We start from the raw sequence: 72,089 nt of genomic DNA, 5'->3' as shown, positions 1-72,089 counted from the left end.
GAAGTAAACCATATGTTTCATTTTTTAAACATAATATTCAAGTGTATCAACAATATATCAAATATAAGATATGAATGTATAAGTAGTAAATACTTTTAGATAAGACATGGATGCATCAACAGTATATCTAACATCAATCAACATTCCAAAGTGTATATCTAACAATAATAAATATTCAATTATTAAATTTGACTATCACTTATTTTAATTTTTTGTCACAAATGGATACATACTACACTATTTTATCCTTTTTTTGTATTTTTTCCCTTTTAAGTAGTGTATTGCTTAATATAGTATCGATATACTACTATTTTAATAATTATATACCTAAAACGAAATACATCAGGGCACTACTCATAGACATCATTTTAAGTATATCAGTTAATTGATATACCAAATGTATTAATAAAGTATATTAAAATCAACTTCGAAAAGCATGCATAGGTTTTTCTTTATGTTGTGTGGATAATTGAAGGACATTTTTAACGTTTTCCATTTTTAGTTGGATTAGGTTGGGCTTATTTTGCCCTTTTTGCAGAACAAAAAAAAGGAGATGACACGGGCCTAATTTTACAAAAATATTTTACTAATTGTTCAATTGCCCACATATTTTTAAGAGAAATTTTCAAAAATAGAAAAACAAATGATATTATTTACACAAAATAACAAAATTTAATCATTTTAGATTTCTATCAGTTTCTATCATTAAAGACACTGATAGTATCGGTCTCTATCAATGATAGACTTCTATCAATTTCGATCAAGCATCTATTAGTGTCTATTAATATATATATATAGTTATTTCTATAAATAGTCTAACATTTTTTTTATATGTAAAAATGTTCTTATTTTTAGTTGGTTTATAACCATGATATCATATAACATCATTCACAAGATGTATATTTATTGGAAAAAAAAAAAAAACAAATTAAAATAGAAAGGGTTTAAAATTATATTACGAGAAACAAAATTGTGAAGATAGAATTCTCTAGTATGAAATCTTTCAATTAAACTCGAAAACAAAGTCATGCACATAGGTTTAGATTCAAAGTAAACATAACAATATCATCATATAATGAATAAGGTAAGAGAAAGAGAGAGTTTTAGTGTGTGTAAAAGGGTTTGAATTGAAAACTCAAACTTCAAAGAACCCTAATTGCACAACACATAGAGAATTGACTTATTTTACTAATAACTACACACACCGATTCCATGTATAATGCCTTTGCATTTCTAATGTTTCCTTTGTCAAATTCTTTTCACAAACTTCCACAACAACTTTGAATTTAATTTTGTGGAAAACCAAACCCCCCAACAAATATTCACACCTTTCTCCATTTATTCCCATCACCAATCAAATGTAATTATGTAACAAAACTACAAAATATACTAAATATATTATTATGTCTACTATTCAAATTTGTGATTGATTAATGTTTTTATACCCAAAAAAATATCCATTTTGAGCTTAGTTTTCATTTTATTCCTATCTTTTAAAATAAAAGTGAGTTTTGAGATTAATTCTCATTTTCCCCTCTAAATTTTAAAATATTATATTTTTAACCTTGCATTTGGTTCCTAAATTTCAATATTTTACATTTTTATCTTCAAATTTTTATTAATGTTCACCTTAATCTTAGGTGTAAACTTTCAATAAATTAACTTAGAATAATTATGATGTGAAATCCTTTTATCAGGGGACATTTGCAAATATAGACATTAGACTCAAAATATTAACAAATATAACATAATGTTTAAAAAAATTACAAATATAGCCAAATTTAAATAATCTATCAGTGATAGACCATATTATTGGTAGGAGTCTATCAGTGATATCACTGGTAAGAGTCTATCAACGATAGAAGTCTATCGCTGATAGACTTGGGAGTCTATCAACAATAAAAGTCCATCGCTGATAAACTTGACTATATTTGCAATTTTTTTTTTAAATAATGTTATACAGTTGGTTATTATTCCTAAAAATGCTACCTATTGTAATTACCCTTTTATTAATTTTATTACTAAAAAATGAGTATTTAAAAAAGGTTAAAAAGTGTAAATTTTTTAAATTTATGGACCAAATGGAAATAAAACTTAAAACTGATCAAGGTTAAAATGATAACATTATAAAACCTAAAGATCAAATAGAATTTAAACTCAAGCCTTTGGGATAAAAATGTAACATTTTGAAACATATAATTCAAATGAAAATTAGATCCAATTCCTCGAAATTAAAAAAAAAAAATTCCCTTTATATATATAAACTCAAATACATACATATATACATACACAGACGTCCAACACATACATTTAAGTATATGGGGTTTTTTTCTTTTTTAATTTAACAATTATAAACTGTGCAAGAATGAACATAAAATACTATTTCGTGTTTTATTCACTGAATTATGTACGACAAATGTCGAGTGTATGGATTATTATTAATATTGTTGGTAGAAAGTTGACTACGGTCCTCGAAATTCCCAAAGTATTTTTATTAAGTCATCTTTATCAATCAAATGGCCACTTGTACCCTCTGCATGTTCATTTACTGTATTTATACATTTCTTTTGTTTTTTCTACGCAACCAAATACCATTCTTTTTACATTAAAATTTTCAATATAAATACGTAAAATGGTTTCCTTTCTTGTTCACGTCAACCATGTTCTCATTTTTTTTTTTTATTTTTAAAAATTTCAGGTGAGATTCGAACTTCTGACTTCTTGACGAGATTATGCAATTTATATCTGTAAACTATGTTTATATTTGCATATTCGACAAATATCCACCTTATATTTTTCAGTTCAATCTTATTTTCAATCATACTTTAACATCTTTTCAGTATTAAATATATATGGTTCAAAAGCTTATTTTTCAATGGTACTTTAAAAATATCATCAAAATATTCAAACACAAAATTAGAAACAACTATTTTGACTATTATTGTTGTTATTTTTGTCACCAATATACATTTGATCTTGATTACCACCACCTGTGTTCATGCATTATTTTATATTTATGATTTAATAAAAAAAAATTATTTACGGTCCATACATTTTATAAATTGATAAAGTTATTTTGCATTGAATTATCATTTTATTTGTTGTACTTTAGAGATGGTTCAAATTTTAGTCCATGTAATTTTAATAAATATTAAATTTAGTGTCTCAAGTTAATAGTTATCATAAATGATTAAATAATAATAATAATTTTCATGCAAATAAATATAATAGATCACAAGTAGTAATAGAGACTGAATTTGAGATTTTTTTAAAGCACAAGTACTAAAATTGGACATTTGAAAATATAGACTAAAAATTAAACAAACTTCAAAATACAAAGAGCAAGATGATATTTTGACTAAAAAAATCGTCAATATGAACTCAACAATAGTTGCATGAATTTTTTCATGAGATTAAAGGTTCAATTTCTTGTACTTTTTACATTTGTTATATACCAAATTAGAAAAAAAAAAAATCATAGAACTTTTAATATTCTGAAATTTTCATATTGTATAATTAAAATATAATTTGATAAAAGTATTGATTTTATATTTAGAATTAATATATGCAATGGTAAACGTTTTTAAAATTTTAGCTTTCACATCTTATACGTTCAATCTTTAGTGTATATAAATTGAATTAATTATCTCATGCCACAAATTTATGGGTTAATTTAAATTAATTGTCCTTTTCCACATTTAAATATCAATTAATTATATAGATATTTTTTTCATTGGGAAAAAACTTTAGTTACTTTATTTTTTAAAAAAATATTTTTTTTACCCAATTTTTGGAACCATTTTTTTAATTATTGGTTATTGAAAATTCTAAAGATTTCTAAGTTAATTTTTGTATAATGAACTTTTTCGGACTCTATCCAAATTAGTGAGCTAATTGATTTCATTTATAACAATGTTATCTCAAATTTTGGATTGGAAAAATATATTTAATTTTCACGTGACAATAATGGTAAATTTATAGTTCAAAGAATAATCGATAAAATGAACGAAAAACAAAAATACAGAAACTAAAGTATATTTTGTAAATAATTAAAGAATTGATAAAAGTGTCCAAAATCAAATGACCTTCTAGATATAGTTCTCCCTACCAACTTTATACTTCAATGTTATGTTTGCTTATTTAATATACACATACGTACCAAGCTACAATTTTAATTATCTATCTAGTAAATAATTTATAAAATTGTGAGAACTTAAATGTTTTCAAAAAGATAAAGTTGTAATAGATATTTTAAAAGTTTGTTGAAAAAAGTTCAAAATATGAAATATATGTGTGGTAGATGAGATAGAACAAAAATTTAGACCATCGCGTTATTTTAGGTCATCTAAGTCCCCTATTTATATATTTAAAATTTTAAAGAGTTCCAAGAGTAGTTTTGAAATATTTATGAAAGTTGAAGGATAATATTACAACTTTTGAAAGCATAATACTACTTGTGGTTTCAACTATTGCTCGTCACTTATATATTCATGATCTTTCTCTTATCTTGCTAATATATGACTTTGATTATAGCACACTCAACAATTCTCTCTTTAAATAAAGTATAACACCGAACATCCTCTCTCAAATAATGATGATCTATATCCGTCTAGCTAATATCGAGACCACCAACTCCTCCTCTTTGGAGCACATCGTCAATCCAATAAATCTCAATCGTTGATCTCATTTATGACTATATTTTTCTAAAGCTCACAACAACTTATTGTTTAGACATGAGGATTCTACTAACATAATTAAGTCAAAGGTATGACTTAATTTCAATTAATAAGGACAACTAACTCTCCATATACAACTCCACATTCATATGATATATATTGTCTACTTTGAGTACAAATCTTCTATTAGAAATGTTGCCTCAACTTATAATAGTTACTCATGATGAATTATTTTTTCTTTGTTTAGCCAAGATAGAACATTGATCCCTATTCCCAACAATATCATATTATATTAAGAAAAATTGTTTTAAATGTCAAACTGTTAAAAATATTTTCAAATATAGCAAAATGTCATAATCTACCAGTGATAAATGATAGTAGTCTATCAATATCTATAATTGATAGATATTGATAGACAGTGACGTTTTGCTATATTTGTAAATATTTTGTTCATTTTTCTATATTTGAAAATAGCCCCTATACTAATTTAATGTGATTTTTAACTCTTAATTATTATATTGACAATTATCTAACAAATTACTAATGGTCAATTCGAATTTAGTGAATCAAGTATAGATTTATTATTATTTTTTTTTAACTTTTTGTAAAGATTTGACTGGAACTCACATTGTTTAGTCAAAAAGTTTATACAATTTATTTTTAAAAAATGTAATGTTCAATGGAATAAGATTAAATAAGTCTGAAAAAGACTAATCAAATGACAAATAAATAAAAATAAATTAAGTTGTATTATTTTTCGTTGTAATTTTCCACTTGGATGTGAGTTTATTCTTGTACTTCTACTATTTTCAATTTCAACTCTTCTACCATGACCATGAAATGCTACCTTTTATTTTTTTTTATAACTAATTTAACCTTTTATTTAGTAAAATATATAATTTTGTTCTTAATATTAATTTTTTTCACTTCCCTTCTACTCAAATCTTATTTGATAATCATTTAAACGTCATCAATAATGTTTATAATTTTTGTTTTCTATACTTTCTCCTAAATATTTTTGTTTTTGTTTTATTACTTTGTAATGATTTTTTAAAATTCAACCCAAATTTTAAAAATTGAAAAAAATATATAGATTTTTTATTTAAAAAATTGAAATTTGGCTATGAATAATTCATATGTTTTTTTTGGAAGATATGAAAACCATGGTACATAAATCAAAAGAAAGAAGCACAATTTTCCTGAACTAAAAGTTGAAAACCAATGGAACATTCTTAAATTTAAAAATTTAGCAATGATTTTTAAAAAGTTGTAAATATAGCAAAGAAGCATCAAAACAGATTTTTGTTTATTATTATTATCGTTATTGGTGTATCAACATGTATATCAGTAATATATCTTATATATTCTATGGTATATCACTCATCTGATATACTTTATATTTGATGTATCTATTGACCAATATATCATACCTAAAGTATATAAATTAAACATTTAATATATAAAAATTACCATTCATATATTGTATTTATCAGTAAACAAATATATGTATTTTAAAGAAGTATTGATATATTAATGATATACCAATATTTTATACTTGAAATTTTTTGAGTTAATGTTGATATAACACTAATATGTCAATGTTATATTTAAAACTTATTGAAGAAATGTTGATATATGACTGGTACATTAATGATATACTTGAATTTAGTTGTTTATGAGCGTTGATACAATATTGATAAACTAATTAATTTATACTTTTAAATGAATTTTAAATAAGTGTCTAACTATAACTACTGATACACTAATAAGTAATAATATATATACTTGAAACTGAATTTTGAATGAGTATTGATATAGTACTAATATATCAATACAACCCGTAAAATGGATTTAGATCATGAGTGATATACTATTGATACACTAAAAATTTATATAAAATGAATATTTAATAACTACTAATATACTATTGATACATATATGTTACGGTTTGAACAAAATTTGAGTGAATGTTGATGAACTACTAATGCACTAAATACTCAGCATTGCATTTGAACTCATTATGATATATTATTAATACACTAATGATCTACTTGCAATTCATTTTGAATTAGTACTAAATACAATTGAAATGTCAATATTATACTTTAAATATCATTCTAGTAAAATGAAACATGTCATTTTTGGTATATCAACAATATCATTGATTTTTTTTCTCTAAATCAGGTATATCAATCAATTAATATGAAATATGAAATATTTTGTTATACAATTGATATATTAAATTAAATATAACTTATATACCATTAAAATCATACCAAAAGTGAAGATAAAAGAGATTAGCTAATATAATTCATATTTAGTACATCATTTGACAAAATTAATGCATTTAACATATATCATCTACATCAAATTTGAACTAATCAAATGAAAATAACTTATATCAAAATGAAACAAGCAACAAAAATAATATTTACCATAATCTAACAAACAACACAGACCATAACACCATTAAAGTCATTGTATAAATGATATTCTTTAAATAAAGTATATTTATTTATTGCTATGTCAAATATAAAGTATATCAGTGGACTGATATACTAAAGTATAAAGTATATCTGATATAATTATTGATATACAAATGAGGATAAAATCGTAACAATAAAAAAAATCGAGAATCAGATTTAAACTTTTTGGCATATTTGCAATTTTAGAAAATCATTGCTATATTTGTAAATACCCTTATGTCTTTTGCTACCTATTGCAATTTTTCGTTTTTTAATCAATTTCTTATTGTCCCATGGTATTAAATTTCTATCCAAATCTCGACATTTTCATCGATATTTATATATTTTCATTGATTCTATATCGACATGAAGAGGATGAATATTCAACCTTTCCATTATTAGTAAAAAAAATTCATGAAACTTCATAAAGTGTCATTAAACTTGTTAAGTCTTGAACTATATTTCTTAAAAAAATAAAAATAAAAAACCTTGAATTCTAAATTTCCAATTTCTTCACATTTGACTCTGAACTTAAATTAGTGTTATAATCTTATCCTCAATTCAATTTTTTATTCATTCACTAATTTTTTTTTTCAAAAACCAATAAAAAAAAAACTTTGTAAACTCGTTAATTGTAATTAAATAAAATTTTGCAAAAAAATAACCAAAAAATTACCATTTAACCTTGATCTATTACTGCTCCTACAATTTTATGAGTTTCATATCGTGAAAATGTTTTATAATTCATTGAAATGCATATAAAAACTTTCCTAACAATGTTTGGAGTGATAGTTATAAGAATATATTAAAATTGAAACCTATTTAAAGCTTAATGTTAAATTTTTAACATTTATCTAAGTTTGAGGACAATCCGATAAATTTGAAAGTTTATGATGAAAATTGATACAATCTAAGAAGTTTGTTAGAGTAAAAGTTGATTTTTTTTCTTTTTTCTTTCTTATATGTGGTACACTATTGTTATTTTATTTTCATCAATATATTGATATTTCTTTACTTTAATAAATTTAGCATTAACATGAAAGATATATCGACATTTACTTTTTATTATATATAAAAATCATGACACATAAAAAATAAACAAAGAAATGTAATTATTATAAATATAATAGGAATTATAAATATTTTAATTTGTTTAAAAAATGTAGAATATTTATTTATTAATTTAAACATGATATATTTTTATATTTTCTGAAGTATTTGACAAGGATGATACGTCAACATTCTTAGTAAAAGAAGAAGTCCAGCGTGGAGCCACCGTGGCCTCTTTTTCTCCCCAAACGGTTTCTGGTATAACCAACAAATGCCCAATCATCTGCACACCAGCAAAGGACAGAATTTGTTATTTGTGATTCCCTTTTCTTTGTCGTTTTCTATATACTAAATTGTTGTACGTAATTACCTCATTCATTCTGTAAAAATGTGGAAGAAGAATAGAAGAAAATATTCATTCTGATATATATACAAAAAGAAGAAAAAGGAAGAAGTGTTTTACCTTCCTTGTGAAAGCCTCTGTGCCTACTACTTCGGTTAGTCTATCATCAAACCTTTTCCTCTTCTTTAATCAGCAAATTCTGACTTGGTATCAGAGCTATCATCCTACTTTAATCAACTCTCTTGATATGTGAATCGATCCAAGATGGTAAATCCACCAGCTATCCCTCAACCTACTTTTCCAGGAATCATTAACAATGGAAACATCACACATCCACCACTGAACCAGCTACTAAACCAGGTGACATCCTTTAAGATGGATAGGTCCAACTTTCTCCTCTGGCAAAACCTAGCATGGCCAATACTTAGAAGCTACCGTCTGGAAGGCTTCCTAACCGGAGAAAACCCCTACCCAAGTCAATTTATTGTCAGACAAGCAAATGAAAATTCAGGTGAAAGTTCCAGTGCTGATTCGAGCCCTACAACTTCAGCAGGAGTTGAGCTACAACCCAATCCAGCCTATGAAGCATGGATTGGATAGCAGTCGACCAACTACTCTTAGGTTAGCTCTACAACTCTATGAACCAAGAAATTACTACTCAAGTAATGGGACAACAGCAAGGGAGCTATGGGAAGACGTCAAAAAGTTGGTTGGAGTTCAATCGAGGGCTGAAACGGATTACCTGAAAAGAATGTTCCAACAAACTCGTACAGTTGCCCTAAAGATGAGTGAGTACTTAACTCTGATGAAGAAATATGCCGATAGTCTTGCTCTTGCAGGTTCACCAGTGACTCCTTCTGATCTTATATCTCAAGTGTTGGCTGGCTTGGATGAGGAGTACAATCCAGTTGTTGTAGTAGTGCAAACCAAGGGCACAACCAAGTGGTCTAACCTTCAATCTGATCTGCTATCTTATGAGACGAGATTTGAGTATCAGCTTGCCATCAAGTCCGGTGTTACTGGTATGACAAATATGTCTATCTTTCTAAACTCTCCATCAGTAAATGTAGTACAGAATAGCCCCAACACTCCATCAAACTCCCATCGAAACTCCTATGGATACAATCAATCATCAAATTACAGAGGTGGAGGAGGAAGAAATAGAGGGCGTGGTCGATGGAACAATGCTTCTACAACCAGGCCTACCTGTCAAACTTGTGGGAAACTAGGCCATACTGCTGATATATGTTACTTCAGGTACAATAAAGAGTTCAATAATCCTAAACAGACCCATACTCGAGGTGAGTCTACTCAGCTTCCATCTAATAGGAACCAAGAACAGCCTTCCTCAGCCTTAATTGCTCACTCAACAGCTGCCTCCCCTGAAACAGTAGCTGACCCCAACTGGTATGTTGACAGTGGAGCCTCAACACATGTAACCAGCAGCCTAAACTTCCTTCAATCCTCCTCCAGCTACACAGGTAATGACAGAGTCATTGTTGGTACTGGTACTCTTCTTAGTATATCTCAGTTAGGACACTCAAATCTACATACTAAGAATGACATTTTGTCCCTATTAAACATACTTTATGTACCTGTAATCACAAAAAATTTAGTTAGTGTATCCAAGTTAGCAAATGATAATAATGTTGTGGTTGAATTTCATGTTGATTTTTGTGTGGTTAAGGACAAGGACTCGAGGGTGGCACTTCTGACCAGACGACTTAAAGATGGACTCTACCTTTTGAATAATGTCAACCAGCTGATAAATAAAGCACCCTCCACATCAGGACTCTCAGGTGCTCGCTTGACAAATTGGTCTAACCAGTTCTCCTTACACGTTGCTCTTGCAACCAGTACCACCATCTCCAAACTACTCCTCCATAGGCAATTAGACCATCCATCCTCTAAAATTTTGTCTAAACTTATTAGTGGATGTAATCTGGAAAGTGTTGTTAATGAAAAGTTTTTTTGTGAAGCCTGCCAATTTGGAAAGTCATACAATCTACCATTTAATGATTCTTTGTCTCGTGCTAAACAACCCTTTAAGTTAGTTCATATTGATCTCTGGGGGCCTGCCCTAATACTATCAGCAAATAGCTATAGATACTATATTATATTTGTGGATGACTTCAGTAGGTTCACTTGGCTTTACCTCATAAAACAAAAGAGTGATACATTAGTTGCCTTTCAGAACTTTCAAGCTCTTGCTCGCACACAGTTTAATAGAACTATTAGAACCTTGCAAATGGATGGAGGAGGAGAATACCAACCTGTTGCTCAAATATACACATAGCTGGGAATTCATATCAGATTGTCTTGTCCTTACACATCAGCTCAAAATGGTCGTGCTGAGCGCAAACATCGGTATATTGTTGAGATTGGTTTAGCACTCCTTGCTCAAGCTAGGATGCCTCTGCGTCTATGGTGGTATGCCTTTCAAACCGCTATGCTTCTTATTAATGGTTTTCCTTCTTCTGTTCTTCAGGACATCAGCCCAATGGAAGCACTATTAGGGAAGAAACTGGATCTGCTATCTTTCAAAGTGTTTGGATGTGCCTGTTACCCACATTTGTGGCCCTATCAGTCTCACAAATTTGATTTCCATAGCAGAAAGTGTGTATATCTTGGTCCCTCACCTATGCACAAAAGGTATCGTTGCCTAACTGATGATGGCAAACTAATTATCTCACGCCATGTGGTATTTAATGAAGAGGATTTCCCCTTTCAGATAGGCTTTGCCAATAACCAACCCTTTAGCCCTCCTACTTCAACCCTTCCAATCACTACTTGGTTTCCACAGCCGTCAGTAAACTTACCCTCACCATGTCAATCACCAAATGTCTATCCTCCTCATCCATCTCATAACCACCATCACTGTCCTGATCTCTTGCTGACTCCAACCACCACACACTCAAATCCTGGTCTACCCTCTTCAAACTCACCTCTCCTGTTTCCATCTCAAGACCTACACAACCCACCAACTTCACCTACAGAATCACCTCCACAAAATTCTTCTCCACAGTCCTCCCTCCAACTTCAACCAATCTCTGCCCAGCCTTTACTAGGCACTCACCCTATGATTACTAGGGGAAAAGCAGGTATTTTCAAGCCCAAAGTCTAATCTGCAAAGCTTGCTACTGATCTCACTCAATCCGAACCAACCACTATTTCTCAAGCTCTATCTGTTCCACAATGGAAACAAGAAATAGATGAAGAGCTTACAGCCCTGCAGTGCACAAACACTTGGACACTAGTCCCTCCCACCTCTGCTATTACTATAGTTGGCTGCAAATAGGTGTATAGGCTAAAACGTGATGCACAAGGATCAGTCCAAAGGTATAAAGCACGTCTGGTTGCCAAAGGCTTCCATCAGCATCCTGACTTTGATTACTTTAACACCTTCAGCCCTGTTGTCATGCCCTCCACCATCAGAATTATCCTTACACTTACAGTCTCCCATCACTGGCCACTTCATCAAATAGACTTCAACAATGCCTTCCTCAATGGCACACTTAAAGAGGCTGTTTACATGTCTCAACCTCCTAGTTTTGAAAGTGCCACTCACCCTCAATATGTCTGCAAGCTCAATAGAGCTATTTACGGCTTTAAACAAGCCCCTCGAGCTTGGAATGATGAGCTAAAAGGCTTCTTATGTCGCACTGGCTTCAAAGTAATTTCCCTTGATACCTCTCTATATTATATGCGAACCCCATCATCTATTACCATGCTTCTTGTCTATGTGGATGACCTAATCCTTACAGGCAGTGATCAAGCTCACATTGATCACCTTGTAACCATATTCCATAATCAATTCTTCCTTAAAGATCTTGGCACACTTAGCAAATTCCTTGGCATTCAAATCTGCTACACACCAACCGGTTTTCACCTTCACCAAGCTCAATACATCATTGACCTGTTAGCCAAGCTCAATCTTCAGCATGTCAAACCTTGTCCAACACCTGCTGCCCTTGGGACCTTGTTATCAATCAATATGGGCAAACCTCTCCCTGATCCTTTTCTTCAATATCTAACCAATACTCGCCTGGACATAGCATTTATTGTTAACAAGTTAAGTCAATTCCTCAAAGCTCCAACTGATATACACTGGTCAGCTGTCAAAAGAGTGCTTCGCTACCTAGCTGGAACAACACACCTTGGCTTAACAATTCATTTTAGCTTATTCTAATGCTGATTGGGCCTCAAGCCTTGATGATAGTAAGTCTACTGCTGCATATTGTCTTTACCTTGGTTCCACTCTTATATCTTGGTCCTCTAAGAAATAAGCAATTGTGGCACGCTCTAGCACAAAATCCGAATACAGAGCTCTAGCTCATGCTGCCACTGAAGTTATTTGGGTTCGCAACTTACTCAATGAAATAGGCTTCTTTCCAACCGGCATTCCTGTCCTCTGGTGTGACAATATGGGAGCAGGTGCATTGGCTGCTAAACCGATTTTCCACGCTCAAACTAAACACATCGAAATTGATGTGCATTTCATTCGAGATCTAGTCCTCACTAATCAACTTCACGTACGGTATGTTCCTACAAAAGAACAGCTTGCTGATTGCCTCACCAAAGCTCTTCCAATTCAAACATTCTCCTATTTGCGAAGCAAGCTCGACCTAACTCAGTTAAGCTCTCGCTTGAGGGGGGATGACAAGGATGACACGTCAGCATTCTTAGTAAAAGAAGAAGTCCAGTGTAGAGCCACCGTGGCCTCTCTCTCTCCCCAAACAGTTTCTGGTGTAACCAACAAATGCTCAATCACCTGCACATCAGCAAAGGATAGAATTTGTTATTTGTGATTCCCTCTTCTTTGTCGTTTTCTATATACTAAATTGTTGTATATAATTACCTCATTCATTCTGTAAAAATGTGGAAGAAGAATAGAAGAAAATATACATTCTGATATATATACAAAAAGAAGAAAAAGGAAAAAGTGTTTTACCTTCCTTGTGAAAGCCTCTGTGCCTATTGCTTCGGTCAGTCTATCATCAAACCTTTTCTTCTTCTTTAATAATCAAATTCTGATTGTATTTAGATACATTTTTATCAATATTTTCTCAAATTTAGCATCGACATCACTATTTTAAACATTTGGTATCAAATGTCGTTTTCCTTTGAACAAGTTTCGTGTGAAAATGTCGTAATGGTTCCTTTCCATAAAATAATTATAATAAATAAATTTTCACATTTATAATGCTCTGTCACTTTCCAACCAATCCAAAATCCATAAATAAATAAATAAATAAAAGTCTATGTTTCCACATTTATATGACAAGTGGCTTCTTCTTAAACTGACGCGTAATTGACTTTCTTCTTCTTCTTACCACTTCTCATTCTTAATTTACAAAATCCTTCCAATCATTTTCTTTTCTCTTTCTTACGTCATTCTCACGTTTGCATTTCATTTACTTCTCCATGTTCTACTTTCTATTTTTCCCCTTTTTCTTTTTTTCTCACCTAAAAAGGTGCTCCTAATAAAGTATTAATTTTCATGGATATTCTGATATTTGTATTGATATTTTCGTTACTATTTTTAATTTTATGAATTTGATATTGACATTAAGTGTAAATCAATATTTTAATAATATCGTAAAAAATCATAAAATATAAATAATAAAATGTCATTGATGTAAATATGATATATAATAGTAAATATTTTAACTGGTTTAAAAAGTATGAACATTTATTTGTTTATTTAAATACTTTTTTATCTTTATAAAATTTTAAAAAATATTGTATTATATAGACACACATACGCACTATACACATGCACACGCGTGCACATGAGCACACACACATGCACGTGTGGGCACATGCACACACACATACATCTTAGGTTTCGTGTAATCATAATGTAATTCTATTGATCAATGTAATGAACAACAATCGAAAATATAGTTGGATTGCTTTTGATTACGTTTACTTAACATTATAAATTTTTCACATTTAATATTATTTTTACTTTTACTGTTACTTATTATGGTCAAATAGTAACTGTAAAGGTAAATGTAATAGTAAATATGAAAGAATTCATAATTCTTATGATATGATAGTAAGTAATAATGGTAATCGTAATGATTACGATATCAACATAATTTCATAATTAGATTAACATCCTCAACTCATCAATGAGTTTGTGTTTTTTTTATTACATATTTGAAAATGGGCTCAGTACAAATGCGAAATACAAGTAAACAATACCAAATGTAATCAAATGGGACACTTTTTTCAAATTACCATTGATTTATTATATTTTTTTTAGAGTAAATATGATCTTAATTGAAGCAAATTGACTAGTGTTTTTTTAATTGTGGACATTGATATCGAGACAATATTCATGTTAGGATGATATGGCGTTAGTATTGAGGAAATTATTAATTACGAAATTAAAAGAAAAAAAACAACTTAGGAGATTTGAGTTGCTTTGTCCTCACTCACATGCATCTTACGAAAATTTTCAAGAAGTCGCTCCAAATTAAGCATACTTAACTTTAGAGTTCTTATGATTGAGCTACAGAAAAGGAAGCTACATCTTGTTTGTATAGGAAGTAATTTTCAATTCTTTTAAATCTTTCTTAACCATATTTTCATGTCCTCAGGATTCCTCTCATTCGAATGTAATATCGATTCATTCAAGTATCCCTCCTGAACTCGAATTGTTATAATTTTGGTCTATATACTTTAAAACTGATTCGATTTTAATTATTGTACTTTTAAATATCTAATTGTAGTTCCTATACTCATGAAAAATCTAAATTTAATCCCTATTACTAGTTATTGTGGATTTTTTTCAAAAAAAAATATTATCTATTAATATTTTTACTATAATTTTTAGAAACATTTTCACACATTATATTTTTTTACTTGAAAATTATTATTACTATTTAATTAATTTTGATAAAATTAACTTTAGGTGACTAAATTCAAGATTTATGAAAGTGTAGGACTAAAATGAGACTTTGGAAAGTAAATTAACTAATATCGGACAAACTTTATAGTATATGATCATAATAGTATTTTAACCTAGAGAGAGTTTAATATGTCATAACTTCAAAGAAGCCCATGTTGCATTGCAATGCGTTGTTTTATTGCAAAAGTTAAATTCTCAAATTTGACATAATTGTATAAATTACAACAATTGTATAAGTATGAGCACTCAACTTTTATTATTCGAGGTCCAATTTTTACAACTATTGTAAATTTAATGGTCCAATCACTTCAATAATTTGGACCTTTCCCGATGTTGCAAACCGTCGACATTAGTCCAAAACACCATCGACCAAACCTTTACCGATGATCCCACAATCGTCAGCCCCATCGTTGGAAAAGCTTTGTTGGTGAAACTTTCCCCGAGGGTATAAAAGTCGTGTCCTAGGGAAAAAAAGTTACCTCAACAAATGGAGGATGGGGCTTTTTCGCTAACGCTAAACAAAATCATCGGGATAAGCGACCATACCCCGAAGGTCCTAATTTATAAAGACTGTCGGGAGCTAAAACTTCGCCCAACAGTACAAAGACACCATCGGGATAAATAAATATCTCTTGACGATGAAAAATTAGTTTCACCGTCGGGCTATATTCATTTATCCCGACGGTGTGTTTACATTTTTGGACAAAGTTTTAGCTCCTAGCGGTCTTTATAAATTAGGACCGTCGAAAGAAGCGGCCTTGCCCAGATAGTGTGTTTTCATCGTCGGGATTTAATGGCTTTTCCCGACCCCTGGACCGTTGGGTGATGGTTTCTTAGAGTCAAGAAAAGGTGAAAACGCATAAAATATAATTATGCTTTTTCCCAAACCCTTGAATCGTCGGGATTATATATTTAACCATCAAAATCAACTTTTTTTTCCCTATATTTAAATCTTTTTTTTCAAATGCCATACCTATTTGAATCTTACAAATATCAATCCAACTAAAAAAAAATTCCAAAATTAAGTACATGTCTACAATAGTAAATAATATATAGAAAACATGTTTGAATTTCAAGAGTTTGTAAAGTAAACAACTTACTAACTATTCGTCTTAAATATACCATAATATCCACAATTCCTTAACACCAAAATAACATTACATGACAACAAATTACTTATAAAACACAATTCTACAACCTAACTACGCTTGTCGGGAGATGCATCTTCAACATAAATCTCGAGATACCTACAAAATACAAATTTAAACAAGTTTAATGCTCAATTTACCATATACCAATCTCAAAATGAATATATAATTTAAAACTCAACTAAGAACATTAATGAATTGAAACAAACCGACTCAAACTTGCATATTTCAATCTCAAACTCATTATAGAACTTAAAACCCAACTTAAATTTAATCATAATTATACATTTATCCCTATACCAACTTTAAATTCAATATAAGAACATTAACAAATAAAATCTACTTTGACTTCAAACCAACCGATATTTACACATTTTAAATCCAAACTCAATATGTATAACAACCTCAAGGTCTTTTTAGGGTCTGTATCGAACCAGGTACGTTTAAATATAATTACACGTCTTCTCTTGGCATACTAAAAGTCCAATACTTCATTGACAATACCATAGAAATTATGGAGATTTCCTCCACCTTCGCTTTCTGAAAGCACCATGATTCCATTATTTTGTGTACTCCGACAATTATCACGCTCAATACTATGATAGCATATACTCCTTCTGCATACTCAGTTGATAACTTGTTCCTAATCTTAATCCACTCTTTATCCATTTTTAATAATATATGCGATAAGTTGAACCTGTATGATTTAGACAACAAGCTGTAATTTTAATAATATGATATAAAAAAGATCTATGAAACCTAAAAGCTTCTTATTTTATGTCTTCAATCCCACCAAAGAAAATTTTAGTTTTGGTATAGTAAACCCTTTAATGGAGGGTAGGTTGTATACCAACAACTAGATTATAGTTTTTAGACTTAAACATGTCATTAACACACTAATTCATAGAAACCCTTGCATGACTTAATGAAGTAACTAAAGAAATCAACACCCTTGAATGTCTTTGTCCTTATGCATAACTAGTAAAGGAAAGCTCTCCCTACTTCACAACAATATGCCCTCTACTTCAATAAGTAGCAAGTAGACGATAATGGGATAGCCAGACTAAATAATGATAGGTAACTATTTTATAATATGTTTGCATCTTATAATTTTCTTTTTCTGTTCTCTTCTTATTTCTCTTGAGTTTAGTCTACTCCATTAATTTTAATTATAAATATTAGGATAGTTAACTCCGTTAACTACCAATATTATTTTACTTCATTTATACATGTGCATCCTATCACTAAATGCATAAATGTAATAACTATGATTAACAATAGAAAATAATCATTCAAACTATAACAATTTTAAATGTGAACAAACCAAATCATTAAATACATGAATGTAGTTTGAATATGAGCAAACCATAGAAAATAATCACTCTTACTATAACAATTTTAATACCTAACCTCATTCACTTTTTTAACCATAGAACTCCACGACTTTGGTTAAGAAAAAAATAGTGAATAAAACAAATATTCAATTGTTTCACATTTGATGTGGTTAGGTTTGAGTATATCATCTTAGCTTGTTGCATTGAATAGGCTATGTCCAAAGATTTACAAGTTGGAAAAAAATTGAATAGACTATGTCCAATAGGCTATGTATTGTAAAATGTCGTATAATTTTGATACCCTTAATCCCCAAATAAAAAAATTGTAGCAAAACATAGTTAGAGTGTGAAGTTGAAGGAGACGGAAGATTCATGCGGAAAGTCGAAGCGCGTGTTGTCGTTTGAAGAGGTATACGGCGGGACGATAAACGCTAATACTAAAGAGATAGATGATAACGTCAACAAGTAAACGATAGTGTCAAGAGGTAGACGATAGCATTTAAAGGAGGTAGACGATAGCGTTAAGAGATAGACGATAGCGTTTAGAGGAGGTAGACGATAACGTCTAAAGAAGGTAGACGATAGCGTCAAAGATGGACGATAGTGTGTACGATAATGTCAAAAGGTAGACGATAGTATCAAAAAGGTAAACGACAGTTTTAACCAAGTAGACGATAATATTGAAGGTACACGATAGTGGCATGCCAACCTTTCCTTTATATTTTCTTGTGTTCTGAAATGTACATAGGTGTTATATTTATACAACATGGAATCCCTAATTTGGGAATGCAAGAATAATTCAAAAACAAAAAATGGTTAGACACTTGTTGTAACCAACCTATTCTTTTGGTAAAAGGTAAGACTGTAATTTATGAAGTCTTGCATCGCTGACGAAGCTGCTGAGTAGATTTGCCTTTGGTGACATGGCTGGCTGTGTTGGCATCCTTAACATCCCCCCTTAAATGAGAGGATAGTTCTAATACATCGAGTTTGGATCGAAGGTGGAAGAACTGTGAATGTATTAAGGTCTTGGTGAGGTAGTCAGCGATTTGATCGGAGGATGGTACATAATGAACATCAAGCTGACCACTGAGGACTTGATCACGAACGAAGTAAATGTCAATCTCAATGTGCTTGGTCCGCGCATGAAACACCGGATTTATGGCTAGAGCACTTGCGCTGAGGTTGTCACACCACAACTGTTTGACACCAATTTCAGACAGTAGTTGTTGCACCCAGATGATTTCTGCAGAGGCATAAGCAAGCGCTTTATATTCAGACTCCGTGCTGGACCGGGCTACAACAGATTGTTTCTTTGAGGACCAGGAGACAAGATTACCACCAAGAAAGATACAATAGGCAGCAATGATTTTCGATCATCTATGTTGGCTGGCTAATCGGCATCGGAGAAGGCCGAAACAGATAGGTCGGACCCATGTTGAATGTAGAAGCCAAAGTGTCAAGTGCCACTCGCATACCTTAGTATCCTCTTCACCGCTTGATAGTGAACGTCCGTAGGTTGCTTTAAGTACTGACTTAGATGATTAACCACATATGTAATGTCAGGTCTCGTGGTGGTTAAGTACTGTAGGGCGCCAGTCGTGTTCCGATAGATATAGGGATTGTTAAAAGAAGTGCCATCGAAGATGGAGAGTTGCTTGTTTAGAACACTCGGAGAGAGTGTCAGTTTTAGATCTTCAAGGTCAAGGCAGTTGAGTAGGTCCTCGACATACTTTTCCTGATTTAGTATAACTCCATTTGCGACATGGTGTAGTTGGATTCCAAAGAAGTAATGGAGTTGGCCAAGATTCTTTAGAGCAAACTTGGAGTCCAAGGCTGTTACAAGCTTGTTGGTTACCTGCAGATCGGTGCCAGTAATAATTACATCATCAACATATACCAGTAAGAGTATCAAGGCAGAAGTGCTCCGATATATGAAGAGAGATGTATCAGACTTAGCATTCTGAAAGCCCCAGTTACATAGTGCTATCTTCAGTGTGTTGTTTCAGGCCCTTGGTGCATGTTTGAGGCCATATATGGCCTTGTGTTAGCAGCAAACATAATTTGGTAGTTGAGGATGAACAAACCCTTGCGGTTGGCACATGTAAACTTCTTCATCGAGGACCCCATTAAGGAAGCCATTGTTGAAATCTAATTGTCTCAATTGCCACCCTTTGGATACAACAAGGCTAATGATGATCCGAATGGTGGATGCCTTTACCACTGGACTAAATGTCTAATCAATGCCCGAATTTTGATGGAAACCTTTTGCTACAAGTCGTGCCTTATAGTGTAGAATGGAGCCATTGGGATTCCGTTTGATTCTGAATACCCATTTATTCCCAATAATGTTCATCGATGGTGACGGATGAACTAAAGTCCAGGTCTAATTTTTCATCAGTGCTTGAAATTCATCACTCATTGCGTTGTTCCACTGCGTGGTTTTGAACGCATCAGTGACTCGTGTAAGTTCGGTTAGGGACTAGTCTTTGTGGGTTTGGGAGGACAGGATTTTGGGTTTGAAGATGCCTGTCTTTCCTCGGGTAATCATGGGATGAGTAGATACGGGTACAGGGAATGGGACAGTATTGCGTACAGACTGGGCAGTCGACGACGAAGGTAAACGATCGGTGGGCTAGGCGGTAGGCGATGGTGAGTTAGGAGGTAAACGATCAATCGGTAAACAACTCGTTTGTAAACGATCGGTAGGTAAATGATCGCTGGGTACACGATTGGTGGGTAAGCAGGTGGTGGGTAAACGATCGTTGGGTAAACGATCACTGGGTAAACGATTGCTGGGCTGAACATTACACGATGAGGGTAAACGATCGCTGGGTAAGCAATTGGTGGGTAGGCGATCAGTGGGCTGGACACTACACGATGAGGGTAAACGTTTGCAGGGTAAATAATTAGTGGGTAGACGATCAGAAGAGAGAGGTGGGAAGGCGGGGCTGTCTATAGTGTTATCAATTGGTGATTGGGTGTGGGTTATTCTGATAATTGGTGAGGGTGAGATTGTGGACGTAGAGGGCATAGAGTCACTGTGCGGTGTGTCCTGACTGAGGGGCAAACAGGAAATCGGGTGGACGACAGCTGCTTACTTGGCTGTCCTGCAAGCTAAAGGAGACACTTGACAAGGAAAATCAATTTTATCAAACACAACATGCCAAGAGATGAACAACCTACCACTGGGGTTGAGGCATTTATAGCCTTTTTGATTCACAGTAGGGACGCGGTAGATGCACTTCTCTGTGCGATAACTCAACTTATGTGAATTGTGTGGTCTTAAGTAGGGGAAATAAGCACACCCAAATATTCGAAGCTCCTCAAACTTGAGCTTCTTTTTTAACATCACTTCCATTGGAGACTGTCCATTTAGGATAGGGGTGGGAAGGCCATTAATCAGCAGAGTTGAGTATAAGAAAGCATCCCACCAATGATGTAAGGGAAGATGTGCTTGGGCTAGTAGGGTTAGCCCTGTCTCCACTATGTGTCTGTGCTTCCTCTCAGCCCTTCCATTTTGTGCTGATGTATATGGACAGGTATACTTGGAGACAATGCCAAGTTGATGACAAACTTTGTGTATCTTGACAAATTCTCCACCATTATCCGACTGTAGGAACTTGATCAGTGTATTGAACTGAGTTTGTATCATAGTAAGAAAGTGTTGAAAAGCTACAAGTGTGTCACTTTTTAACCTCAGAGGATAGAACCATGTGTACCTACTGTGATCATCAACGAAGATAGCATAATATTTGTACCCATCTATAGACAAAACATCATTAGAATGGAAGAAAATGAACAAAAATGAAAAACAAAGAACGAAAATAGAAAAATGGATGGCGAGAAGTGGATGGACGTTAAAATCACATTCATCACATTCATCCATATCCCTCTGTAAAGAAGGAAAATGAAAAACGAAAAAGAAAAAAAGGTGGGAAAAATCATGGTACCAAAATCGAACGACGAGCATACGACGAGCAAACAACGAACGAACGACTAGCGAACGACGAGCAGACAAAGAATCTCGACTATGGATTTCGGAGAAGAAAGAACGAAGGAGAAGAAAAAAATAGAAGAAGAAGGAAAAGAAGAAACTGTGGGCAGCGGGGAAGGTTTTTTAACGAATATTTCCCGATGGTCAATCGAATATCGTCACCCCAATTACGAACTCCCGACAGCCGATCAAGTACCATTGGGTGAACTCAACCTTATCTTGGCAGTGTTCTTACACACCATTGGCATAACTTTACAATTACCTATAAGTTTTTTTTATTTAAATACCCATATCCTAACGGTTGCTCGAATACATTGGCTGAAATACGAACTCCCGATGGTCGCTCGAATATCGTTGGACAAACTCAACATTATCCCAACGGTGTGCTTGCATACTGTCGGGCAAAACTTGACAATTTTCCATAAGTTTTTTAATTTATATTTCTTATTTTTTAAAACTTAAAGCTCACTCGATGATTTTCCTCAAACCCTCGAGATAGTCGAACAAAAAATCTAAAAATATCTTTTTTAAATTAAGAATTGTATGATTGTATCACCATCGGTGGAAGTAGAAACTCCCAACGGTCGCTCAAGGACCGTCAGAATAATTTTACAATTTCACATAACGTTTTTCAATTTTCTATTTCGCTACCTCCCGACGGTTCAGAATCGTTGAGTGAAGGGATTTTACCCCGACGGTGTTTCTCCGACCATCAAGAGAACATTAAACTACAATTTTCTCATTTTTTAAAAAACTAAACATCTTCTGACGATTCTAGGACCGTCGGGATAGTTCAACGAGCCCGGCGATAGGTTTATAGACCGTCGAGATAGATTGGTTATCCCGACGCTAGCGAACTTTCCGTTGGGATTGGATTTTCTCCCGATGCCTTCATTTACTATTGGGGGAAATGAGATCGTCCGACGCCTCCATTTACCATCGGGAGAAATGAGATCGTCTGATATTTTTTTTTGTCTCGAGAAAAGTTTCATTAGGAATAACCAAAATTCTTGTAGTGAATTTTACTATTTGTGTAAGATCGAGGGCTCAATTTTTACAATTGAAAGTTTAAGGATGTAACTGTAATTGTCACAAGAGTGGTTTTTGCAGTTTACCATTTCTTTTAGTACAATAAGAATAAGGAAATTCAAACCATCGACATCTTTATCATTAACACATTCATTTTTTAGTTGAACTATGCATGCATCGGCCAAAATCAATATATTCACATAAATTTAATCGGATAGCTTTACAATCTAGCTTATTCTTCTTCCTAGAAAATAACTCAAAATATTATAAATTGAGAGGAATATCCAATTTTTTAACAATAAATACAGAAGGGAGATTTAAAGAGAATTGTTGATGGAGATTTAAAGAGAATTGTTAAACTATACTCAGATTTAAAGGGAGATTTATTTAGTAATCAGTTAGTTTTTTAAAATTAAATTAATAAATACTAATTTCATCGATTATTGCTTTCTATCGTTTATGGGTGTTCTAAAAAACCAAATCATGTTTTAAAATTTTAAAAATAAATAATTATTTTTTTAAAACATATCATTGCTATTGCTTTGGCTTTTAGAAATTGGCTAAATGTTAAAGTATTAAATTAGGATGGATGTAAACATATCATTGCTATTGCTTTTGCTTTTGTGTGGGCAGTCTTTGTGGGCTGTTCGGAGTGAGATTGGGAGGTTTTGGTGCTTGAGGGTTATCTTGCGAAATATAAATAGATTCAAGCATTTGGTTCGTTTGATGGTTGGCAATGGTCGGTCTTGTTTTGTTTGGTGGGATCCTTGGCTGCTGGGGGGTGTGATTTTGGATTCATATGGGTCTACGGTGGTTTATGATGCAGGGAGTAGTTTGGAGGCGTGGTTGTCGGAATTCATGGATGGTGAGGGAGGTTGGAGCTGGCCTACAGTGTTTTGTGACTGTCTCTTATACACATCTAGATGTGTATAAGAGACAGGGTGTGTAGTAAGTTATTCCGTGTATTCTGGTGTGCTTCCATATACTATATCTGGCAAGAACGTAATCTAAGGCCTGTCTCTTATACACATCTAGATGTGTATAAGAGACAGGTTGTGCCGAGTGGGTCGGGTAAGGGGGTGCGTAGTAAGTTATTCCGTGTATCCTGGTGTGCTTCCATATACTATATCTGGCAAGAACGTAATCGATGACTGCATGGAAGTAGACCGAGGTCGGTATCAGCTCTGGTTCACCTTATGGTCTCTACGGTTTGTGCTCATGCTTCTTCTTGGCGAGTTGATCTTCTTGGTCTTATATAACGTGTTTACGGATTTTTTCTTGTTGTTCTTTGTTTTGTTGTTGTCCATTGTTTGTGGATTTTGGTTTCTTTTCTCTGGCTTTCTCTCTAATGGTCTACGAGTTTGTTTTTTGTGTTGGTTTTGTTCTGATCTTATCTTGTAGGCTTTGTTTTTTGTTTTGTTACCCTGCCCTTGCTTGTGCTTTGATGCTTTGATGCCTTGATCGCGGGCTGTGGGATCCCCTTGTTGTTGTATAATAATATCACCTATTCTAAAAAAAACTGTATTAACAAATTGTAAGAAAATAAATATATAGGCTTCGTTTGGTAACCATTTAGTTTTGAGTTTTCATTTTTGAAACTTAAGTCTTTAAACATTACTTTCATCTCCAAATTTCTTCCTTTATTATCTACTTTCACCGGTAGTTCAAAAAACAAAGTCAATTTTTGAAAACTAAAAAAGTATCTTTTAAAATTTTATTTTTGTTTTTGGAATTTGGTTAAATTCAAGCATTGTATTTAAAAAAAAAATACAAATTATTGTAAGAAATTGAGAAGAAATAAGTTTAATTTTTAAAAATAAAAAACTAAAAATGAAATATTACCAAATGAGGCTTAAACTATTTAAAAATCAAATAGTTGATATTATTTTAAATATAATATTTAAACTTAATTAATAGACAAAAAGGGTCATCTAAACATGATTATGCAAAGATGAGTGCGTTGCAAATTGCAAATAAAAGCAAAGCCAAGCGTGAGGCTACCAAACCCAATGGTCATAATGTCACTTTGACTTGTTAATTATTGGGTTTTTTTTTTTTTTTTTTTTGCTTGTTAATTCTTAGATACTTGGTTGCCACATATCCTTGTCACCCCCTCTCACTATAAGCCCAAAAGACAAGCATACTACGTATTTTCTTATTAATATTAGAATTTTAAAATATTTGAATTATATTCTACTCAAATATATATGTATATATTTAAATTATATTTATCTTTAGTCTTTTATGATAACTAGTCCATGTATTCATATTTGATTAGATATAAAATTAGGAGGACATGAATGAATCGAGATCACATGTGAATGAAAGTATAGTTAAGAAAGGCTTTTACTATCTATACCAACAAAGTGCACCTTCCTTTTCAGTAGCTCAATCATAGAAACTCCAAAGTTAAGTGTATTTAGCTTGAAGCAATCCTATGTTGGATGATCTTCTGGGAGAATTTTCTTAAAATGCATGTAAGGACTAGGATCGTAAGAGATGCAAGGGAATGTCGAGACAAATCTGGATTCCAAATCCTAGTCTCAATCTTGAATCTAGGACACTATAATTTAATTTAACCTTAATTATATCTAACCATTATTTATTTGAGATTTATGTGACTAAGCTTTAGTTTATGTCATCTTTCATTTAAGTTCTGTCTAGTAGAATGTATTCCGACAACACATTTTATCAACCAATATTAATAGTGAGAACTAAAAATAAACATAATTTAAGTTTAGAGTCATATGCAAGTTTTCTCTGCAACGCTTTCTTATTACTTACCAAATCAAAAGACAATTATTGTAATTTAAATATTAATAATATTAAATAATTTCATAAAAAAAATATTGATGGTGATCAAATTATTTACAATAATATGAGGGAAAAAAAAAACTCCACTATGCAAGTTGAAAACGTACATTTTGTTAAAGAAAAAGAATATGGGAGACAGCTTATGATTGACAGCGAGGGGAATGAAAATATAGGTTTTGGAAATATATATTTATGTGTCAAAATCAGATTTTTTTTATTTTTTTTTTTTTGAAAAAATCAGACTACAATTTTATTATGTTATTGGAAGTAGAATTATTTGTGTGTATTGAATATTCATAATGGAAAATAATGGCTTTATTCTTTCAGCTAACGTCATAATTACCCCCCTAAAAATTTCCCTCTAAATGCTTGGGTCTTGTTTATGGAGGAAAGTTAATGTGTATCGGTTTTTAAATTGACCAGGGATGATATCTCTGCTATTGTCTAAGTATATTTAGAATGGGTTAATTATTCATACTATTTTTCATATATCATTAATAAAAGTTCAAGACGGTGAGCACAAATATGAAGAAGACTATAAATGCAAGAAAAAGAATTCGAACATATGAAAGTACTATTGTATTGGACTAATGAATGCAAGTGCGAGAGAGATGAAGAATCCTAATACGTGAGAGAATTATTGTACGGATGACTTTAATTTCACTCACTAAAATCGTGAGACTGGACAATATGGATAATTAACACATTTTTAATGTACTTTTACAAATGGTTGAAGGTTATCCTTCATTATTTCTAAAATGGGGAATAAACGACATTCATGTGATTAAAGTCTATCTAAAAAAACGAAAACACTGGATATTAATGATTGAATTTGTTTTTTTCTTCGTTCCAATTTTTAAGTTATGTTGAAACTATTAGTATAATACAGGATAAATTTTGCCCAATTTTTTAAATGTCAAAATTTGTATATTATATCTAAAAATAGAAAAAAAAAGAACGCCATTTCTATAACTATTAGTTTTTTTTTTTTTCAGTACTTCCATAATTATTGAGTTTTATTTCAATATCGTGTTTGAATAATTATAAGTCTAATAATATGAAGTGATTATATGTTATTATTTATATAATTTTAATATAAAACATATCTGATTAATATTTTTGTGTTATTCCGTTAACAAACAAAATGATCGTCATTTTGATTTTTTTTATAAATTAGTAATTTATTGGACAAAAATTCAATAGTTATCATACTACAATTTATATAATTATAGTATTAAATTCCTTTTTACTCCTTGATTTGTTTTTATATTTATTTATGGTAGTTGAAATTTTCAAACTGTCCAAACAATTTGTACCTTGCAAAATCATGGATAGAAATAGTTTAATCTAAACTAACAATCTTAGATGTCAACTTCAAACTTCAGTAATAATCATATGTTTTCTAACTCAAGAATAACTCATTCGAAAGTAGTTTAATTTATCAACTAAGTCAGATATTCAAATTTCTATCCTAAAATGTTGTTCGCATAAAAAAAAACAAAAACTAACAAAATTGTAATCATTTGAACAAAAAGGAATGTTTCATTTTTATATTTTTATAATATACCATATGTTTCATAAATATCAATGAAAATAAAGTATAGTCGTAAAAGTCTAAACAACCGATATAAATAGAAAGACTTCTCTATAAAAAAAATAAGAACTCACGAAAACATAATATAATTGAAAAATGACCAATGTAAATACATTTATAAAATATATTAAAGTAATAAATTCTTATTCTAGAAAAATGAAAAAAAGAATATTTGTATTGTGTCACGACTTAATTGATTTAATATATGTCAATGAATATCTAATTCAATTGATATAATATTTGTATTATCGATTTTGAGATTAGAAATTTAGTTTTTGATTCCACATATATACAAATCCGACCAAAAACTTAATTGAAAAAATCAAATCATACTTCAAATTCCAACATGTAATTTATTTTGATTTTTAACTTTAAAAAATCGAAACTCCATTGGTCAAAAAGAATTAAGAAAAAGGCCCTCCAACTAACAAACTCCATATCTATTTATATATTTCTTGCAATATGCAATTGAAAAGTATATTATGCAATATTTTAAAGTTGTTCTAATATTCCAATAATATGTAATAAAATTCGCAATTTGCAATTTGAAATTTAAATATGAGTTTTCATTCGTAAATATATCTTTTTTATAACAAGTTGCAATTTACAATTTTCAATATTTGAGCGACCAATCAATAAATTATTATTTGACGGGTTTTATTATTAAAAAGAGTTGATTTTCATTTTTTTTCTCATCCAAAATAGTAGCTTCCAACTAATTAATTGACCATTCCAAAATATCCAAAACTTGTTGATTTTGCAAAGTATACCAATTATTTTTATTTTCTAAAACCCGTTGAGTTTAGGGTTGATTTATTTGTTAATCCATCATTAGCCAACTTTAATTTCATCTGTATAACATATATACTCTTCAAACATATATGATCATTAAAATATAATTGGATTAAATATGTCATACAAAATTTATATATTTGTCCCTTCCTAATTATATTAATCATCATAAAAATTAAAGTGAGTATAATCCAATCATAATTGATATATAATTCATCTTTGGAAGTTGGAGATTTAAACCTTCAAACTCCCCGCTTTTCTTTATTCAAAAAAAGAAAAACATCATACTAATACTTATAAAAAGGGAATTTTGATTTTTAAACTTTGTTCTTTATCCTTATAATACTTTATAGTATCATCAAGCATGCTTTTTTTCTATACTTAATTAAGAGTATAAGCTAAGCTAGTTTATGCTCGTCAATTAATTTTACATGACAACTATCATATCCGATGGACGAACCAATCACATGTGGTTTCTTTTTTGCATTACTTTTTTTATGCTCACTCATTCCATATGCTACTCCATGACATGAAAGAATTGTAGACTTACTTAAATGGTTGCATGTCGTGAGTTGTCCCATTTGATTCGATAATTCTGGTATGTTAAATGCATACGTAACCATAAATTATTCAGTATATAATGTACTAATTAACTTGAATATAGGTCAATTGATTTGGATATATACCTTCAACCAAAAGATTAGAGATTCAAGTCCAAATCTCATTTAACTATAAAAGTTTTTTTTTTTGAAAAAAAAGCTCAAGGTGATTCAATATTTCCATACTTGGCCAAGCTTACAATCGTAAATCATCACGTACCTCACACATAAAAGTCATCGCTTAAGAAACAACAATGATTAGGAGCAACTTAAACTACTCCTATCACCATACATCTTTCATTTATTGCATAGTAGAAAATAACAAATTAATTTTTAAAAATGTTTGTCACATGTTTATTTGGTAACGTTTTGGTCCCGTTTGATAATCATTTCGTTTTAAATTTTTTTACTTTTGAAAATTTTGCTTATAAACATTCATTCCACCCAAAAATTTGTATGTTTTGTTATCTAGTTTCTATTTATTTATTAAAAAATCAAACAAAGTTTCAAAAAAAAATATTTTCAAAACCTTGTATTCGTTTTACAACTTGATTAGGAGTTCAAGTATTTCTTTAGGATTTTTTTTTTTTTTTTTTTTTTTTTGTCGAAATCCAAAATTCCCATGGAGTTAGTATTTGGGAGTAATACAGTTTTGTGTAATATAATGTAAGATGTCCAGATATTTAGAAGTGATCTTGTAGGAGGCATCTCAAGCATTTTGGATGCTCACCTAAAACATGAATTTTTCACATTCCTATGTTGAGACCATCCTCGTTTTACTCTTTTGCCTTTCTTTTTTTTTTTCTTATATATATTCTTTGATATATCATAATTTTTTTTAAAAAAAATATTCATATTTAAACTTGAAGTAGTATTTACCTTTTTAAAAAATCTTAAATTAATATAGATTATTATGTTGAGGAAAATAACGTATAAACATAATATAAACTACATTAATTTAAAAAATAATTCAAATTAACAAAAACAAATATGTTATATTAAATTAATTATAAATTAGTGATTAGCCTAAGATCATTTTTAAAGCATGATGTAAATTCATGACATTCCCAAATAGAAATCATATGAAACAAACACAGTTATTCAAGAATTCTTTGTTATTTAAAAAAAAAAATACCCTACAAATCAAATATAGTTATCTAAGTTGTTGAATATTTGTGATTCCGAGCATCTATGATTTTGCACATTTAAAGTTTGTTATCAAACATAAATTTCAGAAATTAAAAGCTAAAAACTAAGTCCTCATTTGATAACTATTGGTTTTTTGTTTTTGTTTTTGTTTTTGAAAATTACGCATACTTTGTCCATATTTCTTAAAATAATTTGCATGTTTCTTAAGTGTAATGGTTAAATTTTTAGCCAAATTCTAAAGACAAAAGCTACTTTTTTAGTTCTCAAAATTTGGCTTGATTTTTTAAACCATTGGTGAAAAGTAGATAACAAATAAAGAAATTTGAAGGTGGAAGTAATGTCCATAAGATTAATTTTCAAAAGCAAAAACAGAAAACAAAACAGTTACTAAACGAGGGTTAAATTGTTATCAAATAGTACCTTCGTTTCTTTTTTTTTTTTTTTTTTTCTTATTTCCTCTTTTAAATAAAGATAAGTAAAATTACTTTTGGTAATTATTTCTTGCTTTTTTTCCCTTTATTTTCAATTAAGAAAAATCTAAACACGTTTAGCAACTATTTCTTGTTTCTTGTCCTCTTAAATTTAGATTAAAAATGAAAGAAATAAACAAAAATAAGTTTTTTTTTTTATATTAAACATTAAAAAAATGTGATATTTTTTTTAGAGGGTTCTTATGCGTTTTAGAGCTAAGAAATTACACAGTTATATTTTAATTTTTTAAATTAGGAAAATGAAAACAAAAATAAGAAAGAAGACATTTGATTTTTTCATTTTCAAAATTGTGTAGAAATTTACAGAGGGAGCTCATAATTTTAGTAGAAATTTTGTCGTTTATTCTACTCAATTTTAGAAACGTTTTTTTTTTAAAAAAAAAAACAAGAAACAAAAAAAACAAAAAATGAAAACATTATTAAACAGACCTATAAGATTCACTTCAATATTTTGAACCTACTTTTGGATGATGGTTGAATAAAAATTGAAACTCAAATTTCATCCATTAGCTAGAATTATTAAGGGAAGAATTAATTTAATTCTTGCCATTATTTATAGGCATATAACTCTTGTAAGCTCCAAAATGCAAATATGAAAATTAAATTAATTATAATTATTTAATTTTAAATTTTTAAAAATAAATAATGTATTTAAATTTTGTAATTAAATGGTTTGTAGCCACCATTCCCCTATCTATAAAAGGGGCCTCTTTCAACCCTTTTTAAAAACACACCACAGCTCTCAAAGTCTCAATACTCTTTTCTCCTCCTAGAGAGCTTCTCCCAACTTTCTCTAGAATTGTTTAGAAAATAGTGTGAGTGTTTTATTTCAAATGCATCTTTTTAAGTTCATCATTCTCGAATTCAATTTTTTTTTTTTTGTGATAATTTGAATCTATTTATAACGGAAGGACTGGCTCCTGTATCTCTTTTAAAAATTGTGAGGTCTTTTGATCTTTTTCAATATAAGATATTAAAACTCATATTGATGTCAGGTGAAATCTACTTCAAACGTGACAATACAGTAAACACCTCGACTGCTAAATTTTCTAGGAATTCAACGGTTATATTGTGATCATTTTTAATTTTCACGTTTTATAGCATGCATGATTCATAATTGATACTTTTCTTTTTTAAAAAATGAAATGAAATAAAATAAGTGATATTTTTATATTTTTTAGAATATGGTTAAGTTATTCGTGTAATATTTTTCCTTACTAATTAAGCTTGAGCATAATTACTATTTTGTAAAGTTTTCTAACGTATACTTGTTTAATTTTACCTTCGGAAGGATAAAGCTTTAGTCAGGTAATACTTTTGATAGACATGTTATATCAATCATATGAAGAGTACCAAAATAATATTGGAAAACCAGACCTAGCTTTAACTATCCAAAAAATTCATGAGTACCCAAAGAAAGCAACTTAAAAAATATGACAATTTGTTATGATTAAAAATTACAATTTTGGAGAGTTTGATATTTGTAAAAAATCTCTGAAAAAGGGTATCTTAAAACTCAACTCCAACTAGTTTTTTTTTTTTTTTTTAAGATTTAAAACACACAAAAAAATGTTGAGTGATTTAATTACCATTAATCACGATATTTTGAAGATCTTAACCCGTTGAATCAAAGGGTTGCACGAAATAAAAGGATCTTTTTCACCATAATTTTCCATGGGATAAAAAACAAGACGAGATATAGGAAACATACATAACATCCAACAAAATAGATAAAGGAAACAACATATGAAAAGAAATTGAAAAAAAAAATCAAGTGAACAAATTTTAAGAATCGAGGGAAGAAACCTAGAGACACGTCTATACTAGATGTCCGACCAAGTAAAGGTACAAAAGAAGAAGGAAGAAGGGAAAAAAATAGTCTTGTGCATCCTCTAGATTAGTATATAGAACCAAACAAAAGGAAAATCACTTCCAAATATGTTTCTCCAAATTCAAGGAAAGAAAATAATAGTTAATTCAAATCTTTCCCAACCAGCTGAAAATAGAGAGGATAGGAATTGGCCACAAATAAATAGAAAAGAAGACTTGGAGGTAGGTATTTTACTTATAAGAATAAGAGAAAAAAGATGATCAATTTATAGAGATAGAGAAAAAACACTAATTTTAGTAGCAAAACCCTAGAGTTGATTGGTCAATCATGAGAAGTCTATTCTTGCTTCTTTGGAAGATTTTTAAAATTATTACGAAGTAATTTTAAGTTTTGACTTTCAGATGGATAGTATAAATTTTATGATAGATAAATTATACTCATTTCAATAATTTTAATCGTTTGTGTTTGGTAACATTGATGGTATAATAATTAAAGGTCAAGATAGTATTACTTTAGTTACCATAATTTAAAATTAGTTCTATTTAGTTTGAAATATCTAAATTTAATCCCTAAACTTTTCATAAATTTTAAAATTAGTTTCTATTAATGAAATTGATTTATGTCCAAGAATTATGGCCATTATGCTCGGTAGGGTAATTGCTTAGGTAATGAATATTGGTGAAATGAGGGGAATATTGGTGAAATCCTTTCTATTTAGGGTATGAACTCGTATTCAAATACAAAATATAAACACAAAAATTTAAGAGAATTTGTCGGAAATAATACTATCAAGTTTTCACTTTTCAAAACTAGCATGTTTTTTTTTAAAACTCGTTAAACTAATTTTTCTCAGTCCATTTCGAACGAGATCGATCACGAGATATAATTAAAAATTAATTTTGTCTAATTTATCGATTGTTTTGGACATTCTCAGTAAAATCTCGAGCAGTATTAACAATGAGATTCTACTAATTTTTTCAAATCTTATACCAAATTTTATATCTTTTCAAAATTTCTCCAAGTTCAATTATTTTTATCAAACTTATATCAAATTCTTATATAATTTTTCAAATATTTACCCTAATTTTTGTTTCCACATTATATAAATTTTCAAAATTTTAAATGAATTTACCAATGATTGTTTAGATGGATCTCAAGTGCACTATGATCTTTAAATTCTGTAAAATATCAAATTTTACAAATAAAAAATTAAGATTTAGGAAGATATAAAGAATCTTTGTTAATCTATCCAAGATTTTACTGAGAAAGCCCAAAGAATGTTGGTATTAATTTTACCCGAGATACACCGAGATTCTTTATATCTCTCAAATCTTAATTTTTGGGCTAAAAGATTTGAAAAATTAGGTAAATTTTGATAAAAAAAAATTTGGAAACATTACATAATATTTAGAAAAATTGATAAAATCTCGATGTTAACTACCTGAGATTACATCGAGAAAGTCCAAAACAATCAATAAGTTAGAAAAAATTAAATTTTTATGTAAATTTTGGTGGTTGATCTCGTGCGAGATATTCTGAAAAAAACTATTGTAATGAATTTTCAAAATTTTGAAAGATGAAAATTTGAGCAGTCTATTTCTAGCCATATCCCAAAATTAAAAGACTTTTCAAAGTAAAAGTAAAGGATTAAACTTGTCTTAGCATGTGCCTCATGTAACATTAATTTTTTAAGGCTAAATTACAAAAATTCTTCTCAAACTTTGATACTTTTTCAAAAATATTACTTTAACATTCAAAATTTTACACTCAATATATGTATATGTATGTGTGTCTATATATATACACACTAGACTTTGAATTATTTCATTTAGAGCTTTTAAGGTCTAATTTTGAATCAATTTAACTTTTTCATTATTTCAAAAGTTTTGAAATATTTAATCCTATCTTTATTAGCATCATTTTCGAATTTTGATTTTATTAATTTTTATTATTTATTAATTCCAATTGATATTCATTTAAGGCATAATATTTGAAATTAATGGTTCTTTCATTTTTTGTGATTTCATATATTTCTTTCATATTCCTAGGTGAAAATTGATCATCTCTACATTGAGATCTCAAGTATATATTTGTTGAATATACTCATAATATATTGAAAAATGTAAATACACATTCCATATATTGTTCGGTAAGATGATATATTGTACAAATTGTCTTGTTCATACATTTACCAAATACATTTGGGTTTATTTCTTAAAAATTTTAAAAAGTATATAGAATATGTTATGCTATATATATCAGATGTACCTTGTTCTCTCTTTCGAAGTTTCTTGCTTATTTTTGCTTTTGTTTATGTGGGGAGTATTTTTTTTTTTTTTTTTTTTTTTTTTTTTTTTTTTTGGGGGGGTTTTTTTTTTTTTTTTTTTTTTTTTTTTTAATTTTGGAAAATTTTCCTCGGTAGGTTTTGAAAAGAATATTGTGTAAAAAGTTCATAATTATGAGAAAAATTTCTTACATACGGTTTTTTCACATTAATATTTTATAAATATTAATAAAAAATTAAATAATAAGGAGAGTTAAAAAGGTAAATTAGGCCAGATGTTTGCATAAAATAATAGCTCATTAGGTCATTCATGTAAAATATAGGAAGCAATTATGTAATTGAGCCTATTTATTTAGGTTATATGTGTAGAAAATCCTTTTCAATATAATACCCTTAAACTTTAAAAAAAATAAAAATAAAAAATATTCTTATCATTAGTTTTGGATGGAAGTTGTTAATGATTTCTATAAAAATAAAAAAATAAAAAATTACCCCTTAACTTTTAATTTTTCAATAATAGTATCCTTAAACTTTAAGGCAAAACAAAGTTTAAACATTCTTTTACTTTTAATATATAGACAAAAATACTAATACATCATTTCAAAATTACCTCAAAACTTTCTAATGTTTGATTAATATTCTTAACCTTTCTATCCAAAAAAAAGAAAAAAAAAAGACAAGTTTAAAAATGCTCTTACTCTTGAAGTTATCTCAAGTTGAGAAGAAAAAACTAATTTTGATACACAACTCATATAGATATCTTCATTATTTTTCATATAGATACTCTTATTTTTTTTTAATCCATTTGTCAAATTCTTATACCAATTTTTTAGCAACTAAACAAAAACCAAAACTAAACCCACAACTTTACTTTGAAGTATAAAATCACATAAAGTTCCAAAATCAAAATCTTCCGAAAATGTATAAAGATGATATTAAAACTTTTGAAAGTTGGTTTTTTTTTAAATAAATAATTTAGTATTTTTTTTTAAGTTCATCCTTACAAGGTCTCCCTATAAGCCAATAATCAAACCCCTACTTTTATTTTGAAAATAAGTTTGGTACATTTTCACTAAAGGAATAAAAAATGTGATAACTCGTCTAAAAATTTGAGCTTTTAACCCTTGAAAAAGAATTGGAGGTGTTTCAAAAATCGAAACTTGAAAAATCCCATCAACTCAATCCAATCAGTATGGTTTAGTTTGGATTGGATTACAAATTTATCTAGATGGATTGAGTTTAACTAAAGCAAAATTATTGAGTTAGGTTGGATTGGTTTGATTCATGATTTACCTAAAATTAATTTGTGTTGAACCTATCCAATCCGAACATATTATGTCTGAAAGAAATTTTATGCTTTTACTTATTTAATACATATATTTATACTTCTTTTTAGATAACTTGTTTCAAACAATTTTTTTTAAAAATCATGTCATTGGAACCTAACTTTCAATTTAATCTTACAAAAATTATGTTAATAATTTTAATTATATTTGAAGATTAATATTTCAATTTAAAAAAAAACCAAAAGATTAAATGACCTCAATAACTCAAACCAACAAAATCAAAGTTTTCATGATAGGATTGAGTTGAATTCATTATTTTATAAAGGTTATTTTGATCGAAGAAATTTAGAATCCAAATAATTGGCTAAGATACAAAAGTCTAAACAAGAAAAAACTGAGCTGTAAATAATTTATGCTGTGTTGGAATCTCTCAAGTCTCGTTCAACTGTGTATTAACGAGGTAGCATATATGTTTTCGTTCTTGAACCATCATTATATACTTACACTCGATCAAGTAGAATTTTGTAATATTAAGATCAAAAGTTTTACATACAAAATCATCTCAATGATATATTTGTATTATTTGTAACATTTTTACAAGGTAATGAATATTAAACGTATTCTTAATAAAAATATGAAAAAAACCTTGCACAATCACAATGCATTCATTTATGGAGTAGATTGTATCAACAATGTCACTAGATAAAATCTCCCCTAATCCTACTAATTTATTTTACTTGATCTTTTAACCTACCATTTTTTATAAGATATTCACTATTTTCTTAAGATTCAAAAGTGAAAAAAAAAAAGAAAAGAATAAGGTGTTGTGAATTTGAGGAGTACAACAGGAAGACGGGTGGTGAAAAGAAAAAGGAATAAAGTTTTGTGAATTTGAGGAGTACAACAGGAAGACAGATGGTAATAAAATATAATATAATATTAAATAAATAAAACATAATATATAAATAAACAAATAAAACAAAATAAGAAAATAAGAAATGAGAAAATTCTCAAATTTCTCCACTTTTTCCAATTTGTATGGATTTTGCCCAATGTGAGTATAATTTTAAGATCCACCAAATGTCACTATTTATAGGCAACGTGGCAAGTAAAATGTGAACTTACATAGACACCAAACATGAATAATTACAAAGCACAAGGACAACATAAAGGGTAACACATAACTTTTGGGACACTAAGCAATTAGCATCTATTTATTATTATAATATTCATAATATTCCCCCTTAGATGCCTATATATATGAAATATGTCTTATTAAAACCTTACTAAGACAAATCCAATGGGAAAAAACTCTCGTGAAGAAAAAAGATTACATATTTTATATAATATATACTCCTAAAAGAATACAATATATTTACTCCCCCCTCATGAAAACATCACTTAAGATCTCTGAGTCGCCACATTCCAATGTTGTGCACCAATTTTTTAAAAGTTGTAGTTGGTAATGCCTTTGTAAATAAGTTTGCTAGATTATCCTTTGAACAAAATTGTTGTACAATGATGTCGCCATTTTCTTCAAGATCATGAGTGTAGAAAAGCTTCGGTGAAATATGTTTTGTTCTATCTCCTTTAATATATTCTCCTTTGATTTTGGTTATGCAGGTTGTGTCGTAATATTGTTGGAAGATTTTTATTAGAAGACAAGCCACATGTTTCATGAATATGTTGGGTCATTGACCTTAGCCGTACACATTCTCGACTAGCCTCGTGAATTGCAAGAATTTCAGCATGATTTAAGGAAGTGGTCGTTATAGTCTACTTCACCGATCGCCATGATATAGCAGTTCCTCCACATATGAACAGATAACTTGTTTGAGATTTAGCTTTGTGTGGTTTAGATAAATATCCAGAATCTGCATAACCAACTAGATCAAAATTTTATTTATTTGAATAAAACAAAACCATATCAATTGTTCCTCAGAGATAACGGAGTATAGGCTTAATTTCGTTCCAGTATCTTTTTGTAGGAGAAGAACTATATCTAGCTAATAAATTTACTAAAAATGCAATATCTAATCTTGTATTATTAGCAACATACATAAGTGCACTAATAGCACTAAGATATGGTACTTTAGGACCAATAAGTTCTTCATTATCTTCTCAAGGTCGAAATATATCTTTTTTTATATCTAATGAATGGATTTCCATTGGAATTTTTAATGAATGTGCTTTGTCCATGTAAAATCTTTTCAACATTTTTTCTATATAAGTTGATTTGTGAATAAATATTCTATCTGCTAAATGCTCAATTTGCAAACCAATACAACATTTTATTTTTCCGAGATCTTTCATCTCAAATACTTTCTTAAGATATTCTATTGCCTTTGAAAGCTCTTCAGGAATTCCAATTATATTCAAGTCATCAACATATACAGTTATACTAGCAAATTCTAATTGTGATTTATTTATAAAAACACATGGAAATATTGGATTATTTTGATATCCTTCTTTCAATAAATATCCACTCAGACGATTGTACTACATCCGTCTTAATTGTTTCCATTCATATAGTGATCTCTGTAACTTTATTGAATACCATTCCCCAAAATTTGATGTATATGTTTTAGGTACCTTAAATCCTTATGGGATTCTCATATAAATATCATTATCAAGAGATCCATATAAATATATTATGACTATATCCATAAGATGCATATCCAGACTTTTATACACAATCAAACCAATTAAATATCTTAATGTAATTACATTCACCATCGGAGAATATGTCTCCTCAAAATCAATACCAGGTCTTTGTGAAAAACCTTATACAACTAGTCTTGCTTTATATCTTTGACTTCATTATTTTTATTTCTTTTCCTCACAAATAACCATTTGTATCCCACAAGTTTAACACCTTCTGATGTTCGGACTACTAGTCCAAAAGTCTGATGTTTTGAAAGTTAGTTTAATTCTACCTCGGTTGCTTCTTTCCACTGAAGCCAATCTTTTCTATGTTGACATTCTTCAAAAGATTTTGGTTCAGGATCCTCATTTTCAGATATAATATCAAGAGCAACATTATACGCAAAAATGTTGTCAATAATTACATTAGTTCGATTCCATCTTTTTCCTATCATGACACAGTTTATTGAAATCTCATTATTGTCTTTAAGTATTTCACCTTCCTCACTAGTCATGGCAAGGATTTCTTTATGGATATTTACGTCCTCATCCAAATCTTCTTGACTATTAATTATTTTTCTTTTCTGAGGATTTTTATATTTGGAACCCACTGGTCTACCACACTTCTGGCGTGTTCCAGACTTATTAGTGATAACTTGTTGTGTTGGGATATCAATTTTCGATGAAACATTTGCAACTGGTATATGTGATTTAGTTACTTTCTTCGCATCTACAAATGCATCTGGTAATTGATTTGCTATATTTTTCAAATGAATTATTTTTTGAACTTCAAGTTCACATTGATCTGTACGGGGATGTAAATGAGACAATACCGATGCATTCCATGTAATTTCTTTTTCCAACTGCTTAATTCGTCCCTTTAATGTTGGAAAATTTATCTCATTAAAATGACAATCAATAAATCGTGTTGTAAATACATCACCCATTAGGATTTCAAGATATTTAATAATTGATGGAGAATCATATCCAACATATATTCCTAACCTTCTTCAAGGACCCATCTTAGTGCGTTGTGGTGGAACAATTGGACATATACTGCATACCAAAAAATTCTCAGATAGAAAATATTTGGCTCATGACCATAAGCTAATTGTAATGGCGAGTACTTACGATAAGTTACTGGCCTAATGCGTACAAGTGATGTTGCATGCAAAATAGCATATCCCCATACAAATGAAAGAAGCTTAGCTTTCATAAGTAATGGTCTTGCAATTAATTGCAAAACTTTTACAAATGATTATGCTAAACCGTTTTATATATGAACATGAGCTACAGGATGTTCAATACCTATTCCAATTGACATACAATAATTATAAAAAACTTGGGATGTAAATTCACCAGTATTATCAATGCTGGGTTGTGTGTCCTAAAACTCGCAGTTTGTAAAGCTAAACACATTTTATTATCAATAAAGATGTAATTCAATATTTCTTCAATAAAGTTGTTATTGAATCTTTAAATTGCATTAGGAAAGTATAAATACAATAAATTAGGATCTTTGACTATTACATGAATACTTGAACTTTATGTAGAGACATAAAGATGGATCAAATTTGAGTAAATAGCCAAAATGATCTATAGTATACGAATAAGGTTGGGTGCCTTATTTTGGTAACACTATTGGATGCGGCCTACTCTGTAGTTGTTACAAGTTGTTGTAAAGGTGCTACAAACGAAGTGATCCTGATTCGTTCATTTATTGACATGAGGAGTGGGGGTGTCCCATGCAATGAGTTTGCATAAGATCAGACCAATAAATAAGTCACTTTTACTTTCTAACGTTGTTTACTGTTTAAGACTGACTATTTCGCTTAGATGACTTAGGTAATTCGATCTTAATCTTGAGCTAACTACAAACTCCTATTTATTCAGGATTATCCTTAGATTTGCATGGGTGAGGGTTGGCTCAATAGCGCCAGCTCAATAAGCCTCCCATTTCAAGGGTAAGACCAGATAGATAGCTAAGGACAAATGGTGCAAGATGGAATTCACGCCTACTCAATTTAGGGATAAGAGAAAGGTTGCTCTCTTAAGTACTCAATCCAAGTCTAGAACAAGGGCCCCACCATCTCATTGGTCCGAGAGAGATCCGATTTAGTGATTGGATCATAAACCAATTGTTCATTAGAGGATCAGTAGAAACTTAAGAAATAAGACGTAATAGCGGGAGAAAAACAACATATTGACCCAGCCGTTATTACGAACAACCTATGAAGGGTCGACTTACTGGTTATGGTTAAACCATTTGGACATAAATAATCTACAGTGAGGAGAGTGCAACTATCGAGTTACAGTAGTGTGACTTGATAGTTAATAAATACTGATTAATTTGGTCTAAAGAGTGTAAGCCAATTAATTTTAAATCGTTGGAGCTCATGATCTATAGGTCCATAAGGTCCCTCTACTAGCTCGTAAAACATAAACACCTTGAATTAATGAACTGAGTGAATTTGGAATTATATCAATTTGAATTGTTCAAATTGAATTTCAATCTAAAAATGTTCAAATTGAAATTAGGGTTTGAATTTGAATAAGTTCAAATTCAAATAAGGGTTTGTATAATTATATTTGATATAATTAATTAAATGTTTAATTTGTTGAAATTAAACAAAATTAGATGGTTTATAAATATTTAAATATTGATTTAAATACTAATTATATGGATATGATTCGTGGTTAAATTTAGATGTGTGATTAATTTAGTATTTGATATTAAATTAATTAATTAATTAAATATGTTTAATGAATTAATAATCAAATTAATTTCTAATTTAAATTCAATTTAGGAAATTGAATTTTTTTAGATTTGATTAATTATGAATTAATTAAATCAAATATTAATTAATTTCAGAATTAATTATTCTTGAAATTAAAATAAAAAATAGGAAATTAATTGTGAAAGTGGGTTTTTCCCACAAACCTCCATGCGTGAGGTGTTTCCACATGAAGCACATACAAATCTCACTTTTAATTGAAGCAGCTGTTGGCCTTGTCTAATGCTGAAGTGCATGCTAGTGGTAGATTAAAAACTCTCTGAGGTTGAAGAAGGATTGAGAATTTTGCTGAAGTTTTTAGTAAAAAACTGCTACAAAATTATTCGTGAGAAAAACTCACAAAATTTACCTAAAAAATTCACTCAAATTCAAGTTCCACCACTCAAATTCAAGGCTGAGAATAGTATAGAAGATTTCTTGGTGGTTCACTGTCGATTTGGAGCTGAATTAACGTGAAGAGCAGCTTGGATTTCGGAGAATTCATCAAAGGTATGTTGAAAATGAAACCCACTTTATTTTTCTGCAAAAAGCATGCTTTAGAACTCAAATTAAATGCAATTAGAGTTCTTATTGATTCTATTTGGTACCGTTGTATGCTAGTATATCCTTCAATCAAGACGAATGGTCTTAATTGTATAATTGGAAAATTGTGCTCTTAACTTAATTATTTGAGCAAGTAATCTTGCAAATGCAATATTTTGACTTGATAATAAGCACGCATGTGACCGATGCATCTATTAATACCATAAAATATTTGAATGGTCCACAGGTTAATAGGTCCACATATATCCCCATGGATTCATTTAAAAAATGCAGGTGATTCACTCCCCACTTTAGCTAGTGATGATCTAATTATTAATTTGCCTTGAAAGCAAGCATCACATGATAATTCATTAGATTGAAGAATCTTCTGGTTCTTCAATGGATGTCCATTTGAATTCTCAATAATTCTTCTCATCATTATAGATCCTGGATGACTCAATTGGTCATGCCAAATTGTAAATATGTCTTGGTTCATTAACTTCAGGTTCATTATTGCATATGTTTCAATTACTCGTATATGAGTATAATATAATCTAGAAGATAAAGCGGGAAACTCTTCCAATATACATATTTCATTTGAGATAGTGAATATGATATATAGATATTCCACATTATTCTTATTATTAGTCTCGATATGATAACCATTGCAACATATGTCTTTAAAACTTAGAAGATTTCTCTTTGATTGACTAGAGAACAATACATTGTCAATTGTAAATTTTGTTCCTCTAGATAAAATAATATTTGCTTTTCCAAAATCTTCGATCAAATTTGCAGAACCTGATATTGTATTTACTTTTCCTTTCAGCATTATCAATTTGGAAAAATATTTTTTATTTGTAAGTATTGTATGTGTAGTTGCATTGTCTGCCAGACATAGTTCTTTGCTCTTTTTTGAAACACACAACATATGAAAATGATGCACGTTTCTTCATTAAAAGAAAATAATTACAATAAGAAAAAAAAAACACTTAAAATATACAAAAGTTACTAAAAAAAAAAATGAAGATATATAAAAGATAACAATAACATTAAGTTTAGATATTCTCAAAATAAAAAGAAACACTTGATGTTCCATCAACTACACCAATCTTCTCTTCAGAAGATTCAAAGAAGTCCGCGACATCCAAATTTTTCATATGGGATTGGTCAAATAGATCATTATCCTAGTATGCAAAATTTGCTTCCATATTTTTCTCTTTTTCCTTCAGGGAGACTTGATAGAGGTCAACTAAGTGTTTTGACGTACGACACGTAGATGACAAATGCCCAGTCATTCCGCATCAGAAGCATTTATTTTTAACATTCTTTGAACTTTTATCTTGTGGAGTTTTTCCTTTGTGATCATCATTTTGTGTGGTTCTTTTGAAATTTACATGATTAGAACGACAACTACGAAAATAATAATTATTTCTTCATCTGCCACGGTTACGACCTCAACTACGACCACAACCTCGACCATGATTATTATTAAAATTCACAGCATTCACTTTAGGGAATGGCGTCATTCTGGTTGGTCAAGATTCATGATTTTTCATTAATAACTCGTTATTTTGTTCGGCCACGAGAAGACATCAAATTAATTCAGAATACTATTTAAAACCTTTCTCTCGATATTGTTGCTATTGAGTTTTATGTCTTAAAACTCATGGTTTGTAAACAATAAACTCATCCTGTAAATCAATAAAGTTGTTATTGAACTTTGATTCAATAAAGTTGCATTGAATATATGAATTACTCATTTTGTTTTATAAATAAATCCTATAAACTAAAAGATCCATGACTATTACATGAGTACTTGAACATTATGTGGAGACATAAGAGTGGATCAAGTTCGAGTAAATAGTTTAAATGATCTATAGTATATGAATAAGGTTGGGTGCCTTATTCTGGCAACACTACCGGATGCAGCCCATTCTGTAGTTGTTACAAAAGTTGTAAAGTGCTACAGACGAAATAATCCTGATTCGTACTTATAGTGACATGAGGACATCCTGTGCAATGAGGCACAAGATCGGATCAAGAAATAAGTCATTTTTACTTTATAATGTTGTTTACTATTTAAGACTGACTATTTCAAAATGATGACCTAGGTAACTTAACTTTAATCCTGAGCTAACTATGAACTCCTATTTATTCGAGATTATCCTTAGATTTGCATAGGTGATGGTTGGCTCAACATTTTCGACTCAATAAGCCTCCCATTTCAAGGGTAAGACCGGGTAGATAGTTGGGGACATAGGGTACAAGATGGAATTCACACCTATCTGCTTTCAGGGATAGTAGAGAGGTTGTTCCCTTAAGTGCTGACTCCAGGTCTTGAACAAGGGGTCCCGCACTCTCATTGGCCCAAGAGGGACTCGATTTGATGATCGGATCAAAAACCAATTGTTTATTAGAGTATCAGTGGGACTTAAGGAATAAGAGATAATCTCGGGGGTAAAACAACCTTTTGACCCAGCCGTTATTATGAACAACCTCTGAAGGGTTAACTTACTAATCATGGTTATATCAAGTGTGTTGGGAATGTCCTAGAACCAGCAGTTTGTGTTAAACATTCTATTTATCAATAATAATGACTCGTTGATTTTGCATCTTATTATGGAAATCCAATAAACGTATCATTGGCTATAGTTTGAGTATTGTAACTTTATGTAGTGACATAAATAGGATCAAGTTGACAGTATATAGCCCAAATGGTCTAATAAGTATATGGATGAAATTGGGTATCTCATCCTGGTAACACTATTAGATGCGGCCCACTATGTAGTTGTTACAAGAAGTTGTAAAGTGCTACAAACGATGTGATCCACAAATCGTTCATGTTGAGACATGTGAGTGGGGGCATCCTATGAAATGAGTTTTCATATAGATTGAACCATGAAAATAGTCATTTTTCTTTATAACGACCGTTTACTGTTAAAACTAACTATTTCATTTATCAAATAACCTAGGTTAACTCGATCTTAATCCTGAGCTAGCTATGAACTCTTGTTTGTTCGGGATTATCATTTGATCTGCAAATAGTGAGAGTAGTTCAATAGCACTGTCACACCCCTCCCCAAACCAATCCGAGCCTAAGAAAGGGCGTGACTGGCAGCAGGTATCAACCCTTTTGTTGACACTTACTGCCTAATAACTCTTGTGAAAATAACTTTGATACCAATGAATAAATTCAACAATGAACGGACTAAATAGGCCCATTTTATTACAATAATATAACGTTTATACAACTCAAATACTTAACAACCAAGTTTACAACAACAATCGTAAAACCCTCTGGGAGTGTAACTATGGCGTGTGGCAGACCTTGACCTTAGCAGCACCCTGGAACTCCCCACCTTTCGCTACCTGGGAAAAAGAAAAATATTTGGAAAGCATGAGCTATAAAGCCAAGTGAGTGACCAGAAAACTAATTTTTATTAGAAGAAATACCCCACACTTGGGTACTTTTGCTAAAATACCTTTTCAACTGTGTCCTTCAGTATCGAGCTACTCGGATACCTTCTCAAATGTCCTTCGGTATCGAGTTTCAAGTAAAACTAGTCATAAAATAACTTTCTTTAATAAAAATTAGAAAACATGGCTTTATCTGAAAGATCTTTCTTTAGAATATGGTTTCTTAAAACATTGAAAACATTTTAGTCACTCACCTTGATCATTTAGGAACCTTCCTCTCTAGAAGTTCCTTTGTCACCTCAGGCTCCCTTTTGAACCCTAAAATCCGGATTCAACTTAAAGCTCAGACTATTCATAGTTATAGGCTTTATCTAAAGATACCTTCTACAAATATGCTCTAAAATGTCTCAGGAATCTTACCCTAAAATCTTAGCTTATAACTTCTCTTGGTTTGGCCGGAATCATCAAAACATCAAGACTGGCCTAGCTTATCCGACAGCTCGACCCTTCTGTCTTTTCCTCATTCTCCAGCCTGATTCCTTGGAGCTTCTTCTCCGGCAGCCCCATCATGAAAACTAGACTCCTTTACTTTCAGATGGCTTTAGAACCACATCAAACACACAAGTATTCTGGGAGAACTCCTCGTTCTAAGTTGATGCTGCTTTCTAGACTTTACTGTCCAATGCGTCCTCTTTGAACTTCTATGTCCAACGCATGGATTTTGCCCTAAACGCAAGGTTTCCTCAACTTTCCCACTCTTCTTAAATGTATTTTGAGTTTTGATCTGAAGAATGAAGTCTTTCGTCCTATTTATAGGCGTCCAAGATTGCTCCATGGCCGACACCTTCTACTTGGCCGCATGACCAAGTATCTCTTCTTATACCATCAACGCAATCTTGCATCAGCACAACCCAATGTGTCTTTTTCTCCTTTTCACCAACGCATGGCCCTTACCTTTGTATGTCTTCTTATGCTGCCACCTCTTTTACTTAAGGCTTAAGAATTCTTCCTAACAAGCCACATATTCAGATGACATCCTCCATGAGTTTATCCTTCATATGCGTCCACAAACTCTTGGATGTTCAACGCATCACTTCCATTTTCCTTCCTCCAGCCGCATGCCATCACCAACAACTCTTCCAACGCATCAACACAACTTCTTCCAACGCATTAGTCCCTTCCAACGCATCAACACAACTTTCTATACTTAGCCAATTTTTTCCTTTGCCCAAGTACACTTTCCAAGATCTTGTGGCCAATGCATAGCAATGCCTAGTCCAACACTTAGTCAATTTTCAGGGATTTAAGCTTAACTCAAAGCTACTCACATAGCAATGCCTAGTCCAACACTTAGTCAATTTTCAGGGATTTAAGCTTAACTCAAAGCTACTCACATAGCAATGCCTAGTCCAACACTNAGTCAATTTTCGGGGATTTAAGCTTAACTCAAAGCTACTCACATAGCAATGCCTAGTCCAACACTTGGTGAATTTTCAGGGATTTAAGCTTAACTCAAAGCTACTCACATAGCAATGCCTAGTCCAACACTTAGTCAATTATTTAGGGATTTAAGCTTAACTCAAAACTACTCAAGGAAAATCTATTCAACACTTAGAAATTTCCTTTTTCTTCAACATAGGATTTAACTTTCTCCTAGTTAATCCCTTAATCACCTGCTTAAGTAGGAAAAATGGAAATCTGGGTTTCACAAGCACTACTCAATAAGCTTCCCATTTTGGGGATAAGACCAGATGAATAGTTGGGGACATAGCCTTACAAGATGGAATTCACTCCTACCCTATTTAGGGTTAGCAGATAGGTTATTCTCTTAAGTACTGATTCCAGGTCTTGAACAATCGGGACCCCGCCTTCTCATGATAGAGAAAGAATTTGATTCATAGAGATTATGAATCAGAATTGTTCATTAGAAGGTCAGTAGGAACTTAAGGAACAAGATGTATTCATAGGGGTAAAACGATAATTTTGACCTAGTTGTGATTACGAACAATCTGTGAAGAATTGACTTACTGACTATGGTTATAAAGTAGATATAATATATCTATAGTGAGGGGAGTTCAACTATGGGCTATAGTGGAGTGTCCAATTAGTTAATGAATGGGGGTTAGATCAGACTAATGAGTTTAGGCGATTAATCTCAAATCGTTTGAGCCCATGATCTGTAGGTCCGCGATGTCCCCCTACTAGCTCGTAAATGGTTAAGCTTTAGAGTAGCTTGAGAAATTAATTTGAAACGTTCAAATTAAACTAAATAGGAGAATATATATTTAAATATAATTTAAATGTATGAAGATGATTATTGTGCAAAAATTAATTTAATATTTGATAATAAATTAATTTATGAAATTAATTTTAGAAAATGATTTTTTAGTTATTAAAATCAAAATTAATTTATGGTTTTAAAGATAAAGTTGGAAAAATCGATTCGTGTGCATTAAAATGGAAAATCTTGATTTTCCAATATCATCTTCTTCATGCTCACACAAAGCCTACTTCTTCCTTTTCATTAAAGATCCAAACATGAGCCGCAAGCCATGCATATCTCTTCTTTGCATATTCATCTACAATAAATAAGGAAGATTAAAGTGAATTAAGAACATGCAATACACAAAAATTTTGAGAGAAAATTTCTGTGAGAAGAAAGGGTTCTTCAAAAGAGTTGCTGTGAGTATTTCTCTGTTCTTCATCGTTTTAAGTTGTTCTTGAGTCCCACAACTCAGTCTAGGGCTCCAAGAGGATAGTGGGGAAGATCTTAAGGTAGTTCACGGTGATCTTTGGTGAAGACTGCTGTTGATTGATCAAGTTCTTGAAGAGTTCTTCAAAGGTATGATCTAAAACCCTCTTATTTAGATTAGCATGCTTTAGTCTCTACCAAAATCAATGAATTTGAATGCTTATGGATCCTTGATACTTCCACTGCATGTTTTCTTACTCTAACAAAGTGGATACAACGAAGGAACTCTAAATAGAGATCCAGTGAGCAGAAGCGGATCGTTCCAAACTCCATTGAGAAAGAACACAATCAAATACAGTCTAACGGAATAGATTATACATAAACAAGTAAACTACAACATGCTTCTTTAATTGAACAAGGGATAGAGTATGTAAACCTTTGAAGAACTCTTCAAGTTTCCATCGATCATTCAGCAACTCGTTCAAGACAGCACGAACTCGAACGCTACGATTAGAACAGCCAACAACACGAACTGAAGAATCCTCGATCACTATCGAGTGTAGTTGGATCCTCGACCCTCGAATAGAACAAGAACACCACCATAAGAGTTGCCTTGGTATTCTTGGTATGAGAATCCAGGAGTTGTGGGCTCTATGTGACTTTGGATAGAGGAATGAAGGAGGTAGACGATCGAGTAAGTGGGAGATGAAAGAAGTCTATCGTATAGACTAGATACTCCATCGTGTAGTAAGAAGAAACCTATCATATAGACTTGCTACTCGATCGTGTAGTAACAAATAACTATCGTATAGTAAACTCGATACTTGATCGTTTAGGCTGTGAGATGCTATCGTTATTAAAACTATTTTACTCGATAGTCTTTTCTTTTGTGAAATGATACAATGAATCAACCATTCGACTTGGAAATGTATTTTCCTTTTATCTCATAGTTACCATAAAACGGTCAATAACCTCCCACTCAAGTCGATTATTAAAGAAAAAAAATAATTAATTATCACATAATCAACTCCTTAAGTACCACTAGTCATGGCAAGGATTTCTTTATTTTCTTTTTATCCTTGTAGTTACATCTAACTCCTTAAGTACCACTGATTTTTCTAATGAACAATAAGTCCTCTCTTCCCAAGAGAGGGTGTGGCCACTATGTTCAAGACCCAGCATCAGCTCTTAAGGGAGCAATTTATCTACTAACCCCTACTTCAAGAAAGGAGTGAATTCCATCTTGTGTAGCTGACTTCCCAGCTCCCCAATCAGATGAATCCCAAAAAAGGTAGGCTTGTTGAGTGAAATGTAGGAGTTCCCAACTTACTCAAGATTAAGGTCATGTCACCTATCGTCATCCTAGTAAAATGTAAGTCTCAATTATGAACGGTGTTATATAAAGAGACTAAGCATTTCGTTATCTGGTCTTATACAAACTCTTTGTATAGGATACCCCCGCTCGCATGTCTCTACATGAATAGTCAATATCAGACCATTTGTAGCACTTTACAACACTTGTAACATCTATAAAACAGACCGTATCCATAATGTTACCAGGATAAGGTATCCCTCCTTTATTCTTATACTACAAACCATTTAGGTTATTACTTAAGGCATGATCCACTTGTATGTCTCCACATACATGCTTAAGTTACGTAAAATATTCTCGAATCTTAGTTTATTGAATTGAGTAAATTCTTATAAAATAACACTTATTTTATTAATAACAATATGTTTATAGAGTGTTTACAAACTACAAGACCACCAGGTGAATTAAGACATCAATCTCAAAAGTCTCCCACTTGTCCTAATCCCTCGGGAGACTAATGTACAATACATGATAAAAACAAGTACAATATACAATAAACTAGGGCATACTCTATACCCTAGTATCATCTCCCACTTGCCCTAGACAAGGTGTCGCATATCCTGTAGACCCAGACTCTCCGATGACCCTTGAACACTTTAGCTGTGAGAGCCTTTGTAAACTGATTAGCAACGTTGTGCTCCGACGCGATCTTTGTGACAATCACATCACCGTGATGCACAATCTCCCGGAAAATCCGTTCTATGTGCTTACCTCTTCGGTGACTCCGAGGTTCCTTAGAATTTGCCACAGCCCCGCTGTTATCACAATAAAGTGTGATCGGCAAAGACATATTTGGAACAACTTCCAAATCAGTGAGGAACTTTCTAAGCAAAACAACCTCCTTAGTAGCTTCACAAGCGACTACGTATTCGGCTTCCATAGTGGAGTCCGCGATGCATCCCTACTTGATGCTTTGCCAAACTACAGCCCTTCCATTCAGAGTGAACACTGACCTTGATGTTGATTTTCGAGAATCTCTATCAGTCTGAAAGTCAGAGTCTGTGTATCCTGTAAGGATCAAATCCTTATTTCCATAGACAAGCATATAGTCTCTCGTTCTCTAAAGATACTTAAGGATCGTTTAGAATACCATCCAATGATTTAAGACTAGATTGGACTGATATCGACTGACAATCCCTACTGTATAGCAAATGTCAGGTCTAATACATAACATTGCATACATGAGGCTACCAACAACCGATGCATAGGAAACCCGTCTCATTTCCTCAACCCTTTGAGGTGTCTTAAGAGACTGTTTCTTAGACAAAAAAATTCCATGCCTGAAAGGTAATAAACCCCTCATGAAATTCTACATCGAGTACCTGATCAACATCTTGTCAATGTAAATGCCTGTGACAAGGCCAACCTTTTATTTTTATGATCTCTTATGATTTGGATCCCTAGAAAAAACTGCGCCTCTCCCAAATATTTCATTTGGAATTGGACAGCTAGCCATTTCTTAATGACAGTCAGAAAACCTACATCATTCCCAATGAGTAGAATATCATCCACATACAGCACAAGCAAAGCTACTGAGTTGTTGATAGTTTCTTGTAAACGCAAAGCTCATTAACATTCTAATTAAAGCCAAATGATTTGATCGCACTATCAAATCTAATGTTCCAAAATCTAGATGCTTGTTTCAACCCATAAATGGACCCATTAAGCTTGCAAACCTTTTGCTCTTGATCTGGATTAGTGAACCTTTCTTGTTGGGCCATGTAGATGATCTTCTTAAGATTACCATTCAAAAAGACAATCTTGACGTTCATTTGCCATATCTCGTAATCATAAAATGTGGCTATGGATAGGAGAATCCGGATACACTTCAACATGACAACATGTGAGAAAGTTTCTTCATAATCCACTCTCTCGACCTGGGTATAACTCTTTGCCACAAGTCTAGCCTTAAAGGTCTGTACCTTTCCACTTACACCTCTTTTCCTTTTGTAGATCCACTTACAATCTATAGGTTTTACCTTATCAGGCTGATCCATAAGTTCCCAGACGAAATTGAAGTACATAGACTCCATTTTTTTATTCATGGCTTTAATCCACTCATTTTTGTCAACATCCTCCATTGCTTGCTTATAAGACAATGGATCATCAACCCCATCATCATATATGATGTTTTGGGCTTCTGTTAAGCCCATGTAGCGCACAGGTGGGTTTATAACCCTCCTACTATGTCAAGGCAGTCTCAACTCTTAAGATGGTTGACTAGATGAATTGACATCAACAACTCTTGTTGATCTATCAGCCTGTTCAACAACTCTCGTTGAACACTCAGCAGTCACATTAGAAATATCATTTAAAACAAGCTTATTACGTGGCTTATGATCCCTTATATGGTCTTCTTCTAAGAAGATAGCATTTATCGATACAAACACCTTATTCTCACTTAGATCATAGAAGTATCCACCTCTCATTTCTTTGGGGTAACCTACAAATAGACAAACTTTTGAACGAGGTTCCAACTTTTTAGGGTTAGCCACTACCACATGGTCTGGGCATCCCCAAATCCCGATGTGGCGTAAACTATCTTTATGGCCTTTACATAACTCAAAAGGTGTTTTAGAAGCACTCTTTGAGGGAACCTTGTTCAAAATGTAAACTACAGTCTCCATATCCCCAACATGAGTCTGAAAGATGAGCATAACTCATAATAGATCGAACCTTGTCGAACAGGGTTCTGTCTCTCTTATCTGATACATCATTCTGTTGAGGTGTACACAGGGCTGAGAGTTGGGACGTGATTCCATATTCTATCATATAGTTCTGGAATTCTAAGTCTTTATACTCTCCACCATGATTAGATCGTAGTGTTTTTATCTTTTTACCTAACAAGTTTTTAACTTCAGTCTTATACTCCTTGAACTTTTCAAGAGCATTAGACTTATGAAACCTTATGACATTGATCTCTAGAAACAACTGTGCCTCTCCTAAATCTTTCATTTGGAATTGGGCAGCTAGCCATTTCTTAACATTAGCCAGAAAACCTATGTCATTCCCAATGAGTAGGATATCATCCACATACAGCACGAGGAAAGATACTGAGTTGTTGATGATTTTCTTGTAAACACAAGGCCCATCAACATTCTGATCAAAGCCATAGGATTTGATTACAGTATCAAATCTTATATTTCAAGATCAAAATGCTTGTTTCAATACATAAATGGATCGATTAAGCTTGCAAACCTTTTTCTCTTGATCTTGTTTAATGAATCATTCTAGTTGAATCATGTAGATGGTCTCTTCAAGATTACGGTTCAAAAAGGTAGTCTTGATGTCCATTTGCCATATCTCATTGTCATAATATGTGGCTATGGACAAGAGAATCCTCATAACTTTAACATGACAACAAGTGAGAAAGTTTCTTCATAGTCCACTCCCTCAACCTGGGTATAACCCTTTGTCACAAGTCTAGCTTAAAAGTTTGTACCTCTCTAGGTACACCTTTTTTTCCTCTTGTAGATTCATTTACAACCTATAGGTTTACCCCATCAGGTTGATCTACAAGCTCCCAGACAGAATTGAAGTACATGGACTCTATTTCTTGATTCATGGCTTTAATCCATTCATCTCTGTCCACATCTTCCATTACTTGCCTATAAGACAATGGATCCTCAACACCATCATCAGATATGATGTTTTGGGCTTCTATTAAACCCATATAGCATATAGATGGGTTTGTAAACTTTCCACTACGTCGAGGAAATCTCAACTCTTGAGATGACTAGATGAACTGACATTAATAACCCTTGTTGATCTATCAGCCTGTTCAACAACTCTTGTTGAAGTCTCAATAGTCTCATTAGATCTCACTTAAAACAAGTTTACTTCATAGTTTATGATCCCTCATGTGGTCTTCTTCCAAGAAGGTAGCATTTTTCGATACAAAGACTTTATTCTCACTTGGATCATAGAAGTATCCACCTCTCGTTTTCTTGGCTACAAATAGGCACACTTTTGAATGAGATTTCTACTTTTTGGAGTTTGCCATAAGCACATGGGCTGGACATCCCAAATCCTGAAGTAGTGTAAACTACGTTTACAACCCCTCCATTACTCAAAAGGTGTTTTAGAAACACTCTTTGAAGGAACATTGTTTAAAATATAAACTGCAGTCTCTACTGCATATCCCCAAAACGAGTCTAGAAGATGAGCATAACTCATTATAGATCGAACCATGTCCAATAGGGTTCTATTTCTCCTTTTTGATACACCATTCTGCTGAGGTGTACCTGGGGCCTAGAGCTAGGACATGCTTCCATGTTTTATCATATAGTTCTGGAATCTTAAGTTCATATACTCTCCACCACAATCAGATCGAAGTATTTTTTATCTTCTTACCTAACAAGTTTTCAACTTCAGTCTTGTACTCCTTGAACTTTTCAAGAGCTTCAGACTTATATTATATAAGGTGTAGATACCTAAATCTAGAATAATCATTTATGAAAGAGATAAAATATTCATACTCACCTCGTGCTCTTACATTCATTGAACCACAGAGGTTTGAATGTATAAGCTCCAAAGTTTCTTTGGCTCTATAACCTTTTCCAGTAAAAGGTCGTTTGGTCATTTTGCCTTCAAGGCTTGATTCACATACTAGATGCCAACAACCTTGAACATTTCTCGGTCTTTTTATAGTTATTGATGTTTTGAACATTTTAGTATTAAGTAAAACTTTTATGACTAACGACCTTAGTACATACAAGTTATTTTCTATTGAACCACAACCTAACTCCATTCCATTCTTAAAAATACGCACTTTATTCTCAGAGAAGGAAATGGAATAATTTTTTCTAATGGACAAGAAACAAAAATTAGGTTCATCTTGATATGAGGAACTACAAATACGTTATCCAATAACAGATATCATTTTTTGTCCAAAAATAACTTAAGTCTAGCTACAGCAACAGCTGAAATGACCTCACCAGTACCGACTCTAAGAGTCATCTCTCCAGCTTCCAATTGTTTCCGGGAACTAAATCCTTGATAGGAAGAACACACGTGGTCAATAGCCCCTAAATCAATTATCCAGGAAGAATCATCATTCTCTACTAAGCACGTCTCTAAAACAAACAAAACACATTTTTCGTCTTTAGAGTTCTTCCTTTTCTGGAGAGTAGTGGGATTAGTACCAAAACCCATATCATAAACTCCAAGTTTTATTTTAGAGGACAATCCTTGTCGATGAACTTCATCAATGATTTTAGCAATGATTTTTTCCTCTATTAGTCCCTTGACATTCAATATGGGCTGGAGATTATCTTGGGAACTGACACTACTGGTTTTATTGTCATCAATCCCATTTTGCTTGAATTGTGAGAATTTACGTTCAAACAATTCTCGCATTGATTCCACAATCTCATGTGCAATGACCATGTTCTCAAACTTTTTGGCCAACGCATCAGGTATGCTTGCCAAAATGTGAACTCGGGCCTTCGAATTAGCCTTCATCCACACCTCATATGCATTACGATTATTTTGTGGAGCATCAGGGGTCAGAACTTGAGAACAACCCTCATTCATGAAAACTTTGAGGTTGTTTACCACGAAAAACGTTTTAATAGATTCTTTCCACGTCATGTAATTAAAACTGGTCAAACTTGAAAAGGCAACTAACAGAAAATCACTATTTGACATTTTGCTAAAAAAACAAACATATTGATCTATGTTAGATTTTAGCATAACTCTTTTTTTTTTAAAAAAAAAAAATCCAATCATTTTTAGTAAAATCTAAATGAACCCCATTTAACATCTAATTTTTCAATGACACTTCAGTGATTTAGGACAAAAGCCACCGAAGGGTAGTCAATTTCTCCCTTCACTGAATTGAGACACTCTCAACTAATCATTACACCAAAATAACTCTTATTCCTATAATTATCAGTTATCATTTATTTGTTCAAGAAATCATTAACTTGCTTAAGAATTTCCCGTAAGTGTGACCCTTCATTTTAGATCATAGAGTTCCGCCCCAATGAGCCAACCTAAAGGAAAAACCGATTGGGGAAAAAAACTAAAGTCACCATATCCATTTCTGGAGTTCGCCTTGATATTGACCAACTGTACAAACCATCCGAAAGGGGATGCTCCTAGGGTGCCTCGAGGTCGTGTAAGAAGGTCTCACGGTGCAAACCAATGGAAGAGACTATAGAACATGTTGACACCCATCCCTCTCCCACTTACTATAAATACTCTCTCCATTCACCTTGATACTAACCCATGCAAACACCATCCGAAGGGGGACGCTCCCAGGGCGCCTCAAGGCCAAGCATGAGCCTCACAGCGTGAATATTAAGAGAGAAACGTGAGTGAAAAATGACACATCATATACATCTTTTCCTCCCACTGAGTATTTTAACAACCTAGGGTTTAATTTACTTAGAAAAAATACGGCTAATTATTTTTACTAAGTGATTGTTTAAATTTTCCCAAAAGTAATACTTACTTTAAAAATTTAAACAATTTTGATTAACATTCATTAAATACTTTAACAAATATTAATCAATAATTGGATACTTGTAGCAAATCTATCTAATTCACCTTTCTAGGTAGGTTCCTGATGACGGGCAGAAATGAACGTCATCTTAGGCCTTTTATTTAGAATTATGAGGGTTTTTAAGTAAAATATGCGAAAAATATGTTAGGAATTCATGAGAAAATGAGTTTGCGTCGATCGGCATTAAGAATCTCGACTAACCCACTATTATGCGTTATTATGCATTCAATTGTTTATTTTTGTAGCAACCATAGAAAATGATCGCAAAGTGATCACATACGTGGAAGCCTGACTATCACAAAGACAACTGAATGTGGAGAATCTCTCAATCACAAAGATGAACGCATACGTTCGATGCATGGATGTTGCGGCCATCAGCCGCATGCGTCCATCGCATAGAAGTTCCGCCTGTCAAGCGAATGCACTCATCGAAGAGAAGTTGCAGTCATCGCAAGGGGATTGCGGCTACTTAATGATGACCATAATAGAGGGGCGACTGCAAGGTTGGTGGAATGCAACATGAACGCATACCTTGGGAGAATCAAAAGATGATGTTGACATTCCATCTACCACGCCGTTAGCAACATAGATTTAGAAAAGGACCATCGCACCGCGAAGTGTTAGATTCATAGCAGGTCCATTAATGCTATCGGCGATCAAACTCTATAAATAGAAGCCACTGAGCAGAATTTCAATTTATCCAAGTTTCTACCTTCGAGTGGATCCTTGTGATCCAGACTAGAGCGTGCGAAGAAAGCTTGGGAGTTTTTCATCTCCTTTATCCATTCCGAGTGACGACAGGAGCCTTCGTCGGAGTCAGAGCTCAAGAGAGTCTGCTCCACCGCCCATCCATGCCACTACCGATAGCCTTGACACATTTGCTGGAAGCAAGACATTGCTTCCAACTGACCTTTCCATTTATCTTCTTTCCTTATATTGTATTGTATTACAGTTTGGCTTAAGAAATTAATACATTTTTTTTATCAATGCATTTCTATATTTTCCTTCGATTTCATCTCCATCTTCATTTAGCTTAGCATCCTTAACTTTCATTGCATCACTTAGTGAGATTGTTAGAGTATCGCATACTTAATCATGCGGCATAGGAATATGAAGCATGTAGCAAACCACCAGGAGGTGTGTGTTGCGTGAATGTTGTGAGAAAACCTTATTTGCTTAGTATGAAGCTGTAGCAATGCCTATCTATAGGCAGACACAATGCTTGTCTATGAGTAAAGTCAGCAACAATCAACTATCCAGGAGGGTAAGTGGTTGGTCGCATTAAGCAATGTAAGCAAGTATTCACTAGAGATAGGAATAACCTTACGTCAACCAGGTTTATGTGGATACCTTGTCTTATGAGCGCATCATTCATCATTTAGGCATACTTGGGAGAATAGTCTAAAAACCAAATCTAAGACTCGAGAGAGCGGATCGAATCGAGAATGAGAAACTTAGAGATAAGCTCTGTTTGCTATTACACAGCGTATGCACCCTACGGATAGGATATTGCATGCGTCCAGAAGTAAGATACGGTGGTATGTAGTCATCACGCTTATGTGTGAGAGCACGTGAGCGGGTTATGGAGGCTTAGGCATAGGCTTCTTGACACTATCGCATATACATCGCATGCGTCCTAGAATTAGGTACAAGTGTGTGTAGCATGATCCCATAGCTTGCATTGGTTGGGGTTTCCCTTGCGGTCAAGCTCAGTGTGCAATGAAAATACCCTCACATTTTATCTATTTTTCCATGCATTTTTCTACGCGTCAATAGTTGTCGTGTCTCTATCTCTCAGTTGTTTTCCCACTGCTTTGTCTGTTAGTTAGGAGTAGGAGTAGTTTATAGCTTACAACCCTCATCATTCTTTTATTCATCTGCCGCAAACACATCACCGCATACACTTAGCTATAAGTCCTAAGTTCGACCTCGGATCACCTGAGAAACTTGTGTCCGCGTTATACTTGGCACGAGTGCAAGAAAACTTGTGACAGGAACGCATGGTCATTGCATTTGAGATCAACGCATATTTTCCATTCCAACGCATGACCACCGACGCATGAGTATAAACGCATAACATAAGACATGTATCGCATATTGCGTTCGCCAAATTTTAGTCACCATGTTTTGGCAGCTAATTTTTGTCATCAGTTCCCAGGTAGGGGTTTTTCGTTTCCGTCAGTTTAAATACCTTAGCTTAACCAAAACCCGCCTTAGCCAAAAGGTCCCTTATAGATATATTTGCTACAAATTTAATCTTTTATTGAAATCAATTTAATCCTATTAATCTGATTTAAAAGATTAATCTAATTTCTATCTCACTAGAAATTTGTTAATTTAGGTCTATCTCAATCATATTTTAAAACTATTTTAAAAATGATTTTACCTAAGTTTGCATGCAACTCTTGGTTATTGATTTTAATTTCTAATTTCATTTATTTATAACTCTTATAAAGTAAATGAAACAAAGTAAAACCGACATTGCAAGAATTGACATATTTTATAAAATTATAATACTTATAAGATTACCTAAAGTATTGTCATGCATCATGCAATGTTCATTCATTACTAATATATAACATTTATATAACTAAGTAATGAACCATGTCATAGCATACATTCCATACAACCATTCAATCATATATTATAACAATTATATAAATGATGCATGGATATGCTATAATGCATGCATACATATACTATAACTCTTATATTATATGATGCATGAGCATGCTTTATGTAATTTAAATCATGCATATTAGTATATTATAACACTTATAATATAAAATGATGCATGAAAATAAATGCATAACCTATGGTGGGTTTTAAAACTATGTGATATACATTATGCCTTATAATATAAACATATATCACATGTATATTTAACTAAAGTTGATAGACCAGGATAGAAAATCTCAAAAACCGGATATTAAAGGCTAACTTATTACAAAAATGAGTCCATCAGTCGAAACATGTGAACTAGGTCTTAAACCGCTCCACAAAGAACCCTTGCAGCTGATCGTATAGCAAACGCCTGATCGTTGAGCAGCGAGGCGTCAAGTATAGACGATCGTTTATATGCGATCGCGTAGCTTAAGACTAGGCGATGAACATGAAAGTCTACGCGATCATATAGTAAACATCCATGCGTCGAATATCACATACTATGCAATCGTGTAGCTAATGACTATGCAATGAGTATGAAAATCTACATGATCATTTAGTAAATAACCATGTGTCAAGTATCCTATACTACGCGATCGTGTAGCTAATGACTATGCGATGAGCATGATAGTCTACACGATCGTTTAGCATGCAAGGATACGTCGAGTATCATATACTATGCGATCGTGCAGCTAATGACTATGCAATGAGCATAATAGTCTACACGATCATATATTGTGTGATCGTCTACCAAACCAGTGCCTACGCGATCATGCAGCCAATGCAACATAATCATGTAGTAAACTCTACACGATCACGTAGCATTGGCTATGCGATCGTTTAGCAAATGCTACATGATTGTGAAACAAACTTTACACGATCGCATAACAAAATCTAAACGATCATTTAGCTCTAGCTAACGATACGACATCCTCCATTTTGTCTTCTCCATCGAAACGCACTGTAACCCTTCTTTTAAAACCTCACGAGCGACTCAAAAACTTAACAAATACAGACTTGATTGTAGATTAATACTAAAAAACGCAGGGGCCCTTACAAATTAACTTTGTAAAATAAACAGAAAGCCATAAAAATGAAACTTCTATCCCGTAAACATCCATCAACAAACCATCCACAAAGATTTATCACATAAACGCAATGCAGATTCTAAAACCCACCAGTACTATAAACAATTCAATACAAGAATGGAATTTGGAATCAGAAACCAACAATCTGGCTCAGATACCGATTGTAGGGAACTCGATATAAGGAGATCCTTGAGCAGAAGCGGATCATCCAAATTTCATTAATTATTGAATACAAAAATTTACAGTAAACATACAATAGATATGCATTTAACATTAAATTACAGTGTGCTTTAAACAAGAAACAAGTTCAAGAAAAATCACCTTTAAAGAACCTTTCTTCATAAATCCCTCGAACAATCACGAACAGAACTCCTGCCTTACGAATCTTCTTCTTCTCGTATAGATACTACCAGTCGAGAACCCTCTGTATTCTCTTTTGGGACTAAAGACTCAAGCGGGAGTTGTGGTCTTTGCTTGAGTCCTAGGAAGAGGGAAGGAGATGGAGAGGATGAAAGGGTAGTTTTTTCTCAGAGAAGTTTTCTCTGTATCAAACGTTGGATGCTTCAAAAAATGATTCTCTTCAACCCACTTTTATCACTTGTTAGTTATCTTGAGAGAATGTAGGAGGGAGTTATAACTCCTTTCTCTTTTTATTAATTTCAAATAAATTAATAAAATAAAATATATAATAACTACTTATTATATATACACTATATGTTACATCAAATATAACATATAGTCTATAGTTATATATTGTATCAAATACAATATAAACTATAGCTTTTATTCTCTCTTAACTATATGTGACATTTAATATAAATCACATTTATATTAAATCCATTTATATGAATCTCATTCATGTAAATGATATTTGGATCATATCCAAATATTTAATTCCTCTCATTATAAATCATATTTATATTTAATTACATGAATCTCATTCATATAATTAGTATTTGAATCATATTCAAATTCCTCTCATAATGTATCAAATACATTATAATTAATTATATTATATATAATTAATTTTCTCAATTAATTTGAACACTTCAAATTAATCCAAAGATTAAATCCTTGTTGAGCTACAGTGGAGACCTTATGAACCTATAGATTGAAGCTCCAACGGTACTCGAATAATTAATTAAACTCTTTAATTAAATTACCCAACATTCATTAACTGCTGGTCACTCCACTAAAGACCGACAGTTGCACTCTTCACACTACAGATATATTTCTGTGTCCATTGGATATAACTAATCAACAGTGCGATGACCCTTCACAAATTGCTCGTAAGTACAGCTAGGCCAAAATACCGTTTTGCCCCTGTAGTTACATCTAACTTCTTAACTACCACCGATTCCTCTAATGAACAATAAGTCATAGTCCTACTATGACCAAGCTCTCTCGGTCCAGGAGAGGGTGTGGCCATTATGTTCAAAACCCGGAATCAGCCCTTAAGGGAGTAATTTATCTACTTGCCCCTGCATTGGGGAAGGAGTGAATTTCATCTTGTGTAACTGAGTTTCCAGCTCCCCAATCAGATGAATCCCCAAAATGGTAGGCTTGTTGAGTTGGCAATCTGGCCACTCTCACCCATACAAATCAAATGACCACCTTCATAAACAAGAGTTCACAACACATTCAGGATTCAGGTCATGTCACCTATGGTCATCCTAGTGAAATGTAAGTCTCTATTATTAACAGTGTTATATAAAGAGACTAATCATTTTGTGGTCCGGTCTTATACAAACTCTTTGTATGGGATATCCCTGCTTGCATGTTTCCACATGAATGATTAGGATCAGATCATTTGTAGCACTTTACAACACTTGTAACACTTACAAAGTGGGTCGTATTGGTAGTATCACCAGGATAAGGTACCCGACCTTATCCATCTACATAGACCATTTAGGTTATTATTTAAACAAGACCCACTTGTATGTCTCTACATACGTGTTTAAATTATATGAAATAACCTCGGATCTTAGTTTATTGGATTGAGTATATACTTATAAAATAACACTTGTTTTATTAATAACAATATGTTTATACAGAGTTTACAAACTACAAGATTACAAGGAGATTTAGGACACCATTCCCAACAGTGTCACCTTGGGAGTGACATCCATTCGGAAAGTTTTTGTATGGGTCAAGATCAAAGTGAATGGGGGATGTAGTTCATAGTAAGTGGGTGAATGATATATGTCAACGTGTCATGCGATCTCTTCCATTTGTTTGGATCGTGAGATTTCTATGTTGCACCTTCTTGTTGTCTTTAAGTAAGCCTTGCTAGTCGTTTAATATCCCCTCAGAGGGTTGTAACATAGGATTCGGAACAATTCAAACTCCAGAAATGGATACGATTTCTTAGGTCATTTTCCAACTTTAACCTTCCAATTCGGTAGCATCATTGGGGCCGACCTCTTAGGTTTGAAAATGTAGGGTTACACTTACGGAATTACTAAAACGTTAGTAAGTTTTGACAAAAAATGATAGTTAAATGACTATCAGAATATGAGTTATTTTGGAGATAGTATTTAGTTAAGAATGTCTTGCTTTAGTGAAGGAGTATTTGATTGCCCCTCGGTAGCACTAACTCTGACTAGCTATAGTATCGTTGCAAAAATAATGAATTTTGGATACATTATTACTTTGCCAAAATATGATTGGGTTTAAAAGCAATTCATTAATAAAATTTGTTTATATTTTCATAATGACAAGTTCTTTAGTACAACTATTGGCTTCTGATAAACTTACCGGGGATAACTATGCTACGTGGAAATCAAACTTAAACACAATACTGGTGATAGATGAACTAAGGTTCGTTTTAACAGAGGAGTGTCCTCCCGTTCCTAGCTTAAATGCAAACCAAAATATTCGGGATGAATACGACAGATGGATCAGGGTTAACGAGAAAGCCTGTGTCTATTTATTGCTAGCATATCTGATGTATTGGCCAAGAAACATGAGAGCATGAGTATTGCCAAAGAGATTATGGAATCTCTTCGTGGGATGTTTCGCCAACCGTTCTTCTCCCTGAGGCGTGATGCAATATGTTTACAACTGTCGTATGAAAGAAGGGGCCTCTGTTAGAGAACATGTCCTGGACATGATGGTCTATTTCAACGTGGTAGAAGTAAATGGTGTTTTCGTTGATGAGAAAAGTCAAGTTGGTTTTATTCTTGAATCTCTTTCGAAGAGTTTCTTGTAGTTTTATAAAAACGCATTGATGAATAAAATAGGTATAACTTAACTACGCTTCTCAATGAGCTTCGGGCTTACCAGACCATGAGGAGAGCAAAAGGACTAGAACCAGAGGTAAATGTTACTACTACAAGGGAAAAAAAGGATTGTTCTCTAAAAGGCCTGATATTGCTTCTTCTTCAAAGAATGAGAGCATTCCAGTAAAGAAGAACAAAGGGAAAGGTAAAGAGAAACCTACTGGCAAAAAAGGCAAGACAAACGCTGTAGATAAAGGAAAATATTTCCATTACAGCAAAGAAGGGCACTATAAAAGAAACTGCCCATAATACCTTGCAGAGAAAAGAGTAGAGAAAGCAAGACAAGGAAACTAGTTCCTTGTAAACCCCAAGTTTTGAACAGGGGAGAATTTCTCAGAACAACCAGTGGGAGATATAGTTGCTATTGAAAGATAAACTTGTTTATTTTTGTTATTGTAATGAAAGTTATTTTATCTTTTGTAAAGAAATATTGTATAAACATTTTGTTATAAATGAAATGTTCATTAACAAAAGATGTATCTGTTCTACACTATAGCAACTTCTGTTAGAACCAACCAAGTTAAAAGTCTTTTTGCAAATATTTAGATATTTAAAAACCTAGAAATCAATAAAGGCAAATAGTTATTTAACCTATGTGATAAGTTTAGAACACCTGAAGAGTTCAATGTGTATAAAACTTGTTAGGTAAAATAAATTTGAAATACTTCGATTGGATCAAAGTAAAGAATATAGAGAGTTTGAGATTTCTAGGGCTATTTTGATAGAACATAAAATCACAGTTAAAAATCTCAAAATCTAGTTGCCTTAATTGTTTTGAACATCATTCTAATTTTAAGGTATTTTCTGAAACTCCAGATGAGATGTGGAGAACTCATAAAAGTTGTTTATGATATGTAAAAGATGTTTACAAATTTTGAAAATCTGAAATAGATCGGCACATGTGTTAGTGTCGAAACCTTAAGTATTGGAATACCGTTCAAATTGCGTGCCTATTTATAGGCAACCCAAAATTAGTATACTTTTCATGTGGAAGAAAATAAAATGTTTGTGTTGACAAATGCTAAATTTTTCCTAGAAAAGTATACAAGATCACCATGTATTATTTGTATTCCATAAAAGCAAGTGTATATCAATAAGAGTTATTGATCAAAGCTGATACTGTAACAAAAGTTGTTTAGATAGATCAGATGCAACTTACTTGAAGAGTTAAGGGTACCTTGATGTAGTGGGAGGCGTGTATGATAGCCTAGCCATTATTTGGGTTTAGTGAAAAGTCAAGTTATCAAAGTCTCACCGAGTTGTGAAAATAAGATGCATTCCCTATATAGTTTAATAAGAAATCCATAGTATACTAAAGTGTTTACAGCAATCCTCTCGGCTAAAGTATTTGAGGATCACTTAGTGCAACTAGGATTACGAGTTAAATAACCTAGAGCAAGTGGGAGAAAAACCCAAAGGTATGTGATACCTAAAGGCAAACCATGGGTATGTGATGTATTAGTTTATTGTATTTCTTTGTAAAACTAAAAAACTCAGCATTATATGTATGTTACCATTAGAGTTTTAGTTCAAATGGAAATTTTTTAGGTTTTATGTCCTAAAACTTGTGGTTTGTAAAAAATAAACTCATTATGTAAATCAAGAAAGTTTTATTGAAGTTTGATTCAATAAAATTGTATTGAATATATGAATTTCTTATTTCATTTTAGAAATAAATCCGATAAACTAAAAGATCCATGACTAAAGTACTTGAACTTTATGTGGAGACATAAGAGTGAATCAGGTTCGATAAATAGTTTAAATGATCTAGAGTATATGAATAAGGTTGAGTGGCTTATTCTGGTAACACTACCGGATGCGGCCCACTTTGTAGTTGTGACAAGGAGTTGTAAAATGCTACAGACAAAGTGATCCTGATTCGTGCATATAGTGACATGAGGAGTGGGTGCATCTTGTGAAATGAGTTTACGCAAGATCGGACCAAGAAATTAGTCACTCTTACTTTATAACATTGTTTAATGTTTAAGACTAACTATTTCAAAACGATGATCTAGGTAACTTGACCTTAATCCTGAGCTAACTATGAACTCCTGTTTATTCGGGATTATCAGATTTGCGTAGGTAAGGGTTGGCTCAACAGTGCCGGCTCAATAAGCCTCCCATTTTAGAGGTAAGACCGGGTAGATAGTTGGGGGCATAGGGTGCAAGATGGAATTCACTCCTACCCACTTTCAAGGATAGTAAAGAGGTTGTTCCCTTAAGTGCTGACTATAGGTCTTGAACAAGGGGCCCCACCCTTCTCATTGGCCCGAGAGAGACTCGGTTTGATGATCGAATCACAAATCAATTGTTCATTCGAGGATCAGTGGGACTTAAAAAACAAGAGGTAATCTCGAGGGTAAAACAGCCTTTTGACCCAATCGCTACTACGAACAACCTATGAAGGGTTAACTTACTAATCATGGTTATATCGAGTGGACACAATATATCTACAGTGAGGGAAGTGCAACTACGGGCTTTAGTGGAGTGACTCGGTAGTTAAAGTATGGGGGTTAATTCGATGTAAAGAGTTTAGTCAATTAATCTCGGATTGCTGGAGCCCATGATCTATAGGTTCACTAGGTTCCCCTACTAGCTCACAAACGGATTAGCCTTAGGGTAGTGTGATAAGTTGATTTGGAACGTTCAAATTAGAATTAAGGGAATTAGTAATTATATGTGATATAATTACACATTTAATTTTTGGAAATTAAACAAAATTGGATAATCGATTAATATTTAAATATGATTTAAATATTAAACTCATGATTAGGGTTTCAAGAAGGTGGAATTGATGTTAAATTAATTTAATATTTGATATTAAATTAATAGAAATAATTAAATTATTTAATTAATTGTTAATTATTAATTTTATTAGAAAAATTAATTTTGAATACTTTTGTAAAATTAATAAAATTTCAGTTTTATTTTTCTGAATTAAAAAACTGAAATTATTTTTTAATTTTGAAAATAATTTTCAAAATGAAAAAAAAAAAAAAGAAAAGAAAAATAAAAAACCAAAAGTGGGATTACTCATGTTTTGGAACCAAGCTCCTTACTCATGTTTTCACTGAAATTCCAACTCAATAATGAAGGTGGAACTAGAATTCAGGCAAAAGGTTTGTTGCTTGAAAGTCATGCAATAAATAAACTTCAGTTCTAAGTGGAAATGAGACATGCAAAAGGTTGCATTTTGCTGAGAATTTGTGTTTGAAGAAGTGTTCTTCACACTGTGTAATATTAGTAACCTCCTCTCCAATTCCCCTCGATTAAAGCTTGTTTTAAGTCCCACAATTCAATTTAAGGCTCCAAGAAAATAGTATGGAATACCTTGTGGTGGTTCACATCCAAAGAAAGGGAGGATTGCAACTGAAATTCATGATGCAAAGGTACTTCAAAGGTTAGTGTTGAAACTCTGTTTTTAGTTTATGAGCATGTTGAATTTGAAGCCAAAATTAATGAATTAGAATGCTTAATGATCCTTTTTTTCTTTTGCTGCTTGTTTATGTAATCCAACAGCTGTTGCAGGAGCATATTTGAGACATGAAATGTAGAAAATGTCTTCTTTAACATATCAGTATCAGTAATTTTTTCTTCGCATAACAACAATTATGAACTGATTTTAAATGATGCGAAATTGTTATCACTTACTGATTTAAAATCTCATAGCCTCAAATGCATCCACTCATAACGGGCTTTAGGAAGAATAACTATCTTTTGATGATCATACCTTTCTTTCAAAAATTTTCACAAGATACGGGAATCTTTTATTGTAAGATATTTCATTTTTAATTTCTCGTGGAGATGATAACGAAGGAAAATCATAGCTTTTGCTTTGTTCTGACTGGATGTCATATTTCCTTCTTTAATTATTTCTCCCAAGTTCATAGCATCCAAATGAATTTCAGCATCAAGCACCCATGACAAATAATTATTGTCATTAATGTCAAGGGCTGCAAATTCTAATTTTGTAAGGTTTTTCATGACAACACTATCACAAAATATTATATGTATATTAGAAATTTCATATGTACTAAATATGCAAAATAACATTTAATTTATTAATTATAACGAAAAGGAAAAAACGGACATACCTTTAGGACCTATCTTTAGTGGAGAAAACGTTAGGAGCTCCTGCTAATAACGTGTTGTGAATTTAAGAAGCACAACAGGAACACGGATGGTAATAAAATATAATATAATATTTAATAAATAAAACATAATATATAAATAAATAAAATAAGAAAAATAAGAAATAAGAAAATTCTCAAATTTATCCACTTTCGCCTATTTGTATGAAATTTGCCCAATGTGTGTAATTTTAAGATCCACCAAATGCCACTATTTATAGGCAAAATGGCAAGTAGGATAGGGACTTACATGAACACCGAGCATGAATAATTATAAAGCACGTGGACAACATAAAGGGTGACATGTGGCTTTTGTAAACTAAGCAATGAATATCTATTTATTATTATAATATTCATAATATAAAGTACGTTAAAAGGGGAAATGGCTAATTTAGAAAAATCTAAACAAGAAAAAATCTCATGAGAAAGCAAAGTATATAATCCACTAGAATGAAGTAGAAAGTTGCATATACCAAACTCTTAGGTCATATTTGCCAAAGCAAACATAGTTCGATTGGCATGCGAGTGTATTAGTAACTTTGAGGTCTGTGATTTGAATCCTCTACCTCCAGTCACACTAAAAGAAACTCTTAAGTCATACTTAACTAAAATTTTAGAGATGATCCGTCACACAGATCACATATGTCACAAGTCGTCCTATCTAATTCAGAGACAACAATAGAATAACAAACAATAAATCAAGAATGAATACACACAGATTGGTAACTCAGTTTCGTGATAATCCACCTACGTTTGAGAGGTAGTGTGCCCGAGAAAGATAATTCATTAATATGAAAAAGTTGAGCGTTTACAATGTTGTACTTATCGGTAAAATAAAGATGATTATAGTGACACATGTAAAGTGCAACTTATTTGATCACCTAGGCTCCCCTTAGATGTGAGACTCCTTTTCAATTGAATTTAGGCTCCCCTAAGTATGTGAATATTGGTAAAACAATACTGGTCGCGCTAAATTCGTTGTCCAATTTTGGACCAAATAATTTAAAACCTTTTCCACTAAAAATATAGTAGTGGTAGCATGGGTCGAACACAAGAAACCTGTGAATTTTTCATTTAAACAGTTTAAGACTTGAGGTAACCAAAGGGGCGGGGCGGGCGGGGGCGAGGGGGGTGTGGGGGGTGGGTTGAGGTTTATTGTTGTAATAACATCTAATTTGCATCAAATAGAAGCACAAAGTAAAAGTTTGAGAAAATTGTATGGAGAAAACCTAGCTTGGATTGTAACAAAATTTTCCTATTCAAAATATTTGATCATTGATTCTCATTACTGACATTAAATAAATTTAATTAGAAATTCTAATTAAATCGTCCTAATCAACTAACTAATCCAACTCGAATCGATTAAAAGCATGCAAATTCAAATTCATCCTAATTGCATTAGGATCTAGGGTTGTGTTAGGTTGAATATCTAATTTTCAAGCACCTAATTAAATATTTATTCGATTCAATCCTAAGTTGGTTAGAACATTACTTATCTTTGTGGATTTGCAAACTAACCTAACATGTTACTTCTTGAGATTAAGATGTAATTAAGTGTTATAAATCATACATTAATCAAAGCAATGATCATAAAATCTACAAGTATATGACAATATGATAACATTCGATTAAAACTGAATTGAATTCGAAAATAACAATAATTTGGTTAGAAAACTAAAAAATACATCAAAATAGGGAAAAAAAATCCTAAAGCCCAAGCTAGAGAATGGTTACCTTAGCCCTGTTGGCGTTGATGCCCTAAATCTCATGGGTTTCGTAGTTTGTAAATTACACTATAATAAATCAGACCTTTAGTGACAAATTACTAGTGATTATTTCATAATCATCACATTATTAGCGACAAACTACAATTTTCATCTCTACTTATGCGACAAAACGATGAAGTCGCCAAATTGCAACGGTTGACCAATCGTCGCAATCGTTATGTGATGAAAAATTATATCATCCCACAACATTTGCGACGACAGTGAAATTCGCTGCACCATGTGACGAAAACTACATTCGACGCAGGCTACTTTGAAATGGATTGAGCTTTAGCCGCAGGCCCAATTAATTGGGTGGGAGTTTTGGCACTTAAGGGTCTACGACGAAAGTAGTTGTCGTCACACATTGCAACGAAATAGTGATTAGTCGCAAGACTTTTTTTTCCACTCTATTTTATTCACTCGAGGGCTTCACTATTAGTCTAAAGAAAAAGAATTCATCATTCATCTGGGGAGGTTGTTCGTTATTCATCTGTTGTTTGCCATTGCATGTGTAAAAAAGGTTGGTATTCATGACAATCTACTTACCTACCTTTAATTCATTGTCGTTCATCTGAAATTTGAATGTCTTAATTTCTTTATTTAATTCCTCTTCTGGGTATTGTTCTTCAATTTTGTAAGTCACTATATTTTGTTCTCCACTCTAATTCATTAGATAATTGGGATGTCATTGTCTTGATTTCTTCTTTTTCGAATTAATCCTCTTCTGGGTATTCTCTATGTTCTTTCTTGAATCTGTTGGTTTAGGTTCAACTGTGAATTCTTCTTGTATTTTAGTTTTCTACCTCTTTCTTTTTCATTTTGGGTCTTCCAATCCAATGGGGACATATTTTCATAGTATGCTTAGGAAAACTACAACCTCAATTTCCAAGGTTATAATTAGAAATTGAGATTTTAGTCTTCTTGGATTTCAGTAATGATTGAATTGATCTGCCATTCATGAAAATATATGCAAGTTCCTTCAAGCCATATAGATGAAGTATTTAAGTTCGATAAAGATATCATCCTATAGTATGAAAGTTCGATAAAGAACACATACATTATTATCTTATTTTTTCAGTATATATACATCAACACTGAAAGCTTTGACACTTAACTTGCTCTATTCTTTTCAATGTATACATATGTAAATTCATAATTTGGAAATAGGCTTTATGTTTTATGATATTTCTAGTTGACTCATTCCCTAGAGTAGGATGTCAAGTTATTAAGTGTCAGGATCTTCTCCTTTATATTGGTCCATATTCGCTGTTGTGGGTTCACACAAACAAAGATCGTCTTCCTCTGGTTTGAACCCCTTTCTCTATGTTTTATCCTATTCTGAGCATGTTGTTGATGAGTTTAATATGCATAACTGTTAGTATAGAATGTATATCGTTTATATTCCGGTCACTGTGAAATCGAAGCGATCTAAACCCGCTCATGGAACTCTTGGTATGAGATCCTTCAATTGGTATCAGAGCCAAGTTTCTGATACTCCGATTTCATTTGTTGCAACGAAATAACGTTTACATTCATGGTGGGTGCATTTCTACGCTGTTTTAAATGTTCATACTGTTGTGGATGTGCCGGATTAATGGATATTTTTTGGATGCATTTCCTCGGTCTGTTTAAATTCCTTTTACATTTGCGGTTGTATGTAAAGGCCCCTGCATTTTTGGGCATATATAATCGTAATCGAGTTTGTATTCAAAGTATTTGAAGTCTTGAGTCATTCATCGAAGTTCTGGGTAAAGGTTGCGGCACTTCGAGGAAGAAGATGATCTAGGGTTGATCGCATCGTGCAGAAAAGGTTCTATGCGATCACTGTCCATCGCATCATGCAAAAAAGGTTCATGCGATCGCTGTCCATCGCATCGTGAAGATGAAAGACTAAGCGATCGTGGTTTAACGCATCGGTTGTCCGATGGCGTATGCGATCAAGAGTTGGTCGTATCAGAAAAACGATCGGGCACGTGATCATTGAGTATCGTTTAATGCGCGCGCGAGCTGGACGATCGTTTAGGTCAGCAAGCTTCGTCGCTTAGTAACTGACTAAACAATCGCTTAACATCGCAAGGTAAATCGTTTACCAAGTTGCACGCATCAGTTAAACGATCAGACGTTCGTGTATCGTTTAAAGCACACTAGACGATCGTTTAGGTTGGCAAGCTTCATCGTTTACCTATCGTCGCGCTACATGATCGCATGGATGATTAGGCTTCGCAACCTCGTCGTCGTCTACGCGATCATTTGCTAAAGTTCCTATCGTCTAGTGTGCATTGGACGATCGTCTACCTGCTAAAGATTGTTACACGATGGAAGCCTCCTGACGCCTGTGAACCAGTTTGCTCGATGACAAATGTAATAGATAGGGTTTTTCATTTTGGTTCTTTTTGGTTTAAAGGCCCATCCCGGTCTATTAATCTATTTGTTTAATACATGCGATGTATGTCTTATATGTCATATGGTATGCACATATAGTAAATCCCACCTTAGGTTATGCATTGATCATGCATCATCTCTTTATTGTAGTTGTTATAATTTAGAGAAGTATGATTTTATTAAGTAAGAGCATGCTCATGCATCATTAATATAAGAGTTATATTTATGCATGCATAAAAAGCATTGACATGCATCATCTTTATATTATAATTGTTATAGTACAAAGGTGAATGATAGCATATTTGCTTGGTTACGCGTTATATAGTAATGACTGGACATTGCATGAAGCATGATACATAGGTTACTTTATAATTGTTATAAACGCCTCATTATGCGCAATATTTTTTTAGTTGTTTCTTTTTAAGAGTTAAAGAGAAATTAGAACTAAAAGAAATAAGAAAGACATGCATGCTCACTTAGGTTTAATTCATATTTTAAAATGTTTAAAACTTGGATCATATAGACCTAAGATAATGGTTCTAATATGATTAGCAACCCTAAGGCTTTAATTTTTTAATCAGTTTAATAGGATTAAATTGGCTAACAAAAGGTTAAAGTGTAACAAATCTATCTATAAGGGACCTTTTGTCTAAGGCGGCTTCTGTCTAGGCTGGGGTATTTAAGTTGACGGAAACGTAATACCCCTACCTGAGAACTTACCTGGAAAGGTGAATTAGATAGATTTGATTCATGCATGCAAGTTAAGGACAGCCCATTAAAGTGTTTAAATGTAACACTTGAACTTGTTTATATTTCATAAACAAACATTGTTTATGAGCAGACTTTAAAAAGACCACTTAGACTAAAATCAGTAGCCGGATTGTCTAGGTTAATGAATCTCTAGGTAGAACATTCAGTGGAAGGTACTTGGGACATAAGATGGTTCACTTAAACCTTTTACTTTTCTCCTTAAATCCACACCGTGAGATCTATCCTTGGACTCGCGGCACCTTTGGCGTGTCCCC

This window comes from Benincasa hispida, chromosome 12 (genome assembly GCF_009727055.1).
Source record: "Benincasa hispida cultivar B227 chromosome 12, ASM972705v1, whole genome shotgun sequence".
Taxonomy (NCBI): Eukaryota; Viridiplantae; Streptophyta; class Magnoliopsida; order Cucurbitales; family Cucurbitaceae; genus Benincasa; species Benincasa hispida.
Note: the sequence above shows the minus strand (reverse complement) of the source record.